Genomic DNA, 66,270 nt, shown 5'->3' with positions numbered 1-66,270 from the left:
TTTTTTTTTTAAACCTACTATGTTGTCAAGGGACCAAGTATGGAGGTGCTGTGCCATCGTGTGGCCCATCTCTGCCCACACTGCTGGAGTCTCCATCCTTGTCACAGAGGCGTGAAGCAGAATGATGCATAGCATCCCACTGCTGCCTCTTGAAGTTACTGAGTAGTAGTGTATGATACTATATTAGTCAACAAGTCCACCCGGAAGAAAAAAACTTCAGCTATTAGGTGTATATGCCTTCACATTGTGATTTTATCTAAGAAATGCAGTGAGTCAAAAAAAAATCCACAAACTAGCCAACAAGTAAATGTCATCCACTCACATATATACCAGAATTTACAGCAATAATATCTCAGCTTTGGGCTATGTATTCCTATGTTTAAAGTCTTTTATTTGGCTATGGCTTTTATAGGCTCAGCCTGTCTTTAAGCCTGTAGTACCTCTTGTCCTAATTTGTATGATTATATTAATACAGTCCATCCTGCTCTGGAAAAGATGTAAGTCCCTTAGAGCACTCTGTTTCCCTAGCTCAGAGGCAGAGAGGTAATTTTTTTATTCAGGATTGCTTAACTTTCCATTTAAGCTTTTTTCTTTTTAAAATAATATAAACTATTCTTCCACACTTTTAAAATATAAAACTTATTACAACAAACTCTCTGTATGTTCTTCCATACACGTAGCCTAATGCTTTGGCTAGTGAATGGAGTGAACAGAAGAGAAGAGTAAGAGAAGGAAAGCTGAGGGAGAAGGCCGAGCTACGGCAGAAGGAAGCTCAGGCGGCTCTGAACCAAGGCAGGCAGCTCAAGTCCCTGCTGCTGCTCATTTACATCGTCTCTTGACCAACCTAGAAAGACCTTAGAAAGGCTGCTCGATTTCTCAACAGCTTAAAACAGTTCTATCTCCATTGAGGGAGGAAAATCTACCTTTAAATTCAAAATTCAACATTTATTTTTAAATTAGTTATTTTCTCCACTACTAAAGGTTTTTTAATAGATGTGCTGGCATAGCTCAGTTTTAGAAGTCTGTGGACACCCAAACCTGGTTCTTTTGCATTTGTTCATGACTGTGGTTATGTCATTTTACATGTCAGAAAAGTATAACTAGAATTGTCACATATCATTTTTGAACTTTTTTACTGACACTTATCCCCCCACTTAAATGGTTTTTTATTTACATATTTGTGCATTTTATATGAAATCGGAATGTTGCTGAGATAATATGGTGAGATACAAAATAGAAATCCCCCCACACGTGTGCACCGCCCCCCCCCCCCCCCCGACCCACTCAGATTAAGTGTTTCTCACTCTTCAACTGCCCCATCAGCCCTGGCTGTGGACAGTTTTGTTGAGACAGTAACAGAAGTGGTTTATCCCCTGAGTACCTGCACAAACACGGAATAAAACCCACCTATTGACTAGAAGCCTCACACCTCAGTCCAGGCCCACTTTCCCAGAACACTCTGCTCTTAATAACAGGTCCAAGATACAACTATTAAGCACACATCTCGGTCCTGTCCCTGTAGGAAATTGTTTTCCCTGCAGTTTGGCGATAGCCAGGAAAAGCCTGTTGACTAGTAATAGCTTTTATTTTTATTTATTTATTTTTTTTTTGAGACAGAGTCTCACTCTGTTGCCCGGGCTAGAGTGAGTGCCGTGGCGTCTGTCTAGCTCACAGCAACCTCAAACTCCTGGGCTTAAGCCATCCTTCTGCCTCAGCCTCCCGAGTAGCTGGGACTACAGGCATGCGCCACCATGCCCGGCTAATTTTTTGTATATATATATTTTAGTTGTCCATATAATTTCTTTCTATTTTTAGTAGAGACGGGGTCTCACTCTTGTTCAGGCTGGTCTTGAACTCCTGACCTCGAGCGATCCGCCCGCCTCGGCCTCCCAGAGTGCTAGGATTACAGGCGTGAGCCACCGCGCCCGGCCAGTAATAGCTTTTAAATAAATGAATATAAATTTCTCTGAAATTGGCTCTGTAAGTTTCCACGTCAGGGATCATTGCTTTTAAATGAATGGCCTGAAGGAGACTATTTAAATAAAAAGGTACTCAAAGGTACTGAGATACAATGGAAAACACAATTCTGCACAAAGAGTGAAAAGGCAGCCATTTCACTATACGCAAGGTGGTTCAATCTAGACTTACAAATGCCAGGGTGACCCAGCTGGCATCAGAGCCCAGGAAAGGACCTCCGAGAACATCTAACTGCCATGTTTAGAGTCGTGACTAGAAATTGTTGCTGGGGTAAGGGGCTGTTCCCTGCATGCCCACAGCTGCTCCTCTTCAAGGCAAACCAGTGGCCCCTACTGGGGGCCACAGACTGGTTGCAGGGTGTCTAAAAGTTAACAAATACATACCATCTAGGGCATGTTTATTTTGAGTCATTAAATTCTTGGAAACTCTTACGAGGTAAATATCAGCACCATTTACAAATTCAGGCTCGCACAGTTTGAATAACTTACCCTGGGTCATACACGTTGACAAACAGAGCCAACTCCGACCTGACTCCAAAGTCCACATTCTTCAGTGTGTGCACCAACTGTACCCAACTACTTTGAGCAAAAGCCTGGATGATCACAGCATGCCTGGGCTAGCTCGTGGAGAATGCACTCCTGCTTCCCAGCCCTTTCTAACTCTTTGGAGTTTCTTTCCCCCTCCTCGTCTCTGCATCCCCACCACCTTTGTGAGCATGGCTACCTCAATGCCCTCAGGCTGCCCCACACAGCTGGCCACTTTAAGGCACCCCAATGGAGCCTTGAGCCCGGAGCAGTGTTTTGATCAAGATCTTTTCCCTTACGACTTCATCAGAGTTAGCTCTGAGTCACCCTACCCACACTGCCCCGCACATTTGCTCTAACCCCATATAGCAACACCTGAAAGAGATAAATGTTTCCCTCTTTCCTGAGAATGCCCTTTCACATCACTCCTACTGTCTCTTTATTTTTGCCAAAGAATCCTCTAATGGTGGAATCTGGTCCACTGCATCCAGTGACGGATCTGGGAGCAGGGGCCTTTCCTGAGTGCTCGGACCACACTCCTGTCCCAGAAGGTTCTGTCCACAGACTTCCTGGGCCTGCTGCCAAGCACGCACACCCATCCCAGCCTGTTGCCTTCACGGTGTGGCCAGCTGCCCCCAGCCATCTCCTGCCACTCCGCCAGGGGGTGCAGTGTGGGCGGCCTGCTGTGGCCCAGCTGCACGGACCACATTCCCCAGATTTGCGTTCTGTCCTTCCAGGTCCTGCTGGGACTCTCTCCAGCCTCATAAAGCCTCTTCTCCAACTACACACTCTTTATAGTTTCCAGAACATACTGAGTTTCTTTCAGCCTCCTAGCCTATACACATAATTTCCCCTCCTTAAGATGTCCTCCAGTCCCCAATCCCTGTTTAGTTGGAAAATTCTTACCTGTTCACCAGTCAACTCAAATAGATCCTCCTTAGTAAAACCCTCCACTCCCCACCCCCGCCCCCTGAGCTAAGGGCCTTCTGAGTCCTGAGACCAGACTAATGGCCAGTGTTTTCCTCCCTTTCACCTGGTGCGGAATCACCCTGGAGAGAGGGGTTGGCTCAGTCACCTCTGAGTCCCTGGCACCTAGCATAGTGCCTGTTGTATCATAGGTGTTTGGTAAAGCTTGCTTCTATGGGAGCAGGCCAAGATGGCTAACTAGAGACATTGGTCGCCAGATCGTCTCAGAAAGAAAGGAAAGTTTCAGAAGATGAAGGGGGGGAAAAAAAAAAAAACACAAAAACATCATAGCTCACGTGTAATTCTGAGAGAAAAGTGCTGGAACCTTCAGGAGATTCCATGGGAAGAAGTTACAGAGCAGAACAAGGTGGAGCAAAGATTTCGGCAGAGTTCAACCCCTGAGAAACTTGGAGCTCCATGGAAAGGGTAAGAGCAGGGGTGGGGGTTTGTTTCTCGTTCCCTCACACCTCTGGAAGTCAGCAGGCTCTGGAGTGCTGGAGAGCGTTTCTACCCTCATGAGCCCAAAAGCTGCCACCTCCAGTGAACTAGAAGCTCCTCAAAAACAAAGCACCAGGCTGCCAGACCCAAGCCGAGGTGGTGGGTGCCATACTGCTTCTCCACCCATCGTGTGCCTTTGTCCTTCCCAGGGAGCTTCAGCCCTTCAGTTTTCTCGTCACTGGTCCACACGTAACCATTTCCCAACTCCTGCCCAGACTACAGTGGCCACAGGGGGGCGGTGGGTCCTGGGGAAACTGTGAGCTCAGATATTCCAGGTGGGTTGCCTTCCAGGGAGAAGAACAAAGAGGACAAGAGTGCCAACTCTCCTCCATTCAGATTCTTTTCTGCCCCTCCACTCTCCACCCCAAAGGGCTGCCAAGTGGCACGGGTGCCCCACGGGATGATTGGGCCGGGGCTGTCAAGAACGTCTGCTTCCCCACTGTTGGTGCATCCACTGTACCGAGGTTTCTACGGAGAATGGGGCTCACACCTTTCCTCTTAAAGACCTACAGAGGACTAAGGGGTGCTTAGACTGTGAGCTCCCTGCTCACCGGCCCTCCCCAGTGCTGCTAGCCTGGCTGCTCCAGCAGAGTAGGACATACCCCGAAGTGGAAGGACATTAAACCTGCTTGAGCACTCCACAGGCAACTTGGGACCAGACACTTCTCCTTGGCACAGTCAGGGATTGAACTTGGGGGACCAGGGGACAGGCCCAACCGCTGGATCCCCTACACCCAGGACTTGATCATGTTGCTCGGGGGCATGAAGGGGAGATATGTCAACTAATCTGGGGAGGCAAGGAAGTTGACATGGACAGAACTGAAAGGAGAGTACAGAGTGGGTTCGAGCCACAGTGCACTCACGGAGCACCCCTCCCCCAAGAGGAAAACTGCGCTTTCCATCCAGGGTGGGATCCCGGACAGGGAAGCTCCCAGCCTGCAGCCATTGCTGGTGAGCTCAGCGAGTTTAGGCTGCTGCTTTCGGCCAGATGCCAGGAGATCCATGGGGCAGGGGAGAAGGGAGAAGATCAAAACCCACTCCTGACAGCCAGTCTGAGAATTCCAGATGGCACCTCCCTCATGAGCAGACTTTCTGGCTTAGTGGGGCCATTTCAGCCCCTTCCTGGTAGCTTTCCCCAGCAGCCTGGGAGAGGACCCTTGACCCTACACAAGAGACCCTTGTGCCTGCCTTTGTGGAGGCTGAAGGCAGGCTTGTCTGACCCAGCCCTACCCAGCCTTATTCCTCCACCCACCTCTGCTGTGGTGGAGAATAAGGAGTCCCCTGGGAGCTCAAGGGCCCCATCCACCACCTGGGACATTCAAGTGCTTCTCCTGATAGATTCGAGTCAGTTACAAAAAAACAACACGCAGCTGGCTCTTTCCTATAACCACCACCTACTGGCAGGGAGGACAATTTGTACAGCAATTTACTGACTCTATCATACTGAGTCATGGCTGATTCTTACCCACAAGCACCACCTACTGTCTCAGAGATTAAACTTCACATCCCAACATAATCCACACTGTTAAGAAGACCACAGGGCTGGGGAAAGAAAAAGGATTTCAAAGACCTCTCCATCTTCCCTTGTCAACAAGAGACAGGGAATCTGCCCATGCACATAGTACAACACAGCTACAGCCTACAAATAACTAGCAATTGAGAAAACCACCACACTAAGGATATCTATTACCAAGGCATCTATCCAGAACCTAGACCCCCCAATTAAAGTACCCACAAGAAAAACCAAAGGTCCTTACTCAACATATGCTACAGACCACCCTTGACAGTGTTGTGGGGCAGGTATTGGGGGGAAGCTCTATCTAAACAAAAGAAATAAAAAACCAAGAAGTGATAGCTGGGAAGTAATCAGTGCAGGAACTCCAGAAGTATGAAAAATCAGAGTGAAAGTTTACCCCCAAAGGAGCTCTCTAGTGATGGATCCCAACCAAAATGAAAAATACTGAAATGACAAATAAAGAATTCCAAATATGGATTGTAAGGAAGGTCAATGAGATCCAATAGAAAATGGAAAACTCAAAGAAGCCAGAAAAACAATTCAGGAAATGAATGAAAAATTTACTAAAAGGATAGACGTATTTTAAAGAAACAAGTAAAACTTCTGGAAATTAAGAATTCATTTAGGGAAATACAAAACACAGTAAAAAGTTTTAAGTATAGATTAGACCAAGCAGAAGAAAGAATTTCAGAGCTTGAAGACAACTCTTTTGAATTAACCCAATCAGTCAAAAATAAAGCACAAAGAATCAAGAGGAATAAACAAAGTCTACAAGAAATGTGGGATTATGTAAAATGGCCAAATATAAAAATTATAGGCATCCCTGAAGATGAACAAGAAAAAGCACAAGAACTGGAAAACATATTTGAGGAAATAACTGAGACCTCCCTGGTCTTGCGAGAGATTTAGATATCCAGATAAAAGAAGTTCAACCAATACCTGGGAGATTCATTGCAAAAAGGGAATCACCATCAAGACTATATTAATAGTTATCAGACTGGCCAAAATCAACATGAAGGAGGAATTCCTGTGGCAAAAACATCAAGTAACTTACAAAGGAAAACCCATCAGACAAAAAGTAGATTTCTCCAGAGAAACCTTACAAGTCAGAAGGAAATGGGATCCCATCTTTAGTCTCCTTAAACAGAATAACTGCCAGCCCATAATTTTGTATCCTGTTAAACTAAATTTCATAAATGAAGGAGAAAAGTCTTTCTGAGATAAGCAAACACTAAGGGAATTTGTCACTACTAGACATGTCCTACAGAAAATGCTCCAAAGTGCATTACACATGCAACAGCACTATAGATACCAACTCATGTAAAAACACCCCAAATTTGTAGTTCACAGCTTTTATAAAACAACAGCACAAGGGGGAAAACAAAACAATAAGGTATCATCCAACATGTTGAACAGAACAGCATCCCACAAGTCAATACTAACACTCAATGTAAACAGTCTGAATGCCCCACTTAAAAGACAAACTGGCTGAATGATGAAAAAACACAACCCAAATATTTGCTATCTCCAATAAACACATCTAAACCACAAGGACTCCTGCAGACTCAAGGTAATGGGAAGGAAAAAATATTGCACTCAAATGGAACCAAAAGTGAGCAGATGTAGCTGTTCTCATATCTAATAAAATAGACTTTAAATCAACAATGGTAAAAAAAAAAAAAGTCAAGGATGGTCATTATATAATGGTAAAGGGAGCAATTCAACAAGACATAATAATCCTAAATATATAATGCACGTAACACAGGAGCTCCCTTTTCAAAAGCCAATTCTTCTAGATCTAAGCAAAGAAACAAATGGTAGCATCTTAATAGTCAGGGACTTCAACACTCCACTGACAGAACTGGACAGATCATCGAAGGAGAAAGTGAATAAAGAAGCATGAAATTAAACAGGACTCTAGAACAAATGGACCTGACAGACATTTACAGAACATTCTACCAAAAAACTACCAAAATACATTTTTTTCATCAGTACATAGGACATTTTCCAAGATTGATCATATCTTAGGCCACAAAACAAGATTCAGAAAATTTAAAAAAAAAAAAGTCAAAATCATACCATGTATCTTCTTAGACCACAATGAGATAAAACCACAAATCAATTCCAAGGGAAACACTCAAATCTACACAAAGTCATGGAATTTAAACAACCTGCTGCCGAAAGATCCTTGGATTAATAATGAAATTAAGATGGAAATCAAAAGATTCCTTGAATTGAATGACAGAGAGGACACAAGCTTTCAAAATCTATGGGATACAGTCAGAGCAGCCCTAGGGGAAAAGTTCATAGCCTTAAATGCCTACATCAAAAAGACAGAAAGATCATGAATTAAAAACCTAATGTCAATCTCAAGAAATTAGAAAAAGAAGAACATACCAAACCCAAAGCCAGCAGAAGAAATAACAAAGCTCAGAGCAGAACTAAACAAAATGGAAACCAAAGAAACAATACAAAGGATCAGTAAAACAAAAAGTTGTTCTTTGAAAATATAAACAAAATTGATAGACCATTAGCTAGATTAACCAGAAACAGAAGAGAAAGGACTCAAATAACCTCAATCGGAAATTAAAAAGGAGACATTACAACTGATACCACAGATATACAAAATATCACCCATGAATACTACAAAAACCTCTACACAAGCTGGAAAACCTAGAGGAAACAAATTCTTGGAAACATACAACCTCCCAAGCCTGAATCAAAAAGAAATAGAAACCCTGAACAGACCAATAAACAGCATTGAGACTGAAGCAGTAATAAAAATATCTCCCAATGAACAATAGCCCCAGACCAGACGGATTCGCAGCCAAATTCTACCAGACCTACAAAGAAGAGCTGGTATCTATCCTGCAGAAACTATTCCATAACATTGAGAAGGAAGGAATCCTCCCTAATTCATTCTATGAAGCCAGTGTCACCTTGTTGCCAAATCCAGATATAGGAGATGACCTCAGCCTAATTTTTTCTGCCAAAGGAATATTCTAGTATCAAGCTTTACATAATTATTAGCACATAGCACAAACTGTACAATAATAACAACCTTGGTTTAATCTCCTTTATTGCAATACCCCCCCCCCAAAAAAAAAACCACATTTACTAACTTTAACTTCCTTATTCTTCCTCTTCCCCCAACAACATGCCTTAGCCAATCAGGTATGGGCAAGATTGTGAGGTCAAAGGCCCTACCAATGAGATGAGATACAGCTCTAGGTCTGTGTTAGGGATAAAAAGGTGAAGAACTTCTCTGTAGCCTGCAGCTAGCTGGCTACTTTTGTTCTCGCTATGCACCCTTCTGATCAGAAGTAAAGATTTTGCCTTGCTGAGAATTTGCAGTGTCTGACTATTTTCTTAATGGCACCATGGGTTACTTCTAACACAGGAAGAGACACAACAGAAAAAGAAACCTACAGACCAATATCCTTTATGAACATAGATGCAAAAATTCTCAACAAAATACTAGCAAACCAAATTCAACAGCACATGAAAAAGATAATCCACCATGATCAAGTGGATTTCATCCCAGGGATGCAAGGATGATTTAACATATGCAAACCAATAAACATGATTCATCACATAAACAGAAACAAAAACAAAGACCACGTGATTATTAGCAGATGCAGAAAGGGCATTCAATAAAATCCAGCACTCTTTCTTGATAAATATCCTCAGCAAACTAAGCATAGAAGGAACATACCTCAATATTATAAAAGCCAATGACAGTCAACATCATACTGAATGGGGAAAAATTGAAAGCATTCCCCCTAAGAACCAGAATAAGACAAGTGTGCCCACTGTCACCACTTCTATTCAACATAGCATTGGAAGTCCTACCCCGAGCAATCAGGCAAGGGAAAGAAATAAAGGGCATCCAAATTGGGAAAGAGGAGGTCAAACTATCCTTGTTTGCTGATATGATCTTGTATCTAAAACAACCCTAAAGACTCCACCAAAAAGACTCCTGGAATCAATAAATTAATTCAGCAGAGTCTTAGGTTACAAAATGAATGTACACAAACCAGTAGCGTTTCTTATTTGTACATGTACTGTATACTAGTAACAGTCAAGCAGAGAGTCAAATCAAAGACTCAATACAATTCACAATAGCTACAAAGAAAATGGAATACCTAGGAAAATACTTAACAGAGGAGGTAAAAAGATCTCTACAAGGAGAACTATAAAACACTGATGATAGAAATCACAGATAACACAAACAAATGGAAAAACATACCCTGCTCATGGATTGGTAGAATCAACATCATTAAAATGTTCATACTGCCCAAAGTGATTTACAGATTCAATGCAATTTCCATCAAAATACCAGTGTCATATTTCACACATCTAGAAAAAATAATCCTAAGCTTCATCTGGAACCAAAAAAAGAGTCCAAATAGCCAAAACAATCTTAAGCAAAAAGAACAAATCTGGAAGCACCACACCTGACTTGAAATAAACAGCATGGTACTGGTATAAAAGTAAAGACATAGACCAATGGAACAGAATAGAGAACCCAGAAATAAAACTACCTACAACCAACTTTTTTTTTTTTTTTTTTTTTTTTTGAGACAGAGTGTCACTCTGTCACCCTAGGTAGAGTATAGTGGCATCATCGTAGCTCACTGCAACCTCAAACACCTGGGCTCAAGCAATCCTCTTGCCCCAGCCTCCCGAGTAGCTGGGACTACAGGTGCGAGCCATCATGACTGGCTAATTTTTCTATTTTTAGTAGAGACAGGGTCTCACTCTTTTTCAGGCTGGTCTCAAACTCGTGAGCTCAAGCAATCCTCCTGCCTTAGCCTCCCAGAGTGCTAGGATTACAGCCAAGAACCACCACGCCCAGCCCACCTACAACCAACTGATCTTCAACAAAGCAAACAACATACACTGAGGAAAGGAAGCCCTACTCAATAAACACTGTTGGGTAAATTGGATAGCCACATGCAGAAGAATGAACTAGGACCCCATCTCTTACCATATACAAAAATTAATTCAAGATAGATTAAAGAATTAAATGTAAGGCACGAAATCATAAAAATTCTAGAAGAAAATGTATGAAAAATTCTTTTAGACATCGGTCTAGGTGAAGATTTATGACTAAGACCCCAAAGGCAAATATAGCAACAACAAAAATAAATGGGACTTAATTAAAAAGCTTCTGCACAGCAAAGGAAATAATCATAGTAAATAGACAGCCTAGAGAATGGTAGAAAATATTTGCAAACTATACATCCATCAAAAGACTGATATCCAGAATCTACAAAGAACTCAAACAAATCAGCAAGAACAAAAAACAACCCCATCAAAAAAATAAGCAAAAGACATGAAGTTTTTCGAAAGAAGGTAGACAAATGGCCAAGAAACACATGAAAAAATGCTCAACATCACTAATCATCAGGGAAATACAAATTAAAACTACAATGAGATACCACCTTACCCCTATCAGAATGGCCATTATTAAAAAGTCAAAAAAAAAAAATAGATGCTGGCATGGATACAGAGAGAAAAGAGCATTTATACAGTGTTGATGGGACTGCAGATTAGTACAAACTCTACGGAAAATAGTATGGAGATTCCTGAAAGAAATAAATGTAGAACTACAATTTGATCCAGCAATCCCACTACTGGGTATCTACCCAAAGGAAAAGAAGTCATTTTATCAAAAAGACAGCTGTATTCAAGTGTTTACCACAGCACAACTCACAATTGCAAAGATATGGAATCAATTTAAGTGCCCTTCAGTTCATGAATGGATAAAGAAAATGTGTCATGTATACACCATGGAGCACTACTCAGCTATAAAAAGGAATGAAATAAGGTCATTTGCAGCAACTTGGATGGAACTGGAGACCATTACCCTAAGTGAAGTACCTCAGGAATGGAAAACCAAACACCATATGTTCTCACTAATAAGGGGAAGCTAATATTAATAGATGGGTACACACGGGCACAGGGCAATATAAAGGACATGAGAAACCAACAAGGGAGAAGGGTGCGATAAAAACTTACCTATTGGCTACAATGAACACTATTCTGGTCATGGGCACAAAAGCTCCAACTTGAGCATTATACAACATATCCTTGTAACAAAAACTCTTGTACCTTATTAATATTTTGAACTAAAAATAAATTAAATGTTTGCTTATACAAAGAGATAAATGGATGAATAAAACAGATTTTCCTTTTTAACTTTTAATTTAAAAAATATGTCTCGGATTTTGTTTAATCCAGAGTTGCATAGTGTTGTGGGTAGTCAGGCATCTGCTCTCCCCACCTCCAACCTGAAGCCATCTCCTGATTCCCATCCCACCCCACTCTCACTCGGACCACGGGCAAAAGCTTTTTTGAAATATATATATACATATATATATATTATTTTTCTGTGACTACAAAAGCAAAACTCTAGAGAAAATTGAAGCCAGGATAGATCATTTTTATCCAAACTCCTCATCCTGGAAACAAGGAAAATGAAGCCCAGAGAAGACAGACCAGCGAACTTTCCAACACCACAGGGTAGAACACTTGGTTTGAGGGGTTATGATAGAAAAAGGCAGCAGCTCGGCCTTTGGGAAGTTGCTGTATAGAGATGAAGAAGAAATGAACACCCAGATCAGGCTTTGCCTTAAGAACACACCAGAAAGAGCAAGTGGGTGCAGATCACGCAAACCAGGCTGCAACTTACCTCCTGGCCCAAATACAAGGCAGCCCCAAATATAATGTGATACCCTAAATCCTCAATGAGAAGATCCTAAAGATAGGTTTTTGGACAACTTAAGTATTTATGCTTTACAGATGCTGATTAAATAGTCAGATGTCTATCTCTGGTACATACTTTAAATCAGATGCAGAATAATGCAGAAATATAGAATATTGATTTTTTTCTCACTCATACCTTATGAAATAGTTATATGCAACTCTTCACCGCACTCCGGGGTCTTTCCTTGTCATCACCAGATCCCCTTCGTGAATCATCAGCACAGATTTTCAGAGACGGTTTCTACCATTTCCATGTAGTTGTCTGAGACACAGCACGACGAAGCTGCCATGGAAAACAGCATTCAAGCACTAAGGATCCACTTTTATCATATTATCATACTTTCCCCCAATTATCTTATAAATGCATATATATCATCTCAAAAATGTAACCTCTTACCACTTTGCTTTTTTAAATGGTCTTTAAAAATTTTGTTTACACTGAAATCTGATATAGTTAATGTTGAGACCACATCCCAGGAATAATTACTAAATCTTTGTTCTACACCTTTGGCTTCTTTCATGCCAATTCCTTCTGGTGATCTCCACGTGCCTCCCAAAATTAATACTGAACAAGTCATTTTGGTGAATGGGTAGTTCCCCAACAAAACTTCCGTTTTCAAAGTAGTTGAGAGCGCTTCTAATACAAGAAAACTTGTAAGGACTTAACTCTTAAGGTACTCCCTCTTTTCTGGGGAAGGATTTGGGGGAAAATATTTTATATTCGGGCAAAAAGCTGTATTCATGAGACATGCCTTCCTGGAAGAAAAGAATCTTCTGTAGAATTTTGTAGTGCTGGGTGTGGACTGGCGAAGGTGGGGGACCAGTATGCATGAACTGTTTTCAAATTAACGTTGCCTCGCTTCTCTGGGTCAGATTAAACTATTTAATCTTTTTGTTGAAATGAGACCTAAATTTCAGGACTTGTCAGAAGAACTTTTATTGACCTCTCGGAAGAACACCCAGATATCACCTGCTCTGCTTCCAGCCCCTTTGCCGCAGGTGTGATCTCTAGTCATCAAGGACCCCTTGGGACATGGTCAGAATTGACTGCAATCCACAGTCAAATGCTAGCAGGGAGGTAATCCTGCACTGTTTCTACTCCCAGGGCAGAGACAGGAATGCCCAGATGACATCTAATCACAAGCCTCTAATCTCAACTGAGGGCGGTTCAAAAGAGATGTCCAAACACAACCTTTTTTTTTTTTTTTTTTTTTTGAGACAGAGTCTCGCTCTGTTGCCCTGGCTAGAGTGCTGTGGCGTCAACCTAGCTCACGGCAGCCTCAAACTCCTGAGCTTAAGCAATCCTCCTGCCTCAGCCTCCCGAGTAGCTGGGACTACAGGCATGCACCACCATGCCTGGCTAATTTTTTCTATATATTTTTAGCTGTCCAGATCATTTCTTTCTATTTTTAGTAGAGACGGGGTCTCGCTCTTGCTCAGGCTGGTCTCGAATTCCTGACCTCTAGCGATCCACCCGCCCCGGCCTCCCAGAGTGCTAGGATTACAGTCACCGCGCCTGGCCCAATCACAACCTTTTTACTGCATTTAAGGCAACATGGAGCAGCTTTCTCTCTTCTCCAGCGGAATCACGTGTGAAAGCCAGCCAGCCCCGTGGAGGGTTGGAGGCAGAGCCCCTCACCATGTCAAACTCACTCACGGGACCCCAGTTCACCCGACTCTAGAAAGGCCATCAGTATTACCTGTCTTTGCGTCACATTTAAAATCCACTCTGCAACCAGCTGCGCTTGGAAACAGGAACCGGGGGAAACGACGGCCGGATCCCGTCAGCGCTCAGCACCTTCCTACCTTTATGCCCACTCCCAAGCTGACCTCTGACCCCACGCCCTCCTCCTGGAGCCACCTGCTTCCAAGTAAAGAGCATTTGCCCTTCAGGCTCATGCCCTATTTTAAAGGATGTCAGCAGTTTCTGATTAGATACTTCTGATTAGATGCCAGCACTACAACGCCCTTTTTTTTTTTCTTTTGTAATTGAGATTTTATTGGTTGTGTTGAGGATCAGTGCAGACATTTCAATTTGTACACAATTCTTAACATACGTACCCAAAATCTAAAAAGCCATTTGTTGTAATTCTTTTTTAAACAGTTATTCCAGTGACTTTTCAGCTTAAAATTTGGAGGCAAATTTTCCTTAAGAGGATGTCAAGTGCCAGTATCTTCAAATGCTGATAAGCTGTCACGAAAGTACCATGAATTCACAATTTATTATCACATGTGCTACACACTGACATTTTCAGTCTTTCACAGCACATTAACACAGTTATCAGGAAAACAGGACTACCACGACCACAGATGTTACAGGGTGTACGCAGTTCTGACAGGGACAGCCATGACCAAGGGGCAATTTTCTTTAGGAAACAATTCTGCTAAAAAAATATGGGAATAGAAGTAATTTTAAATGTTGAAGACATTAAATGCAGGCCTGGGACTCCACAGTGCCATTTAGTGTGCTTTGTATTATAGGATATAAAAACTAACCCCCATCTGTGGAATGTTAAGCTGACACCCAAGACAATCAAAGCCTCTCATAATTCAACATACCACACTATTTTCTGGTTGTACCAAAAAATAAACAACCAGAGAACGATTTCACCTCTTAGAAAAAGCATTTACACTTAAAAAATGGGAGGAGGTGGGATTCCCTCCCTAAAAATGTTTCCTGAGCTTAGTAGTAAAAACTTGCATTTACAAAGTAGTTGATAAGAATATTCCTCTGGATTTTACAAGGAGGGACACAGGGACCACGAATAGGACATGGTGTGTACTATTAATCAGACGTGGCTTCTCTCTCTCCTGCCTCATCAGAGGCCGGTCCCGCCTCGGTTTTAGTTTCTCCATTTTCTGCAGGTAAATCTTCTTTAGTTTCTTGATTAACCACTTCCACCTGCTTGCCCTTTGCTCTCCTTTTCCCTTTTGGTTGCACTTTTTTGTCTGAAGATCTATCCCTTGCTGCTACCTTTTTCCGGCTTTGTTTCTACTTTTGCAGGAGCAGGTTTAGCTGACAACTGCAGGGAGGGCGTGCCGGGTGCCTGCAGGCACCGAGAGCCTTCTCAAAGCTGGGCTGCCTGGCCGCTGAGACCTCTCAGCCGGAGATACTCTATACATCTGGCACTAGACGGGCAGGATCCAAGGCCAGTGAGTTTTTCAGGGATCTACAAAAATACATTTGAATTGAAGAAAACAATTGGCCGGAAAAAAAAAAAAGAAAAGAAACTTGCAAAATTGAAGCATATTTAAGTGGGTATAAAACAAAACATAATGTCAGCTTCATTACGATAGAATTCATAAACATGTTATTCCATTTGTAAGCAATTTGCAAATTGGATTAGAATGGATGGGTTTTTTTCTTTTTTTTTTTTTTTTTTGAGACAGAGTCTCACTCTGTTGCCCGGGCTAGAGTGAGTGCCGTGGCATCAGCCTAGCTCACAGCAACCTCAAACTCCTGAGCTCAAGCGATCCTACTGCCTCAGCCTCCCGAGTAGCTGGGACTACAGGCATGCACCACCATGCCTGGCTAATTTTTTCTATATATATTTTTAGCTGTCCATATAATTTCTTTCTATTTTTAGTAGAGATGGGGTCTCGCTCTTGCTCAGGCTGGTCTCGAACTCCTGAGCTCAAACGATCCGCCCACCTCGGCCTCCCAGAGTGCTAGGATTACAGGCGTGAGCCACCGCGCCCGGCCAGGATGGGTTTTTTCAATTCACAAGAATCCCTTGAGAGGCAGGATGGGTGCTGAGAAATCATACAAAGTTAGGTATGGGCAAATAACTTCAAAACAAAACATAAAACCCTTCCAAAATGTTTAAGGCCAAAAGACATATAATTAATGTGACGTGTGGCAATTTCAATGCGTTTGCCCGTGGGTGGGGTCTCAGGACCCAGCATTTAGCACACGCAGCCCTGTCCCCACCAACTTTCACTAACCCAGAGCCCGGCAGACCCGCCAGCACTGGCCAAAAACCACCCTGTTTTCTAGCCTGTAATGGGGACGAGGGACATTTGACCGACCTAATCTAAAGGGCTGGCTGGAGCCTACAAATGAGGACAGAGAGGGACACACCAGGCTTTGCAGAGGCTTGTCCAGGCTCTGGGCCATTGGGAGGAGTGGCTGCCTCGTGACACCAGTGCCTCGGGAGGATGGGCCGCCTGCATTTAGGGCCTGGGTCGTCTTAGGAGACGAGACCCAGCAAACTCTGAAGTCTGGGTCCCACGCCCACCGCCTGGCTCAACGGTGAAACAGATTCCAACGGACATCAGCCGCACAGTGAAGCAGGAGACAGTCCAGTTTGTGGCTGTCGTGAGGAAAGCAAGGGATGTCTCCTGGGTCAAGTCTCCGTGACAGGACCAGGTTTACTGAGGGGTCAGGAGTCCCGAAGAGCATTATGGGAAGTGGGGGCCCTGGAGCCTCATGGGAGGTGAATGGCCCTCGGGACCAAGCCTGCCAAGAAAACCGGAGGAAGGGCCACCCTAGGTCCCCAGCTCATGTCCCAGTCAGGGAAGGGGCTCCCTGAGGGCAGAGTCAACCCGTCACACTCAAGATACCACCAGCAGAAGTGTGTAACTCTAAAGAGGGGACAGGACCAGGAGCTGCACTGCAGGGTCACACCATCCCAGGGGACAGGACCAGGAGCTGCACTGCAGGGTCACACCATCCCAGGGGACAGGATAAGGAGCTGCACTGCAGGGTCACACCATCCCAGGGGACAGGATAAGGAGCTGCACTGCGGGGTCACACCATCCCAGGGGACAGGACCAGGAGCTGCACTGCAGGGTCACACCATCCCAGGGGACAGGACTAGGAGCTGCACTGCGGGGTCACACCATCCCAGGGGACAGGACCAGGAGCTGCACTGCAGGGTCACACCATCCCAGGGGACAGGATAAGGAGCTGCACTGCGGGGTCACACCATCCCAGGGGACAGGACTAGGAGCTGCACTGCGGGGTCACACCATCCCAGGGGACAGGACCAGGAGCTGCACTGCGGGGTCACACCATCCCAGGGGACAGGACTAGGAGCTGCACTGCGGGGTCACACCATCCCAGGGGACAGGACTAGGAGCTGCACTGCAGGGTCACACCATCCCAGGGGACAGGATAAGGAGCTGCACTGCGGGGTCACACCATCCCAGGGGACAGGACCAGGAGCTGCACTGCAGGGTCACACCATCCCAGGGGACAGGACCAGGAGCTGCACTGCAGGGTCACACCATCCCAGGGGACAGGACAAGGAGCTGCACTGCAGGGTCACACCATCCCAGGGGACAGGATAAGGAGCTGCACTGCAGGGTCACACCATCCCAGGGGACAGGACTAGGAGCTGCACTGCAGGGTCACACCATCCCAGGGGACAGGATAAGGAGCTGCACTGCGGGGTCACACCATCCCAGGGGACAGGACCAGGAGCTGCACTGCAGGGTCACACCATCCCAGGGGACAGGACAAGGAGCTGCACTGCAGGGTCACACCATCCCAGGGGACAGGATAAGGAGCTGCACTGCAGGGTCACACCATCCCAGGGGACAGGACTAGGAGCTGCACTGCGGGGTCACACCATCCCAGGGGACAGGACTAGGAGCTGCACTGCAGGGTCACACCATCCCAGGGGACAGGACCAGGAGCTGCACTGCAGGGTCACACCATCCCAGGGGACAGGATAAGGAGCTGCACTGCAGGGTCACACCATCCCAGGGGACAGGACCAGGAGCTGCACTGCAGGGTCACACCATCCCAGGGGACAGGACTAGGAGCTGCACTGCGGGGTCACACCATCCCAGGGGACAGGACCAGGAGCTGCACTGCGGGGTCACACCATCCCAGGGGACAGGACTAGGAGCTGCACTGCGGGGTCACACCATCCCAGGGGACAGGACCAGGAGCTGCACTGCAGGGTCACACCATCCCAGTTGGCCTGGGACTTGCAGGTTTTAGCATTCTAAGTCCCACACAGCCAGTCACTCTAACTGCAGCCAGGGCTCCACCCAGCCACCAAAGTCACAAGCCAGGAGGCACAGCCATGGCAGGTAGGATGAGCAGGTGGCTATGGTAACCCTAGAAAAAAGGGTTTTGTTGCTGGGGTTCTGTAGAGTCTTGCAAGCGAGCAATGAGCCAGAGCGTTCCTGGTTTGTCATTGGGCCTGTGTCCTGATCCCGTGAGTGTGCAAAGCCCCTCTTTACCCTTTCTCACTTCCTCCCTGCTGCCCTCACTCCCACCTGCCTAGGCTGGCAGCCAAGGCTGGTGGGCAGTGGGGAGGAAGCTGGGGTGACCATCCGCATTCATGCACACTGAGGATGGCTCGGCCTCACTGAGGACTGGCCCCAACTCACACACACTGTTCTCATGGCCAGACACACTGTGAGTGACCCCAGGTGCTCAAAGAACCTGACCCTCTTCCCACCAGGTAAGTCAGCGAAGCCCTGACTCTGACATGTGGTGCAGCCCGAGCAGTTAAGATGCTGTTACAGGGACGACGCCCATCTAGGGGCCCTGCACAGCCACTCTGCTGCGGGCAGCATTGCGGTGGGTCCCCGTGCCACAGGCCTCAGAAGGACTGTCCTGAGCTCGTTCATTCAGAACTCTCCCAGGCAAGGGCTCGGGGAGGACAGGAAGGATGATACTCAGGCAGGAGGAGCCAGGGGTGGTGGTGGGGAGTTCATTTTGTTGTTCTATTTGGGGGTTGCTGTTTTTAGAAGATTTTGTTTTAGAGGTTTTTTGTTTCTGGGTTTTTTTGTTTTTTGTTTTGGCGGGAGAGGAATAGTGAGGAGACTGGGATCTAGAGAAGGGAGAGGACTCTGATATACGATGGAAAATGCTGCTTTGGGTCCAAGAGAAGATGCCTTTGGACAGAGCATTCTCCCTTTGCTCAAAGTAGAAAGTATTCTCTGGAACCAGCTAATGAGACTTCATGGAATAGCCAGCTTGGGAGGCTGTTATTTTACCATCAGGAAGGAAGTCAACAACCAGCAAGCCTGTCATTTTTCCTGGAACTATTTTTTCCTGCAGGACAACAAAGGCTGGGTGATTAAACGTGTCTTGGGAGGGGCTCGACGAGTTAGCATATGCTGACTCACAGAGACAATGCTCAACTTTGCTTCTGAGTAAATACGTGTTATTTATTTCGAAAGGGCAACTGGAAGTTTTCTTGCACCGTTTGGGTCATTTCCTATAGAGGAAGATTCGAAACAAAGCCACTGTGACGTGCACACAGGGAGTCATGATAAGGGACTTCCATTCCTAAAAATGAAATTGGTAGTGCACACATCTAGCTTCCCCTGAGCAACCCAGGGAGCCGTTGCCGACAGCAGGTTTTGCCCTCTCATGTTCTGCCCCTTGCCTGTCCCCGGCCCTTCTCACCAGCACAGAGCAGGCGTCTTGGGCGAGATAGCCCTGCACGGAGCTCAGCACAGATGGCTAATGTGGTCTCGGGGTTCTTCCAACATGGGCGGGGGCTGTCTGTGCTTCTCAGCAAACTCCCCACTGACCCCAGTGTCCAGTGAAAGCTGCAGAGGCACGAGGACTGCTAATATCCTTTGTCACACTCCACTCTTCCGGACCCCACCCCCACAATAAGAGTGCAAGACACTGACCATGCCACACTTTGATTACAAATAGGCCTTGTCGATAATTAACATTTACATAAAACAAAAAAATACCTAAGTATGAAATTTCTTTTTTTAAATGAATCAAATGACAAAGTCCACTCATTGTGCTAAAGTCCTGCTAAGTGCCTCTAATGTCTTGCCCTCAGCTGGTCTCTAATACCCCCAGGAGTGTGGAGGAAGAAGGTTCTGCAACATAAACACCGGGAAATGGAGATCGTAAAATACAGAGGGCAAAAGTTTAGCTTCACAAGGATTAAAGTGACACAAATAACTATAAGGTTTTATTAACTATTCCCAATAAACTGACAAAATCCAGTTTATAGTAGTAAACAGCTGATTACCTGGAAAAGGACAGAGGATCCCTCATACATCTCTGATGATGTTGTAAATCAGATAGCCTTTTTTGGGATGCAGTCATGCAATATGTGAAAATAACCATAAAACTTTGACCCAGCAATTCCACTTTTGGAAACAGCCCCACGGAGATAGGACAAAGGTGAGAAAAGAAAATTTTATACAAAGACGTTTTGTGCACAACCCTAAGGGAGGATTGGGAGGCCTCAGCAAACCACGCAGTGCAGGGACACTGTGTTCTGTGTGGCCATTCAAAATGCTGCGTTCCTGCAAGAATTTCGTATATAAAATAATTGAAAGTAAAGAGAGAACACAATGTAGTCAACGTATGACTTGGAATTAGGTGAAAAAGTATATAAGTACACAGAGATCATATCGAGAGTGAATTAAGAATGATATAAATAATTGGTATTTAGAGCTCTTGGGATTGCTGTTGTAAAGTTGAGCCCAAAACAAATTGTAAATTAAAAAGAGAGCGAGAGAGAGAGAGAGAGAGAGAGCGCGTGCGCGCGAGACCTGGAGCCATCTACAGATGCTGAGTGTCACCCGTGCAAACGCGGTGGGCAGAGGTTAGTTCAGGGTGGGATTTCTCAGCCTCGGTCCTGCTGACATTTTCAGGCAGACAATTCTTTGCTGTGAGGGCTGCTGTCCTGTGTACTGTAGGATCATAGCAGCATTGCCAGCCTTTACCCGCTAGATGCCAGTAGCACCTTCCCAGTTCTGACAATCAAAACTATCTCTAGACATTTGCCAAATGTCTGTGGCTTGTGGGATGGGAAGCAAAGTCACTGTGGTTAAAAACTACTGGCGTAAGTGATAAACAGCCCCCAACTCTCTACCTTGACTATGGGAAGGGGACAGGACCTTAGGAGGGCTGTGGGGGCCCGAGAGTGGGTGTTCTTCCAAAGAGGGGTCCAGAATGACATATCCTGTTTCTTTTTAATTAGCAGCAAACTCAAAGTTAAAACGCAGTGCGGCCTGAGCTTCCCATCTGTGGGCTACAGCAGGTGGCCATAAACTTTTCTGCAAAGGGCCAAATGGTGAACATTTTAGCCTTTGTGGGACAAACTGTCTCTGTTGCAGCTCCTCAGCCTTGTGTGGGGGACAAGCAGCCATAGATGATATAAATAATGGGCATGGCTGGGTTCTAATTAAGCTCTATTTGTGGACACTGAAATCACAAAATATTATTCTTCCTTTGATTTTGTTTTCAACCATTTAAAAATGTCAACATCGCTTTTAGCTCACAGCCCACATTTGGCCCACAGGCGGCAGCAGCAGTAACTAGGGAGTGTCGATGGAGGGGCCGGAATCAGACAGGGGGGGCTGGCGACCAGCACAGGCTTGCCCCACACACAGGGCGGAGCGCACGGAGCCCCGAGGGCTCCACGCTGGAGGCCCCCCCTGTCCCACCTGCCGCCTTCTCCGATCCCTCCCGCCCCAACCACCGTGTTTTCACTCTGCTGCCGCCTAAGACACCAGAAGGAAGGGTTTTTTTTAAAAAACCACAGACTGGCTTCTCTGCCATTCTTTTAAAGTTTTCTGCTATTATTGTAAAAGAAAGGCCACGAATAGGGCACTAACTAGTCGTTTACATGGTTCCCAGAGCCCCAGAAAACTCTTTAATGGACATTTTATCTATTTTTAATGACCTCGCTAAACACAAGGCTTCCTGTTTGTGTTCTCACAGGGTCTCTGACAGTAAACAGAAAATACACGTGGCCTTCCCCAGCCACAGGGGCAGCCCAGGGCACCGGGAGTGGGGACTGGGGGTGGGGACAGAGCCCTGAGTCCCGTGAGCCTGCCCTGGAGGGCCAGGTGTGAGACCCGCTGCATGTGCTGAGGGGCTCCTGGGAGCTGCCCCTCTGGCCGGCAGGAAACACTGGCTCCTGCGAAGCCACCTCGGGCCCATCCAGAACAGTCCCACCCCTCTAAGTCGGCAAAAGTAAATATGGAAAATGATCCAAGGAGGCCAATGGCCAGGGGAGAAAGGAATGAAAAGAAACAAGAAATAAAAGGAAGAGTTAAAAAATGAGCAGAAAAAGATGCAGAAGACAGAGAAAAGAGGGAAGGGAGAGAAGGAGGAGAAATGGAACGGGAAGGGCCGAGGGGGCGTTTGTCAGCTATACACAGAAGGCATTCCCGCTTCCATGATGGGGGCCAGGGGGCAACACGTTCACGGGAGACAGTCGGGACCCTTTCTCCACCTCCAGCCATTGATTCTTGGATTTTAGGTTCTACAGCCTCATCCAGGTGTGAGACAGACAATCAGGGAGGACTCATTCCAGGTTCTCTCCTCTCCCCCACCTCCCATAGGACGTGAGAAGGTCCCCCCAGGTGGAGGTGGACAGAGGGCCAAAGGGGAGAGAGAACAGTTGTTGGGGTACTTGTGCCTCCTCCATCCTTGGGCCAAGACAGCAGGCGAAGCTAGAACCTCCCCATAAGTTCCCAAATCCAAAGGTGGACAGGGCCCCATCTGGAACTCTAGGACAGCAGCTCACAGATGTGCCCAGCATATGGAGACAGCGGGAGAGTAGGGATCAGGGCAGCCTTTGGTTTGGTCCCTTTCTACACCCAGGATTGGGTGCAGGACAAAGGGACAGGAGGGCCGACCTAGGTCCGTTCCCCAGTGCCCTGCCTCAGGTCTCCCTCATTCCTTTAGGTACCTGCAGTCACCATCCTGTAAACCAGGGCTGAAGAGTGGGGGGCAGGGGTGAAGCCACTTGAAATTTAATGAGGACCCTCATTTAGATGTAATGAGGAGGGAGCTTCGGGACAGCAGTCACACCTTCCTGTGCCCACAGTTAGGAGGCAGCAATGGGCTTAGGCGAGTGGCAGGTGATGCAACAGGGACAGGTAGGGCCAAGGAACATACACGAGACCAGTGACAAAACCATGGCTGGATGAACACAGGATCCCAGAGGACCACTGAGTGGCTGGCTCTGCCCCATGAATGCCGCACCATTGAACGCCCTCTGGCCTCAGAACCAGTTCCAGGTAGGACAGGGGAGGTCAAAGTCCCAAATGGGGCTGAGTTATAAACCCAAAGCAACCCCAAAATCACCAAACTGGGCTGAGGTTACTTCCAAGTGTTACGGTTTTAGGCTAGAAATTAATTTTGTTTATAGGAAAGTAAAGTGATGTTTTGCACAACTGAGTTGGTGGCTTGTGAAAGTTCATGCCCAGGACACAAGTACTGACTTCTGTAATTCTCCTAGAAAAAATACCATCAGTCCTCCTGGCAGGCAAATGCTGGGTCATTGCACCTCGGGCCGCTCACTTGTCGCCTCGCCTGCCCCTGATCTCCCTAGGTGCCCAGTGACCTCCCGCAGTGCTGACTCCATGGCTGTGGTCACCGTAGGAGCCCAGAGCCAGCTGCACCCCAGGTCTCCGTGGCTGACTCCTGCAATCGGCATGTGCTCGAAAAGCTCCACTGTCGCGAGCTTCGTGCTTAGCTGAAGCAAAGGAGCAGGAATCCTTGTGTTGGAGCAGCAAAGTTGCTACACATTGCATGTTCCCAGGCCTGCTCAGCTACTTCTGGGAAGAGGCCTCTTAAGGGTACGCTCAGTAAGCATTCCTGGGCCCTGAGCCAGCATGAGGGGCCAGAGTTCCTGTACGACAGCCACTGCAACGTCTGGTGCCTTTCTACTCCCGGGCTCAGGGGCGAGATGGGAGGGCAGCAGAGCTGGGAGGTGGCCTGGAGACTGGCAGACCTGCACCCAGCAGGGTCCACTCCCCGGCGCCCCTCTGGGACCCTCCCTCCTTCCTTGATTTGTTAGCAGTCCCTGTGCTGTAAACCGGGGTGAGGAGTCCGGGGTGCGGTGCTGCTGCAGACACTTGAGATTTAACAAGCATTAGGAGCAGCCTCGGGCACACCCTTAGGAAGGTCCACTCCATTTCTGGCCCCTCTGTGTGGAGAGAGTAAAATTTCAGGGCTGCCTCGGAGGGGAAGCCCAGAGCCCAGGCTCCCACCAGACCACCCAAGGACCAACTAAATAATCATCCTCTGGTGACAGGCAAAGGCCCTCGTGGAACTCTGAGGAGCCCCAGCAAAGGCTGTGACCACGACCCAAGTTCTGGGGAGCCAGATATGTCCACCTCAGGACTCCTTTGGGTTCAGAACCTGGGCTCGTCCTTCAAAGTCCATCTGTCAGGAGGCCTTGGTGACAGCCTGCTATCTGAACACAAGAAAAGAAATTGCTTTTCCTCTACAAAGCGCTGGGGCTTCTTACCATCCCTCCTTCTTCCAGCACCAGTTCACATTTGTGCCAGCCACGCTCAGCTAGCAGCCCGGGGGCAGGGGGACAGTGGGGAGGGGCCATGGAAGCACTTCGTGCCAAGTCTTGGTATTTTCTCTAGGGAAGGGTCGTCCACACGGAGGCTCCCAGGGTCTCATGCCACGGTGGCATTTAGGCTTCTCTTGGTGTGCTCTGGAAGTCTTTCAGACACAAGAAATTCTCTGGTTGTCACTGAATTTTTCAAATATGGATTTGGTGCTCCTTCCTCACAGAGACAGTCTGGCCCTAAATTCGGACCAGAAAAGAGAAGTTGCTCTTTGGCTTCTGAGCAGGTCCCAGCCGACATTCTCAAACACAGGTGTTGCGATTTTCTGGGAGGAATCTCAGTGGAAACCAGGGACTCCTCAAAACTCTTCCCTGGGGGACAGTCAAGCCTGTAGGGAGAGGTCATGTACTCATTCTTTTCACCTCCCAAAATGTTTTCCTGACTCTTTTCAGCTTCCTCTATAGAAACGTCTTCCAGAAAATTCTCAAAGTTCACCACCAACTTGTCAATAAGGTCGCTGGGGGTAGAATATGGTTTTAGGATCCTGTCTTCTTCCAGGTTCAGAGAGTCATCAAATTCCTTCAGATTTAGTTTATCCTGGACAAGAAAAAGGAACATCCCAAAATGATCATTCAGGGACTACACTTGATGTAGCCAAAAGCTCATCAGGCTTGAGACACCAGATGCCTCACTCTTGAACAGCACCCCACATTCCTCCCAGGCCCAGAAGTGGTGGCCGGTCATCTCCATGAGCCCTTTCATGGGAGCTGGGAAAGAGGGGCCCATTTCCTGAGAAATGGCACCCTGGATTCAAACAATTTCTTCTTCTAGAGAACTGAAGGCCATTTTCCACACAATCATATGTTTGTAACACCCCAGTTAAGATGGAAACGTTAAAGTTAGAGCCCTTAGAGATGGAAAAGCCACTATCAGAAAGACAGACTTGCCTAACATCACCAGAAAATCAAAGGTGGCCTCATGGCAGAGACGGCATCTTTGTCATTTTTGTATCCCTAGGGCTTAGCCCAGTGCCAGGAATGCAGTGGGTGACTAATAAGTGCTTGATGGAGAGCCCAACCTACAGATTATTCAAAAAACACTTCAGGCATCACACAACATTGCCTATGATTCATTTACTCTCTAAGTAACTTTTCATATGTAGGAAAGTAAATAGGGTAATGTAAGACTGATAACAGAGAGAAGAAAATAGAAATAAAGTCCACTAACAAAAATATCCACGTTAGAAAAAAAGACTAATAAAATAAACAAAGACTACTATTTAAAATTTCTAGATCAAAGAAAAACTGGAGACTGTTTTTCAATAATAAGGATTGAAAGGTTATATTGGGGCTTACTTCTACTTAAACAAGAAATTAAACCTTAAAAATTCATAACAATTTTCAATTTAAAAACTTAGGAAAAGGAGGGTTTCTACTTAAGGAATATGCACTCAAAAACCCCAATGCCAATTGAATAAAGTTTGAAAAACACCTCGAGGCAGCCTGTGGACAGCTCTGCCCACCAACATCCCCTGGCTATCCAAACTGATTTCCTCTTCGCTGCTTTTCAAAGGGCCTCAACTCTTACAGCCAGGCCCCGTCTCCCCACAATTAGACAGTCAAGTCAAGAAGGGTAGGGCTGGGCTCTGTCATCTGCGGCATCCTTTGTGGAACCAGCTCCATCCTGGGAACACACTGGTGCTCATGAGCCTGGTGAAGCCCCTCCCTCTTGTCCAAAGAATGAGGTCAAAGTCTGTCCAGGAAGGCGGATTCCATCTGCCCCCCCACCCCCGCCCCCCACCACTCCCTGGCCCTTTTCAACCTCAAGTTCTCTTCATGTGAAAAGCTCAGCCCAGGACTCCGCCCCATCTCCGTCCACCCTGTCCACCTCCCACAGCCAGGCTGCACAATGATTTCCTTAATAAAAACAGGGGCGTTTACCTTGAAATCATCTCCACGCCATGTGGCTATACTACTTTCAGCAGGATTGGGGACATTGGGCCAACACAGGTGAGTCAATCTGCTAATAAGAGATAAGATTTTAAAACAAGAAATGAGTCCAGCAAGTATTTTATATATACCGTATAGCTGAGCCGAAAGAGTGAGGCTTTGCTGAGAGGAACTGTATGGCTCCCTATTAACTAAGGGCCTCCTGATAGAAATCGGGAAAGGGAAGTGTAATAGTTTGGAGAAGAGGGTAAAAGTGCAAGCTATTTATGGGATGTGATGGGAGGAGACTTCTGCCCACACAAAGCTATTCCTTCCTTCCCCCTCTCTTGCTCCTGCATGTCCATACCTGGTTCCGTTGCTGGAAACTGCAGCACCATGGCCATTCCTTTGAGATTTATTCCCCGGAAAGGGTAACATTCTAAGCCTTACAAGCTACCCACACTTCAGAGCAGGGGTTCTCAAAGTGTGCTCCTAACCAGCAGCCACAGCAACACCTGGGAACTTGTTAGAATTGCAAATTCTCGGGCTTCACCCCAGAACCATGGAATGAGAAACCCTTGCAGGGGGGCCTGATTCTGATGCACACAAAGGTTAAACCGATTTCCTAAGTGCATAATGTACAAGAATTCGTGCTGCTGGCTTGATTACAACCTGCACTGGTAACTGAGGTTGCATTAGCTTGACCATTAACTAAGTGCAGCTGCTTGGCAGAGAAAGCCCACAACTATTCAATCTGGAGAGAGAGCTCTACCAGGGAAAGACCATCAGGGTAGCACGGGCTCACTGCAGAGAGAAAGCACAAGACCGTGAAGACACGCTTGCTTCCCCACAGTGACCAGCACAGGCAGGACAAAGGCCCCTACAGCCAGCCCTGCGACAGTGCAAGCAAGCAACAAGTTTGTGCAGGCATACAACTGGCCAGCACTCCAACTCCATGGGATGCTGCTCCCTGCTCTAGCTGCCAGAGAGGCTTGCAAGAAGGCCTCTGGAAGATGAGACAAAGGGCATCTAGTCTCAGATGGTAAATGCAGCAGAGGAAGCCTATGGGGCAGCTGGCACTCTCCCGGCCTCCCACCTGGTGTGTGGCGTGATGGGAGGTGAAAGTCCTCTTGCTTGGTCAGACCTGTGATAAGCCACAGAGTACAGCCTCTAATAATCTCAATAAATATGTACCAAATGAATAAATGAATGAACAACCCATTAATGGTAGAGTGTCTTCTCCTACGAAGCACCCATGATGCCTTCCACTCCTTTTTGTCCCTGGTTTTCAAGGCACCCACTGTTGCCTATAAACTCACTTGGGTTTTTTGAGACTATATGCCACCGTCAGGATGATGAGAATAAGAAGCCCTCCTCCAGTCAGAGAAGTTATAAGGAACATCTCAAAGACACCTTTGGGAAAAGGAGAACAAAAGTCAGTAGTAAGTTCAGTTCCTCACTTTCTTGACAAAAATCAAAGATTAACTTTTTCTTCTAGTAGCTTTGGCAACACAATTTCTTATTAGCTCTCTTTCAATTAAAAGAACCCTGGGATTTGTAGCTTCCCATCCAGTTGTCTTCTCCCTGCATGATATATTGTGTTTGCCAGGCCCATGTTCAAACTTCACTCATTCAACAACTATTTATTGAGCACTTACTATTTGCCAAACACGATTCTGGGTAATAAAACAAACACCAATAAGTTAGAAATACAAGATCCCAACTCTTACAGAGCTGGCATTCTGGTAAAGGATCCAGACATTAAATAACATGAGATGATTTCAGATAAAACAGGATAATAAGATAGAGAGTACCTGGGTACAGTGGAAGGGAGGGTAGCAACTTTAGATAGGGTGGCCAAGGAAGAAGCGAAATTCAAGCTGATCTTAATAATGAGAAGGAGCCAGCCATGCAAAAGTATAACAGGCAGAAGGAACAGTGGATGCAAAAGCTTTGACACAGGAACAAGGCGAGGAACATAAATGGAGACAGAAAATGGTAGATGATGAGGTCAGATGATGAAGGACCCTGAAAGCTATAGGAAGGAGTTTGGATTTTATTTATAATACAATAAAAGTAAATGGTGGGTTTTAAGCAGGGCATCTAGGGTTTGAAACTGTGGCTGCTGTGTGGAAAATGGATTGTAAAGGATCAGAGACGGACACAGGGTGATCTATGATCTGTAGATCAGGAAACTTCGAGGCTCCCAAGCAGGCTCTTGCCTTCATTTTGCCCCTTGGAGAAAATCCCATGAGCTGATACAATTTGTACCTAGTGTTATGAAAATATAATATGATTCTAAAAGATTTTAAACAGCAAGATCAAAAAGAGTTCCAAAAGGCAATCTTAATCCATAAAAACAGAACATGTTTTCTATGTAAAAACACATGCTATGCTCACATTTTCCAGAGTTATAAAGCTCTTTTATTCTTTAAAAATGTGATAGAACAGGCTTTCATGACTATTTCAAACAGACAATTTTTGCCTTGACCAGTTATTGCAAAACTTGGCAATGTTCCTTTGTTTTTAATCTAAACAGTTGTTCATTCCTTAAAACAGTTTTAGTATATACTTAACAATCAAATCTCTGCCACTCAAGGACTTGGCAAAATTAACATATTTCTCTGTTTTTCCCATTCTCCTTCCTTCTTTCTGCTTCATCTCACTTCTCATTCCATGTTCCTTCCCTCTTGAACATCTCCCTTAACCAACCATCATATGAAGCTACATTCTATTTTACATTACTTCTGGTAGGTATTAAATTTTTCTTGCTCCCTAGTTTTTAATGTAAAAGCTGGTAAGTCCAACATATCACTGATCTTTCTGTCCAAAAAAACTTCACAAATGAGATGAGGTTAAGCGCCTTCCTGTAGGCTTGGTCAACCAAGGTTTTCCCTCCAAGGCCCTGTAGTGTAGTATCCTCTGACTTGCGGAAGCTGTTGACTATAAGCTTGGGGACCGCCTTGGGGCAGGAGTTGGCAAGTGCTGAGGCTGAAGCTAGCATTAACTGGACACCTCCTCCTCGAGATGATTGGCGGCTGCCTATGAGGAAGGAGCAAAATGACGCTGCTTTCCAAATTCTGCTCTCAGTTTGCCTGCTCTCCCTCCTGCCTCCTCGTCCATGTGCCTTCCAGGAAGGTCAATGAGCCAGAGAGCAGGACGGCTCCTCTCACCTCGGTACTGCCACTCATTGGGCTTCCACCCGCCTTTGGCAAACACCGTTTCTCACTGACCTAAGGCAAATGCCAAGGAGAGGTACTCAGGGCTTGACAGCAACACTCACTGATTGACAATGTCTTGAACTTTATCGTTGTCCCATTGGCTCCCCCAGCACTGGTGCTGGCCATGACCTGAACAGTGTAAGAGGTCTTTCGTGCCAGGGACTCCAGGCCATACTGCAGCATGCTGGAGTTGACTGTCTTGGCTAAAGGAAAAACACAGAAGTCAAACACCACAGGCAAGCCAGACTAAAAGCTGTGTTTTAGTAGCACCAAAGTAAGAACAATTGGAACCTGTAATTCCAAGGTTGGCCATCTCATACTCCAACCCCTATGCATGTTGTGCTTAAAATTAGCCCAGCAAGATGGATCAAAGACCTAAATATAAGAGTTAAAACTGTAAAAACTCTTAGAAGACAACATAGGGTAAAATCTTCATGACCTTGAATTTCACAATGGTTTCTTATACATGATGCCAAAGGCACAAGTAGCAAAATAGGTTAAATTGGATTTCATTAAAATTAAAAGCTTTTGTGCATCAGAAGAACAACACTAAGAAAATAAAAAGCCAACCCACAGAATAAGAGAAAATATTTACACGTCATACATGTGATAAGGAATTTATATCCAGAATATATAAAGAACTCTCATAATTCAACAACAAAAAGGCAATCCAATTTAAAAATAAGCAAAGAGATTAAAAAGACATTTCTCCAAAGAAGATATGCAAATGGCCAATAACTACATGAAAAGATGCTCAACTTCATTAGGCATTAGGGAAATGCACATCAACGAGATACCACTTCTCACCCAGTAGGATAGCCATAATAATTTTTTTTAAATGCAAAGTAACAAATGTTGACAAGGATGCAGAGAAGTTGAAACCCTCATACATTGCTGGTGAGAATGTAAAGTGGTGTAGTAGCTATGCAAAACAGTTTGGTGGTTCCTCAATAAGTTAAACTGGAATTACCATATGATTCAGGAATTTTACTTGTAGGTATATACCCAAAAGAATTGAAAGCATGGACTCCAACAGATATCTGTATACCAATGTTCATAGCATCACTATTCACAGTAGCCAAAAGGTTGAAATAATTGATGAATGGATAATCCATTGATAATTCACCAGCTGATGAATGGATAAACAAAACAGGGACTATCCATATGATGACATATTATTTAGTTGTGAAAAGGAATGAAATACTAATTCATGCTCTGACATGGATGCACTTTGAAAACATTATGCTAAGTAAAAGAAGCCAGACACAAGGCCACATACTGTATGATTCTATTTATATGAAATATCCAGAACAGGCAATCCCCATACAGACAGAAAGTACTTTGGTGGTTACCAGGGACTGTGGGAAGAGGAGAATGAAGAGTGACCAATTGATGGGTACAGCTCTTCTGTTTGAGTGAAAATAAAAAGGTTCTGGAAAAACATAGTGGTGATGGTTGCACAATATTGTGAATATTCTTAATGCCCCTAAATTTTACACTTTCAAATGTTTAAAATGGTAAATTTTATGTTACATGTATTTTACATAACACAAAAATTTTAGCCTAAACAGGAATCTAAGCTAATCCAGAATTTAGAATGTCAGGAGACATTATGGACTCAAGAAAAACAGCATGACTTGGCAGTGAGCAGTAGAAGTCATGGTACGGGGTCTGTCCCCCTCCACTCTTTTAAGCCAGGGATACCCTTCCAGGAACAATGGAGCTCCCGGGAGGTCAGCGTTCAGGGCCTGATCAGCACAAATCATATCAACTCCTCCCATTCCTACAGGACTCTCGGGTACATCACTTTGCTCTCATTTAAACCCCCAAACCCTCAAAAGGTGGGTGCTCTTGGCCCCATTTTCAGAGAGGCTCAAAGAAGCTAAGTGATTCATACAAGGTTGTAGGTCCCAACCATGGGAACCACCCTATAATAGGTCTATCCATAGCATCTATGTGGGGTTTTTTCATCCTGGCTATGGGCACACTTACAGAATTCTTTTCCATCTTCAGCTTGGCAAAATATGGTATAGTTACTGATGATACCATTTCTCTGACTCTTGGGAATCTCTTTCCATGTGATCGTGACTGTTTTGACACCAATGTCCTCCACCTTGGTCACAGGACCTTCTGTTGGAACTGGAAAGAACAGGGAGATAAATGATAAACACTGAATCACACCCCAGCAGATCCTCCTCCCACCGAGGCTCTGGCCAGTACTCAGACCAAAACCACAGCACTGGAGGTGGAAGGTGAGGGCGGGGTAGGGAATTAATGAATCAACTTCTTGGGAAAATTGTTTTCTCATAAGAACAAATACTACATTTGATCTTAGCCAAAAGGCCGAGAAGCAATGGGAAAATTGTTTTCTGGAGTCACCCATCTTAAGAGAAGTGACACCAAAGACCAGAGAAAAGGTACTTTCTTGTAGACCCCTCACTCCAATTTGGTACTCAGCTTTTCCATTCATATCTGTAAAGTGTAGCTATTATCAAATAGTGGAAGTTTATGCCTCCACAGGCTACATTTGAGTGGCAGATATTTTCCAGTGTTGAATCTGGAAGACGTGAACTTCCAAAAAAGATTAGTATAAACTCTGAGTAATTCACCAGTAAAGCCCTTGCTTATTGCTACACAATTAAAAATGAATTTTCATCATCTCTAACTTATCATGAACTCTCTAAATCTCCCTGAGGTGGTCTTAATTAAATGTTATTTCTGGTTGCCCCTACATTTGCAGTAGGTGTTGACTTTAGGTAAGTTATTTCACCTCCCTGAGCCTCAATTTTCCAACTGTGAAATGAGGGGATTGGACTTGATGATCTTTAATGTCCACCTCAGCTTTGAAATTCAGCAAATCCATAACCTGAGCCCAGCTGTGTCAAACATCCATAGGTCCCTACAGGATGAAGGTGCAGCACAAACAGACCCTCTCTGAATGTTGGACAGGCCCCAGGGTTTCCTGTCCCCCACAGGGCCTTGTCCATACATACCGCCCTCTTTGCCATAGGCCTGAATGGAATACGGCTCGCCCACTCGGTCTTGCAACACTGGATACACAGAGATGTTATAGCACCAGAAAGGTTTCAATTTATCTAGAAAAAAGAAAGAAAAAAATAAGCATGAGTACAGAGCGTGGCAGAGTGGAAGGAATGCTAGACTAAGAGTTATGGCCTAAGACTTATAGAAGATATTCCATTTCTCTGCAGTTTCCACATCTGGAAAATAAGAAGGTTAGGTTGGATGGTCTCTAATGTCTATTGCTGCTCTAAGATTTTCTAATTAGCTCATAGAACTGAACCCTGTTCCACTCTGACAAAATTACAGAGTCATCCAGGAAGAGAAAATAAGAGATCCAGTCCCTCCTCCGTCACTCATGTTATCATATATTTTGGGGCCACTGCAGAACGAAACTGAACCCTTCAGTCAACAGCATATCACCTTCGAGAACTCAGATAACACAAATTCTAGCCTGTCTACCTCCCTGCGTCCCTGCATGCCTATCACTCTTCATATGGATGCTATTCAGCATCAGGAAATGGCCAGAGGGACGGGATTGAACAGGTAAAGCCTCACTCATCGTACATGGGGCAGGGACTGTCTTGAAAAGAAGGCTGTTCCCTATATCAATCACCTGGGGAAAGGGCCTAGCTCTTAAATAGGCAACCAGAACTGAAGGGAGTGTCCTAGGTAGGACAGATGGGATCCAAACTCTGGTGTAATCTACAAGATAATCAGAACATCTGAGAAGGGCTCTCTTTTGGTGCGTGTTAACATGGTGTTTTCTGCCTGGAGACAGGTCAGATACGTGGTCCAATACCCACAGCTTTCTGAGCCAACCTTGCCTGGGAGATGCCAGGAGGTGTGCCACTTCCCTAAGCTTGCATGAGCTTGTCAAACGCTATTAACCACATTTACAGCTTTGAAGCCAAAGTTAAAGATTTCAAAACTGATGGAAATGAAACCAAATCTTGCCAGAGGGAACTTGTGGGTTCCGCACTGGATACCTTGCTGGATCGTCCAGTTCCTGGCCCGAGACACAGATTCCCAGGAAACAGCAGAGGGCTCTGAGTCCAAATCTGGGAACCACTCAACCATCCATGTGTCCACCTCTGGATCAGAGCTTTGCCATTCCACCACCAGCTGGTCCTGAGCAAGGCAGGCCTGCACGAGCTCAATGCACCAAAATGCTGAAAAGAGAGAAAAGGATGGCTTCACAGCTACCAACTCGTCCCCAAATGCAACAACCACAAATGCACCAACCACACTGTGCATTGCCCAAACTGTAAAACAAGGTCAAAGTTCAGGGTCTCCACTGCAGCCTCCGCATGGTGCCATTTTCATCCCTTTTATTGTATCCCTTTGCCTTATGCAACACCTTTGATGATTAAGTACCTTCTTAATCTTCCTTTACCTCCTCAAATTGACCTGTTTCCAGAAAAGGAAACACTAGAGAGCTGAGAACTAAAAGACTTACCTTTCAAAGGTGTTTATGCAAGTCAAAGGAAAGCAAACCTGAGACAGAGAATAAATCTCTGAAGGTGGAATTTCAGGCACCAGTAGTTGTGTGGCTGGGAAGGTGGGAGATGGTGACCCTAAAGTCACAGCAGGGAGATGGCTTCACACTTTATAGGGTAGCCCTACACAAACTGGATATGGTTTCCTATCCTTAAGGTAGCAAGAATTGTGTGCACCAGAGAGATAAAGACACACCCATCCAGTATTTATATGCTGGATCAGTATATAAATATGTAATTGGTAACATTTTCTACAGGACTGGCCAAAAACTCATCTCTGGGAACAGGCCACAAGGATGGCTTTAATATCGTGATTTCAAATCCAATATCTGGGATTTAATCAGAATCAGAGCACTATCTTATTGAAAATGTTCTGAACACACAGAAGAAAGGAGACCTATTTGGAGGTGCCATGAGGCAGAGAGGGAGGCACAAGGCCAACGGGGCTCAGAGATGACACGGTGTGGCTTCTCCCCCCTCACCCACTCCTCAGCACCCACAGCCTCAGCCTCCAAAACCTGCACCCACAGGAAGCGTGTTGCAATGGACATTAAAGACAATCCTGATAAGGGCAGAAGAGTGTCCTGTTTAAAAAAAAAAAAAGAAAGAAAAGAAGAAAAAAAAAGACAACAACCAAAAAGCCTTTTGAAGCTGGAAATCTAAGCCAAATGTAGGAATTTTCAGTGGGAACTGGAGGTCTCGCATCCTGCTACCCCTCAGCAAGAAGCCCTGGCAGGCTGGGTGCATATTTAGGAGTCTTGTTCTTGCAAGCCACAGTTTACGGATCCTTTCCCCAAACTAGGCCTTTCTGCGACACTCCAGCTGCGAGTCCTAGAAGGCAGGCCAGGTAGTTAGTTAACCTGAAAAGGTAGCTCTGAGAAAGGGCAACTGAGGCATGAAGGAACTGTGAAGCCAGAGAAGGGGCAGGGCCAGGGCCAAGGCCAGGGCCAGGGCCACAGAGCCTGGATGTCAACCCGGCCTACCCCCCAGGGCTCCAGCTCCCTCCTCCCTGCCTTCCTGCTCACAGTCCCCCCACCCCGCCCCATCCTCAGCCAGTCCCGGCTGTAAGTCATTGCTGTAGCATTTGAAACCTTCCCTGAACTCTTTCAGCAGACAGTGTCCTTACTGTTTGTGCGTGTTACCTGGTTGGGATAACTTTAAGATGTAACTTACATTCCAGAGTTCCCCTGCAGGATCTGGCAGAAACCACCCTACCAGAGACTTCTATCTCAGATTGCACCTGTTAGGGGTTGCATTGTGTCCACCCAAAAAGATATCCCCAGTACCACAGAATGTGACCTTATTTGGAAATAGGGCCACTGCAGATTTAATCAGTTAAGATGGCAGGCCCTTAACCCAATATGACTGGTGTCCTTATAAGAAAAGAGGAATTTGGCTGAGCATGGTGGCTCATGTCTATAATCCCAGTGCTTTGGGAAGCCAAGGCAGGAGGATCACTTGAGGCCAGGAGTTTGAGACCAGCCTGGGCAACATAGTGAGACCCATCTCTACAAAAAAATTTAAAAAAGAATTAGCCAGGTATGGTGGCACACACCTGTGGTCCTAGCTACTCAGGAAGCTGAGGTGGGAGGATCGCTTGAGCCCAGGAGTTTGAGATTACAGTCAAAACTAAGATTGCACCACAGAGTGAGACACCCTATGTTTTTTTTTGTTGTTGTTGTTTTTTGTTTTTAAAGGGAATTTGGACACAGAAACAGAGACACAAAGGAAGCTGGGCATGTGGAGACCAAAGCAGAGATTGGCGTTATTGGTGTTACTGGAGCTGCCGCAAGAAGCAGGAAGAGGTAAGGAAGGATCCTCCCCTAGAGACTTTAGCGGGAGTGTGGCCCAGCCAACACCTTGATCTTGGACTTCTAGCCTGCAGAGCCACCAGACAACAAACTTCTGTTGTTTCAAGCCTCACAGTCTGTGGTGCTTTGTTAGCAGCCCTAGGAAAATCAGACAGCACCTTTGGCTCAGCCGCCTCCCTCTTCCTTTTCCGGTCTCCCTGCAGGCACTTTCTCAATAAATGACTTGCCCACAAATCCGGACCCGAAGATGAGTGAGCTCTGGTTCCTAATCTCACACTCCTCCTCACTGGAGCTCTGAGGAGCAGGAGGAGCCAGGTCTAAAGTGCCAATTGTGCTACAGAGACTGAGGAAGCCACAGGGATGTGGAAAAGGTCCCATGAAACCAAGAGCCAACCTTGAAAGGGGAAAAGGCCTGGCAACGTCAAGCAGTGCTGAAAGAGAAGTTTCCAAACAATCGCTCTACTGAATATAAACTAATTGCTGGGTCCTTCCATCAGTCAACAAGAACTTTTAAAGCAATTACTCCAAATACAACACATCCCCAGGTGTGGTAGGAAACAGGGATCCTTCCTTGGAAAACAGGGAAGGGGCTTTGGCTGTGAACACCATGAATTTCTTGTGATTTGCATGAAGACAGTCACTCCATAGCTACGGAATCTGTGCTCAGGGGCTGGCGGTGCCTTCCCTTTGCAAGCTGTCCTGGCCCTACCTGACCTCTGCCCCAACTCGATTCTGACGTCCTCCTTGGGCCCCCCGACCACACAGTGGCTGTGCTTTTCCCGCAGCTGCCTGCTGGCTAAGGTCTCACAGAACACAGAGGATGTTCAGGCAGAAGGAACCTACCTGAAGGTTCGTCTATTCCTACCCATTATGCGAAAGAGGGGAACGTGGAGGCCCACAGAGGTCCAACCACTTCAGCATCACACAATATCTCTGACCAGAATTACAAGTCACTTTATTAATACCAGGGCCAAGATTCTGGACAAAGTATATTGTACAAGTCTGGAATCGTGCAGACCTGAGCTGGAATCCCACCCGAGAGACCTGGGGCAAATTACTAAGCTTTCCTGAATCTGTGCATCATCTCTACAATGGACCTAACAGTACCTACATCATGAGTCATTTCAAGGCTAAACTGAGATAACCTATGTTGCCTTAGCACAATGCCTGTACTATATTAATGGAAACTATATGATAATTATACTTAATGCTAGTTTTACTTACAAAAATAATTATTATTATAACTATTTTCCGATTGCCTCCACCTTATTAAACAAAATTCTGTAGAACATTACTTTTTTATAAGGCTCGGACAGAGGTCTGTAAACTTCCTCTGGGAAGACTCAGATAGTCAATATTTTAGGTTTTGTGGGCTAGATGGTCTCTGTCCCAACTACTCAGTTCTGCCACTGTAGCCCAAAAGAAGTCATAGATAATGTGTAAACCAATAGGTGTGGCTGTGTTCCAATAAAGCCTCATTTCCAAATACAGGCGTCAGGCCAGATTTGGCCCCCAAGCTGTCGTTTGTCAGCATCTGGTCTAGGACATTATAATTGATGATCATACTGATGATTCTGACACAAAGCCAGAAAAAAACCTAAGTGAATTTAGCACAATTTTAGTGAAGGTATTTTTGTAGTGTTTTTAAAGTTGATCATCCATGTTCAATGGAAATTTAATTAATCAGAAATTTTATTAAAAATGACAACAGTAACAATCAGCACTAGACAAAGCATTTTACATACACAATCTTATTTAATCCTCACAATAGCTCTATGAGGTAGGTATTAGTAATATTATATAATAGCTCTATTTTACAAGTAGGTTAGGTAATTTGCCCAAGGTTAATGGTATCTTGTGGAAGAGTCAAGATTTGAACCCAGGCCGGGCACGGTGGCTCACGCCTGTCATCCTAGCACTCTGGGAGGCCGAGGCAGGAGGATCTCTTTGAGGTCAGGAGTTCGAGATCAGCCTGAGCAAAAGCAAGACCCTGTCCCTACTAAAAATAGAAAGAAATTATCTGGACAACTAAAAATATATATAGAAAAAAATTAGCCGGGCATGGTGGTGCATACCTGTAGTCCCAGCTACTCAGGAGGCTGAGGCAGGAGGATTGCTTGAGTCCAGGAGTTTGAGGTTGCTGTGAGCTAGGCTGACGCTACAGCACTCTAGCCTGGGCAACAAAATGAGACTCTGTCTCAAAAAAAAAAAAAAAAAAAAAAAAAGATTTGAACCCAGGGCTGTTGGGTTCCAAAGCTCATGCTTTTATCCCCTACTCTCTGCTGCCTCCCATTCTGGGGCCACATTAGATGACTATTCAACAGCACTCCTTTAACAAAGAAGGTGTACCACAATGAAGTGGGTTAAGTTTAAGGAGAAGAGAAGGAAGGGAGCACAGGCAGAGAAGTCTAGAGCGGGTGCACAAATGCCTGAACCAGTCCGGGTCTAAGCAACCAGAGCAGAGGTGGCAAACCGGAGAGAACATTCCTAACCATGCTGTGTTTCAACAAATAGTTACTGAGCACCTGCTCCATGCCAACTGCTCTATGCTATTTTAGGTGTCGGAAATCAGGTTGAAAACGAAAAGAAAAGAAAAACAGACAAAAATCCTTGCCCTCATGGAACTTGCATCCTATTTAGGGAGAGAAAGGTAATAAAATAAATGAGAAAATATATGGAATAAGGGACGGTACTAAGTTCCACAGAGAAAAGTAAAGCAAAGAAGAGGAAATCTACGGCCTGCAGTTCTTTGAATGAGAGTCAAAGAAGGTATATTTGACCTTCAGAACAGGATACAAAATATGAGTTTGCCTGGGAGCAGTAATGTTAAAAACTATGTAACCAAAAGTGTAATGAGCAATTTAGTGGCAAATATAAACATTAGAATTTTTCCTAACTTAGTCAAATGGAAGGGGAAAAAGGAAGAAAACAGGAAAGTGAGAATTAAGCCAAGGCTGGGGACCATCTGTGGGAGGAAGAGTTCAAGAAAGTGTTCAGTCACTGAGGACAAATGTAACAAATATGACAGTTTTATATCCAGCTCACACTCATTCAGACCAGAACAAATAAAAGGTGCACGTCGATCTAGGTTTATGACTTTGCATTATGTGATTTGTAAAGTCTCTGATTTTTAACACGGGCTTTGTTTAAGGGCACTTTATTTCAAGTGGCTTGTTAATTACCAGTAGAATCTGATTTCGTCACCATAGCCTAAAGGGTCCCCATTCCATTTTCATTTTGACTCAAGAGAAACAACTGCCTTTGAGAGGAGAGGGATGGCTCCTTGGCCAGTGGATGGGACCAGGCACCTAAGGAAGAAGTTGCCACTCTACTTACACTTTTCGTGAATAGCCGGAATTCTCAGGGTGGCTACTGGAGACTGGCCAAGAGAATTATATGACCTCACAGACACGGAATAGCTCTCGCCTCCCAAATGCAGTTCAAGCTGCCGGTTAGTGGTGTTCACTGCCTCTGTGAGATTAGTGTTGTTTTCTGGACAGTACCATATGTTGTAGCCAAGTGTTTTCTCCAGGACTGGGGCTCCTCTTGCATTCTGAACCCCAAGGAAACAACAAAAAAAGGAAGACACAGAGACAGTGATAAGTGGTGTAGGGTTTGGGGTAGGAGATAATGTTAACTATTAGGTGCTAAACTACAATTAGATAATTACTCCCTAGAGATGAATAACAAAACCTGGGCTGGGATATTAACTCTTCCAGTGCCAGAAGATAGGATTTACTAAATGGTACCTTGGTGATATCAATCCTTAACACAGGTTTAATTCCATGGGGCTAACCTAGGAGAATGCCCAAGCCAACGAAAGCAAGCCACCTTAATTTCCTTCTGACTGTGTCTTTCACTCCATCCCACACGTGTAGAGAGGTAAGAGCTAAAAAACCAAGCCGCTGAGCACATCCCAACTCTGGTCTGGCCCTGGGTCATCTCTTGCCCTGGTGCCCAAGGATTGGAAAGTTCTTATGCCCTTGTCTTTTATCTCCATGCCTTCCCCCCTGAGGAGGGGGCCAGCTTCCCTGGACCAGGCACCCAGCCAGGCATGGCAGCTAAGAGAACTAAAACATTCAGGGCTGCCCTACCAGTCCCAAACCTTTGGTGAGAAGCTTAAGGTGGAACTCCTGGGGCTTTAAACCAAACTCTTATTTTCAGCCTTGAACTTGGCCCCACTAACCAGATGTTCTGCCTAGAAGTCAACAAGCTGAGTATTTCCCAGAAATTATAGGGCTTCTCAGTTGTTCCTTTTCTGTTATTGATTACACACAGAGATGGAGCAGAATGACTAGGTCAGACAGGACTTCAGAAGTCACGTTGTCCCATTGCCCTCCCAGATCAGAAATTTCCTTTATGCCACTGACCCTGACACAAAAGATCAGCTAGACTCTTCCTAAAGACGGGGAGCCTTTTAACTCTCAAGACAACCCAGTCTGTCTTTTAAGTAACAGCTTTACTGAGATGTAATTCATATTCCATAAAATTCACTGTTTTAGCTGAGGTGGCTCACGCCTGTCATTCCAGCACTTTGGGAGGCCAAGGCTGGAGGATCACTTGAGGCCAGGAGTTTGAGACCCTGGCCTGTGTTGAACACCATAGAGAGACCCTGTCTCTACAAAAAATAAGAAAAATTAGCCAGGCATGGTGGTACATGCCTGCAGTCCCAGCTACTTGGGAGGCTGAGGCAGGAGGATCACGTGAGCCCAGGAGTTTGAGGCTGCAGTGAACTATGATTGGGCCACTGCACTCCAGCTTGGGCGACAGAGCCAGACCCTGTCTCAAAAAGAAAAAAAGAAATCACTGTTTTAAAGTGAATTCAATGTATTGTGAATTTAGAGTATATTCATAGAGTGGTGCAATCATCACCACTATCTAATTTTGGAACACTTTAGTACATTGTTTTTTAACCAACTCAAATTCTTAGAAAACTCTCTCCACATGAGGCAAAAAAGAGACCAGTTCCAAAGCGAGGGGGAGAAGGAGGAGGGCAGGGAAGTGATCTCCCCACTTCACAGGTTGGCCTACTTCACCCGTGCCCACTGCTATGTAGCGAAACCACATGTAGGTGTGTGAGAGTTTGCTTTCTTCCCCAAAAAATGTGTTGACAGGGTCATCTGTTTCCATACTTGACATCTAACAAAGAAACCGCAGCGTCTGGAACTGATTCTCAAAGATTTCCCAACACCACTGGCTGTGCTTTCCCTGTCTGCGGCCCCTGCAACCAGAGGCCGTCCCACGGGCCTGGGGTGGGGGTAAGGGGCAAAGCATTGGGATTGGAATGTCATCTGGCAAAGCAGGGCCATTTCTCCACTTTCAAAAGGATTCTGAACTTGCCTGGACTTCAGCAAGTAAGAGACGCTGTGATGAGCACCTGAGGATTCTGGAGACGTACTGAAGAGTTTTGGCCTCTCGCTCCTCTGGTTCTTGCTCTTCTTCCCCATCTTGTCGCTCCTATTTCTTGTGGGTTTTCTATTTTCCTTTTCGTTTCCTGTTTGTTCCCTCTTTCCCTCCTTTTCTGTTCCTTTCCCCACTTTCTTCTCTGATCTCCTCTTCCCTTCTCCTCTTTTTAGCATTACCTACCTGCCTTGTCCTCGTTCCTCGCTCCCAGGCCTCCCTCCCAGAAAGGACCATTTGGTCCCTCTTTTGTCATTGCACCCCATTATCACCAACACACGTGTGACATATGTTGACAATGACCTGAGGACACATTGGCAAGCTGACCCATTTGGTCAGTGATCTTCTCAGATGTAGGGTGGGACTACAGAGACTTCCATTGCCTTCCAGTGGAGGCCAGCTCGTGACGGTTTCCTCCAGAAGGTCACGGTGCCTCCTACATTTGCACTTTGTACCTGCTCCAAATGTTAATGTTTCTGACCAAAGAAGACAGGGGGCCAGGGTCTGTAACGCACATTTGGACCGTCTGCAAAGATGACTTATGGGGCTTTTCTGAGCTGGGCAACCATTGTGAGATTTGGGGCATCATAAATCCCTCTGGGGAGGGAAATATAGGAGTTAAAATTTCAAGGATCACAGTTTTTGGAGGGATAAGAGACCAAGAGTCTTTAAACAGGAATAAATAAATAAATAACCCAGAGGGAAGTCACCTTCCATAGCAACCACACTGGCCTCCTTCCATCTGCCTCAGCGGGTCTCAAGATTCTCCACAGATCCAGGCCATATGGAGCTGTAAGAAACAAGAGTGAGGTGCACAACACGGATGGAGTTGCAAAGGGGATGGGGGAGGTGAGTGGGGCGGTTGGGAAGGATTTCCTTGAGGGAGCCAGCAGGAGTAAGGCGGAGAGTGTAGGGGTGGCAGCTTTGCAATGACCAGTGATGTCTTCATTTTGTGGTGGGAGGACTCGAATCAATGGCTCTTGGGTCTCACAACTTAATGTAAGGTATAAGAAAAGTATAAGAGACTCCACTGTAATACAGGTGTCCCAAAAGTCACCGTACATAGGGAAAATGGGAAAATTTGTAGATAAATGTGCCTTTAGTTACAAAATATTCATTATAAAATTTTTCCCTTGTATGGAGACTTTTGGGACACCCTGTATAATTTGTCACCCAAATCTGGATCAAAATGTGACCATCTCATGTTCTCTAGATCTAACATCTCTCTACATTAAAGCTGGGACTGACACAGATTACTGACAAGGAGATACATATATATTTACATAATTTATACCATATCTACTTCCAAAAAAAATGGAACTGCATACTTAGAATGTTATAAAATATAAGAAAAAACTAAGTAAGATAGGAACAAATAACCCTTACTGGGTCCCTCCCTGAACTCTAAATTCAATGCTGGTCTTCCCTGCAGAAAGATTAAAAAAGAATCACATTGAGCTGCATATTTCTCATGGTCCAATAAAAAGGAAGCATAGAAATTCATAAATTCATATGAAGAGGCAATTATTTTCTGGCTATGAACACTGAATTCATAAATAGAAATTATCATTGGATCCTTTCAAAAAGGACACAGGGTAACAAAAAGGCTAATTTCTGCAATCCCAGTTGAGCAAAAGCACAGAAATATAATATACATAGATTTGTTGTGGCTGTTTCCTATAAAATGCCAGAGCACAAATCCTGGCTTATAGCTTTTTTCAGTAAACAATATAGTCTAAGACAACATTGTACAAGCATACAAGCTTCTGTTGATCTAACCTTGCAGGGATAAAACTGACAAAAACAAGGAATTTATTTTTCACTTAATCTCTGAACTATGTATCTCAAATATGTCTCAAGCAAGTTTTGGCAAGGATGGGTCATTGGCAATTTACAGTTGAATGTCTTGGCATGCGCCTGAAATGCCAAAATGCTACGATGCTGATTAAAGAATGACTCACACACTTTAACCACAAGAGGAAATCACAGAGAACTGTCCAGAAGGCTAGTGGCTTGCAATCTGGAAAAGAGAGTCACTGTCCCTAATCGAAGCTTCAGTTGTTGCACTCTGAATCCTTTCTCGAGGAAGTCATATGCTGGAGATACTGTAAACAGGTCCACAAAGAATGAGGTCTACCACCCAGGCCAAGATCTAAACTATTTTAGTACTGAGAAATTGTCTTCAGGGAATCTTTTTAACTTTAGGTGAAATTAGGTGAATTCAGTGAAATTACTGAACTCCAATTAAAGATAACCTTATAATGTAGGAAAATGTACCAAAGGGCAGTTAAGTTAATACCTTGTTTTGTCATCAATGGAGAGTCACATTTCTACAACCACTCTTGCAGAGGTTGAAGTGTGGTTAACACAGTCTAGCTGTTAGGCCCAGGGTCTTTCAATGAGACCTATTTTAATTCCATTTAAATTGCTTATAAGGTGATTGGAACTGTTTAGACTTTATATATGACCTCATCAGAATCCCACTGAGGTGTATCTTAAAAGCTCTGCCAGGAGTTTTCTGATTTCCCAAAGGTTTTTATCGAATCAGAAGGACAGGATAGCCAGGACTCAACTTTCTCACACAGGGAACAGCAGGCTGATTTCAGTGAGGTGTAAGCAGTGGCTAAGTTCCTCCCAGAAGACAGTCTTCCCAGAAGGTGACAGTCATTAGAACGTCAAGGGTAACCCACAGAATTAGAGGGATTCTTGCTCTGTCTCTAACTTGCAGAATCTCTCTGTTCCCGTCATGTGGAAAGTCAAACTCAGGGATAATAATTTTGAGAGTAAGAAAAAAAAAATCTAAAGACAAAATATTCACTCCTATCCAGTCCTAAATATTCATCTCAAGGACAGACATAGGCAAAAATAAACTGATTCTCAAATAAGCATCACGGGTACTAGACCAGAAATATGAGTGAAATTCTTCTTAGATTTAGCACGTAGGCACCCATTTAGTTTTAGTAGATGGTAATAATGAATTGAGTTTAATTGGGTATTTTCCCCTTTCACTGGGGCCACTAGTTCCTGCAGTTATTGTCCAAAGAGAAACAGTCTTCCCAATATACACTTTCCATATATGCAGCTTTTTGTAAAACCACTGCCTGACTAGTATGTAAATCTTCTACAGTTATCAAATATTACAGCCAAATTTCCATTAACCATGAGTTTATAATGGATTTGCAATTTAACCAAAGGATGAAAAGTAATAACTCTGTATTTATGAAAAAGACAAAATTAAAGTTTTACAAATCAACCAAAATATCTACATATTCAAAGGCATCAGTTGTCTGGACTGGTATAGTTTCAATCAGATACTATACTGTTTCTATTACAATATGGGTTTCCCCACAACCACTACCAATCAGACACATTAAAAACCAACAATAAAAACAGCTAACTTTTAGCAAGTGAATTACTGAATTATCTCATTTAATCCCTACTACCCTGTAGTTATTGATAGCAATGTTATTGTTCCTATTTCTGAAGCCCAGAGAAATTAAGCAACTGTCCAATATCACAAGCTTTTAAGTAATAAAGCCAGGATTTGAATCAAATTATATCTTCATCATGTAGTAAGTAGATATTCAAATGACTAAATGTAGGTAAATAACTCTAATAATCACTATGTTTGAAATCCGAAAGAAAATAGGTAGAGCTTCACATTCAACTTAGAATACAAGTTTTCAAACAATTAGAAGGTTTGAGGTGGTATGCATTAAACAACTGGCATTTCATTGAAATAGGAAAATGGCTTATGAATTGGAAGAAGAAATTAGGATTTTCTGGGTGTGGGGATTTCCTCTGGGATCCTGAAAAAATGAAGAAAAACAAAAGCAAAATTTTTCTAGTGGTGACTTTGACAAGTAAGTATTGATTTACTTTAATTAGAAAAGTACACAGAGAACACCAGCGTCTGGTGTTTGCTAATTAACAAAGCTAGCTGAACTAATAAATCAGATAAAATAGCAAATCTTGTTTCTGGCAGCAAAACAAGTTGAGGGCTGACATCAGGGAGTGGCTGTACTGTCATGAGCTGAGTAGGCTTGAGGCTCTGAGCCATAATGGCACCAGGACATTACTGGAGAGAAGAGGGACAGCCACAGAGGGGAGAAGAGCTGGGCAAAGTACCATCACGCCTGAGGCACTACTTGGTTCCCAGACCACCTGCTGAAAGGTAGGCAAAGGAAGAGGACTATTTGCTCAAACATCCCCAGTGGGGAATACAAAATTCAGAAGGCATCAAATTGGTTCCAGATATCTGACTATAGGAGTGAACACACCAAACATCTGTCAATACTTAGGCTTGTGGGATACTCAACCAAGATCCAGAGGAATAAAATATGTGGAGCCGGAAGCACAGAGGCTGACCCCAGATGTTACCTGAGACCAACGTGGGACTTGGGTATGAGACTGAAATCTGGTTTTCTATTACAATGTGAGTATCCCCACAACCACCTGAAATCATGAGCATGGCGGGATTCACATTTTAGAACCTACACCTCATAAACAAGGTGAGAGCCTCAGAGCAAGGTTAGAAGGATGGACATTTTTGTATTTCTTTCCATAATTCAGAAGACAACGTGTAGATAATCACCAAGTATTCATCTAATGAGTCATTCGTTCATTGTGTTAGGCTGAAAAATGGCCCTCAAAGATCCCTAGGTCCTAGTCCCCAGAACCTACAAATATTTCCTTATGTGGAAAAAGGGACTCTGCAGAGGTGAATAAGTTAAGGATCTTGAGATGGGGACAGTATCCTGGATTATCCAAGTGGGCCCTAAATGTGATCCAAAGGTCCTGTAAGAAGGAGGCAGAGAGATTTGACACAGAAGAGGAGAAAAAGGTAATGTGATGGTGGAATTATAAGCTTTGTAACTAGAGAAAGGAACCACAAGCCACAGAATACAGGCTACCACAAAAGCGGGAAAAGGTGAGGAAACATTCTCCACTCAGAGTCTCCAGAAGGAAACAACCCTGCTGACACCTTGGCTTTAGCCCAGGGAAACTGATTTTGAACTTCTGGCTTCCAGAACCATGAGAATAAATCTGTATTGCTTTAAGCCACTAAATTTGTGGTAATTTGTTACAGCAACAATAGGAAACTAATACATTCATCATTTATTGATCATCTACTGGGGATCGGGCACTGGGTAAGGCTCCTGAGAACAATAACACATGTTGAGTGACCCGAGCTGTTTATTAACATCTCTGAAACTCAACTCCCTAGGGAGTGACTACATATTTTATGGAGCTCTTAGGAGGATTAATAATAACAATAGAATAAGTAGTAAGAATAGGAAATCTAGCATTTAATGAATGTTTACTATGGGCTACACACATTATTTCATTTAGTCTTTAAAATAACACTAAAAAGGAGGTACTACTATAAATTCAATTTGCAAATTATATTTCAATACAGAAAAGAGGAATAAATAGTGAGGAAACAGCTTAAAGTAGACTTAGAAATTAGGTATCTTGCCCAAAGTCATTGCAGGGCCAGCTTGGAATTTAAACCAAGCCCAGTGGCCAGAAGCATTGCTCTTACTGGCCACACGTGACTCATGGTAAGCGCTCAATCAGTGTGCAGTCCCTGGCTCTTTCCTTCTCACTGTCATTAAAGATGTGACCTTTTTTTCCCCTTTCATTAGTTATATCTTTATTTTTTGAGTAGTAGTTCCAGGGTTTACAGTATATCTCTTTAGTTTATCATAGGATACATTTAAGTGATATGATACTACTTCATGTACAGTATTACTATAAGGACCGTATAAGAGTATTAAAGATGCAATCCTTTGTCTTTGGGACACGGAGCTGCACAAGTGCCCAGCACCAGCAGAGCAGTGCAGGCTCACCCACAGGGGCTCAGGTGGGCACAGTGAACACTCCCCACGCCCATGATTCCCGACTGGGGCATGTGACAAAACCCACCAATCTAGCCCCCGGCAGAGCCCTACACCACAGCGGGCAGAGGAGAAACGACAGGGAGCAGCTTGCCTTCCTCCTCAGTTGTTCCCACTTCTTCCTGGCTCCAGGCGCTCCAGAAACTTGACTCCTCGGCCACACATCTCAGAGCTATGACATATTCCGTAAAAGCCTGCAGCCCTGTGAGGTTGTAGGTTTGGTCTGTATTGGAACAGTCATCCGTGAAGTTGACTTCCATCTACAAGACAGAGACAACCCTCAGCTGAAATGGAGACAGCACATGTTATCATTCGTTCCATTTTTCTTCTTCATTATCTAATGCTCTCTTACTTTTTCAGAACTAGTAACACTCTATCTCAAATTTTAAAATATTAAATATATAATTTTCATAAATAAACTTCCACATGTGTCTGGGAACAACTGGCACCTAAACAGATATGAATCTCCCCATAAACCACCTCCCTCCCCATTTCCTGCCTCTAAGCGTGTAGGGTAGAGATTCCGGCCTCTGGGCTGGTCTGCGTGAACAGAGCCCTCCTGCTTGCTGTTCTGGAAGATGCAAGGCAGAGCCCCGTGACCCGGGGCAACCTGGACCTAGGAGGTGACTCCAACACCTAGAAATACAGCCTCATAGAACAGCAGGGGACAGAGACCTTAGCTGCATCAAATTCAATCCTCATGTCATGACTGACACCCAGGAAAGTTAAATGACCATTTAAATGAAAGTTAAATAATCAACAGAACTAGAACCAGAACACAGATTTCTTTACTCCTAGGCTCTTTCCCTTTGCCCAAATCTCTCCTTTCAAACTGTTGATCCTTGGGTGACCAGTCAGTCAAGCTATGGAAAGTCTCAACAGCCTGGATGTATAAATTCACTTTGACACTCTCTTGGGGAGGGGAGAGGTAAATAAATCAGTTCTCTTCTCTTGAGGTCAGTTTTTCATTAGTAAAATGAAGGTGTTGCTTTATATAATTTCCAAAGTCCCTCCTGGACCCAGCCCTCTAAGAGAAACTAAAAATTTAGCTATCCCTTTCTGAGCACAGTCATCGTTGCTGCAATATAAACTTTCAGCCATTGGCTTATGAAACTTATATGGTGCTGATAAAAATAAACTGCACTTATAGGCATGTCCATATTGCTAGTGTGCACACAGCATAGTCCCATGGAACGCTGCCGGAGAAGGAAGTCCTGATATTTCCTACATCTGTGTGAAAGCTGTGAAAATGAGTACCTAATTACAGCTCCTGAGCCTAAAGGAAATTGGGCAAAAGGAGTGTGTGCGTCTGTGGCAGAAAGCCGAGCATCCCAGCTACAGATGGACACTTCTGAACCCCCAGCCTAGTGAGATGGGGCGCAGCAAGCAGTGGTGATGGCGGTGTTGTTGCTGAATCCCTGTTCCCTGAGCATCCTCTTCAAACCACCCCTGTGGCAACACGTAGGGTTGTGGGGAGCATAACTTGGGACAATCTGTCATTAGGGGGTCCAGTTGGAACAGGATCAAAACCATTAGGAGAGGCCCAATCACATGGTGTCCTCCGTATGTAACTCAACATACTAATCCAAACAGCAAGTGTAAGGAATCCTAATAATGCTCCTTTACTTTTCATGCTTTTAAAAATACATGATTTTTTTTTAAATCTTTCTAATTTTTCCTCCTGCTTTGCTCTTACCCTTAGCCACATGCTTGGCCTGCTTGGTGGTTCTCACCACGTTCATGCTCAAAGAGCTCTGCCTAATGTAGCTACGAAAGCCTGTTCTTCCCAGTCCCAGCCTCAGAGGAAACAAAAAAAGCTCCTCAGTCTTTCAAACAATAAGTCTTTAAGGCTCCTTTTATCTTGGCTTTTTATCTAGCTGAGGTGCCTTTGGCCCTCAAAGGGTCCAGGATCAACGGATCCTGTATATACAGGCTTAGATCCAAACCTTTCACAACTTGACACAGGCAATAGAACCATACCAAAACATTAATTAGTTTCATCAGGTTTGCTTCTATAATCTATACTTTGTGCCAAATCCTAACTAAGCCAAAGTGTTTGTCTTAGGAGATGAGTCAGAAGTTTTGGTGCAAAGCCTAAATCAAACTCGTAAAACAGTCTTGAGATCCCTTTCCAGGATGTTCACGTGGTTTCATTATGTAAAGGTGCAAGCCCTTTAGACTAGGACCACAGGAAGACTTGGAGGTGCTAAGTATGGTCACATGAATGACAAACTTGGAGTCAGAAAACGTGGGCTTAGGTTTGCAACTTACAAACCTTATGATCTTGGATAGATCATTTAAGCTTGCCACATCTCAATTTCCTAATCTGTAAAAATGTGGCCAATAAGGCCTCATTTATAGGATATTTGCTAGGTTTAAATAATTTGGAGGGTAAGAAAGCACTTTGCAACTCATATACTCTCATACAAATGTGGGTCTTGTTATCAAGGACATTTTGGGATTTCAGGAATAGTTTTACATGGCTTAGTTTAAATAAACATTTATTAGCACAGGCATGTGCCAGGCAAAGGGAAAACAAAGATGAAAATCAAGGTTACTGCATTTGAAGAACTTACAGTCTAATTGGGACAGAGACAAGTTTAAACGTGTTCATTGTTAAGGGCAATGACAGAGGTGAGGCATGCAGAGAAGGGACACCAGCTCTGGCTCTCAGAAGAAATATCCCAGATCTGAGTTCTGAAAGATGAATAGATTGGGGCAGAAGCAGAGGTGCAAAAGCAGAGGATGTTCTAGAGAGAGGCACAGAATACTGAGACAACATGATGCAGGGGAAACAAGCATTTCAGAATCACCATAGAGGCAAGAGCAAGGTGAAAGATGAGCTTGAAGGGGTTGCGAGGGCCAGGTCTCAGAGGGTTAAGGACCTGGACTTCCTTCCATCAACAGGGGGAAGCTGGTCGGGTGCAGTGGCTCACACCTATAATCCCAGCACTCTGGGAGGCTGAGGCAGGAGGATTGTTTGAGTTCAGGAGTTGGAGACCAGCCTGAGCAAGAACGAGACCCCGTCTCTACCAAAAATAGAAAAAATTAGCCAGGCATGGTGGCGCATGTCTGTATTCCCAGCTACTCGGGAGGCTGAGGCAGGAGGATTGCTTGAGCCCAGGAGTTTGACGTTGCTGTGAGCGAGGCTGACGCCACAGCAGTCTAGCCAGGGCAACACAGCAAGACTCTGTGTCAGAAAAAAAAAAAAAAAAACAGCAGTGGGAACCGCTGACAGATGGTTGGAAAGAGCTGGGTTTAGAGCTGGGGAGACTTGCCTGTCTTCGAAAGCTGAAAGGAGAGGGGGTACTGGCTGCACACTCCACCTTCCTTCCCATGTCCTCCAGGAGAACAGGAGGAAGGACATCTTACCTTGGGGACTGGAAGGAAGGCGGCAAAGATGCGGGTGAGTCTGTCGAAGGGGTGGGGCACAGGATGCCGAGAGCTGGAGTAGTTTATACTTGTTGCCCTTAGTGCTATACATGTGTCCAGGGGACACAGGACCTGGTTTGTTTTTCTTGTTGAATCCAACCCCAGCAGCTATAGTGACTCAGACAAACAGAAAGAATCCAGGATTCCCAGCCAGCAGATGACCCCAGAAGTTCCTTCAGTTCACTGAGACCATGACATGTGGTATGAAGGAAGCTGTGCTGTGCTGGGGACTACTCTGCCTAGGGGTTTCCCAAACTGCGAATCAATGAGTTTACTGTCACCTGTAGTCAGGTTCAAGGGGAATGGTGGCAGAGCCGGCTTAGCTAGGAAGCTGGGAGGAGTGGCCAACATCATCTCTCTAAACATAGGACAAGTAAAACTTAACCAATTTTCTTTTCTGAAGGAATTCTAGACTAGGATAGCAAGCAATAGACATGGTGTCTGTGGGTTTCCACAAAGGAAAGAGTCTCATGATGGCCTCCCGGACAAGAGGAAAAAAGTAGGTTGAATGACTATAATGGTAATTAGGTATATTCACAGAAGCCTGAATAAATGATCACACTGAAAGGTGGGTTGAGTCTCTGGATGGCCTCTACTGGTTTCCCATAGGGCTCTGATGTAGTCACCATTTTTATCAATAATTAGATAAAGGTGAAGAAGTAAGTGTTATCAAATCTGAAGATACTGAAAAGTTAGAAAGTAAAGAGTTAACTATAAGTTTTGGGTGACTGAATAAAGATTCTAAATGGGCTGAAATGATGGATAAGATCAACATTAAGAAATCCAATAGGAATAAATAAAACTCCTGAACTTGGGTTAAAAGCCAACATATTATAAGGTAGTGGAGATGTGTTTTACCAACAAATCTTGGTGTGGTGGACTCTTAATGATTTAATTAGCTAATAATTGATTAAGAGTCAATAATATGAGATGGTTACCAAAAAAAGGTGATATAATTTCAGGCTGCATTGATGGAAATAGGAAATATCTTCTGGACTTTGAAGGAAGAAAAGATTTCTTAAGACACCAAAGATATTAAGAATAAAGAAAAAGGCTGATAAAATTTGACAGTACAAAAATTAAGAAGTTCTGTTCATCGAAAGTCACCATTAAGAGAGTGAAAAGACATACCACATAGTAAGAGATGTTTGCAACACATATAACAAATTAAAGACTCATAAATAGAATATATAAGGAATGCCTACAAGTCAATTAAAAACCAAGCAGACCATCCAATAGAAAAAAATGTGTAAAAGGCTTAAGTCAATACTTTACAAAGAAGGAATCCAAATGGCCAATAAACATATGAAAAAGGTGTGCAACATCATTAAAAGTCGGGCAAATGAAAATTAAAGTCACAATTCCACTGTGTTCATATAATGCAGTACTACACAGCAATGAAAATGTATGAACTACAGCATTATATAACATGAATAAATCTTAAAAGCATAATTTTTTTTTAAAGAAGGCCTTGCTCTGTCACCCAGGCTAGAGTGTAGTGGCACAATCACAGCTCACAGCAACCTCAAACTCCTAGGCTCAAATGATCCTCCTGCCTCAGACTTCTGAGTAGCTAGGACTATAGGTGCATGCCACCACGCCGGGCTAATTTTTAAAAATTGTTTTTAGAGACAGGGTCTCACTGTGCTGCCCAGGTTGGTCTCGAACTCCTGGCCTCAAGCAATCCTCCCACCTTAGCCTCCCAAAATGCTGTGACTACAGACGTGAGTCACTATACTCAGCCCTAAAAGCACAATATTGAGAGACAGAAGCCAAACATTAAAAAATACAAAATGTATGGATTCCATTTATAGGTTCCTCATATATTTCTACTGGGTATTCCTCCATCCTGGGTGTCAAGGAGAGTCCTTTAAACTACGTTTTTCGGGGCTGCAGGCTTAAATAGTGAAACCATAATAAAAGCAAAGAGTGATTACCATGAAAATCAGAACAATGGCTCTAAAGGGAGTAGGGGTATACTGGAAAGGTTCTATTCTTGACCTCAGTGGTTTTTACATGAGCACTGACTTAATAATAATTTATTAAATGCAATATTGGTGTTTTGTTCACTTTTCTCAATGTGAGTTATACTTCACAATTTTATGAAAGGTTGGAAAAATTAAAAATAAAATGGCCAAACCACAGAATCTCTGGCAGCCAACACAGCTAGACACAAACCTGGATGGAATACAAAAGTAAGTCTCTCACTCTGTAATATGTCCCTGTGCTCAGAAGGCAAAATGCCTATGGTAGAACTCTTTTCCAATCTAAAAGGTCCAAATGGGAAATTGCGAAGGAAAGTGCTCAGTATCGTCTCTCTTCTATTTCCAATGTAGAAAGTGAAAACAATTCCGGTTCAACAAACGTCATCAATGATTCTCTTCCTCGGGTCCTCTAATAGGAAGATTACAATGGCATAACTTACCCAGCGGGTACTATTGACTGTCCTGAATCGAAGTTTGTATTTTAAATTAGATGAAACAGGTGCCAACTCAGGCCTTTTCCATTTTATTTGAACCATTCGTTTGATACCCAAAACTGGTTTCACACTGAGAATCCCAGGTGGGTCGGTTTTCGCTGAAAATAAAAATCATATAGTTCTCATATTTGCAGAGAGAAGAGACCGTGCTTATAGCATCCACCCAAAATTGGGGGGAAAAATAAGTCTAGAAAGAAAACGATAGTGCATATTTTGTGGTCTGCTAAATGCAGATGGCATTTGCAAGGCAGTACAAAAGGAATGCCACCTCTCACCCCAGCACCTCCAGAAAAAGGAACGCCCAGTGAAAAAAAGAATACATTCCTGTGATTTTTCTGCAAATCAGCCTATTATTGATCGGGTCATATCCTACGCCAAACACATGAGAGGTAACAAGGGACCACAGAACCAGAAAGTAGGCTGTTTCTCTTATTTACCCTCCCCTAGGCCTCTCTTCCCTTCACTCCTAGGTGCTAGAAAGCACCTCTCATTTTCCTTGCACACTGCAAACATTCTAGCCCCAAATTTCTCTCTTTGAAAATATGTATTTTTCTTGTTATAAAAGTAGCATATGCTTATTACAGAAAAAATTTTAAATATGGAAAAATACAAAGAAAAACTTAAAATCATCCAAAATACCATCACCCAGAGATAATCCTCATTAACATTTTGGTATATTTCCTTTCAGGCTTTTTTTCTATGTAATTATTTGCATATCTTTTAAACAAAATTGATATTATGCTAAATAAAGCTTTTGTTTTTTTAAGTAACGTTATGCAATCAGCATATATGCACTGCTATTAAAAATTCTTCAAAACATTATTTTTTAAAGCTTCATAATATTCCACCTTATGGATGAATAATTTTTTTTTGATCATTGCTCTATTATTGCATATTCATAGTGTTTATAATTTTTAATTTAAAGCTTCTTGAGCACAGAAGCTGGTCTTGCTCACAGAGTCTAGAATTAACAAATGTTTGACCTTAGCAAGTATCAAATATTTATTAAGTAGGTGAATAAACAGATGATGGTTGAATCTTTCTCTGCATCTCTGATGTTTTCACTAGACCCCCTTAGGATAGGCTGACTGGGTAGAAGGGCATGAACACTTTTAGGGCTGCTGCCACACAGTGCCATTTTGCTTTCCGGAAAGGCTACACCAATTTCAGTTTCCATCAAGAGTGTATGAATACCCATTTCACCATACCCTTGCTTAGCTAGAATTGAACATTATCATCTTCTTAATCTTTGCAATTCCTGAAAGATTTTGGAGAGCAAAATCTCTACTTAGAGCCATCAACTTAAAAATGTTAACTGGGTAAAAATATTCAGAAAGCCCGTGATGGCTACTCAAAAAATAATGTGTACTTATGCTGGAACTGAAGGGTGGTCATTAATCTATGTGACCACTCAGTGGGCAGAGCTGTAGACAACAGACATTAGGGATTTCTCTAAGATTATTGATATTTATTGAGCACCTGATAAGTATTTTTTTTAGGTGAATCATTTTGTTGACTCCTCTCAACAACCTAACATTATACCCATTCTATAGAGGATAAAACTGAGGTTTTCTTTAAAATTTTTTTAATTTTTTTTCTTGTTTCAGGTTATTATGGGGGTACAAAAGTTCAGGTTATACATATTGCCCATGTACCACCCATTCCCCCGAGTCAGAGCTTCAAGCGTGTCCATTCCCCAGACAGCGCGCATTGCACTCATCATGTAGTTATACCCCCATCCCCTCCCCCCACCCCCATCTCCCCGAGTCAGCACATTCAAGCGTGACCATTCCCCAAATGGTGCACAATGCACTCATCATGTACGTATACACCCATCCCCTCCCCCTCCCCCCCCACCTCAGTCTGATACCAAATTGGCGTCATTCCCAAATGTGCATTTAGGTGATGATCAGGGAAAAAATTTTTTTTTGCAAATACAAGGTCTCACTATGTGGCCCAAGCTGGTTTTGAATTCCTGGGCTCAAGCAATCCTCCAGTCTCAATCTCCCAAAGTGCTGAGATTATAAGCATGAGCCACCAAACCTGGCCAAAACTGACATTTAAAAAGATTTAAACTGAGATTTAAAATAACTTTCTAATAAAACGCCAAACTATGATTAATTTGCATCCACACCAGAGTTCCTACCACTACACTAGACTACCTCAGTCAGAGTAAACACAAATTTTTGTTATATCTCCATTCAACTCTATAGCTCTATCATCAAGGAGACATAAATTATTAATTTTTCCTCTGCTTAAAAATGGCTCTCAGAATAGATCATTAAGAACTGATGGATATTGAGTGACATCAGCAAAATGATAGACTAGGCAGCTCTGAGTTCTTGTACCCCCATGGAAAATTAAAAAAAAAAAAAGACAGAAGCTGGCTGAACTAATCTTGTAGGAGCTCTGGAAACCAGTTCAAGGTTTTCAGAAACTATAAACACCTAATCAAGAAAAAGTCGCCTTCACAGTGGTAGGAAAAAAGTTTTGTGGCTGTCTTATTTGCCCTTGCCCCACCCCCTCCCAGGCACATCAGTGGTCTTGGTATGGAGAAGGTGGCAGCCCAATTCCTAGTTCCTTTCCTCCAACTGGAGAAAGCAGAGAGGAACTTATTTACAACATTCTAACCTGTCTGAGTGCAGACTAAAGGACCAGTCTCTGTTTTGCCTAACTTGAATTTCAGGCAGGAAAAGTGGCAGGCTCTGCTCATAAAAGCCTCAGGGAGACTACAGACTCACAGAAACCTGGGGAGAGGGATTATGGATGGAGACATACAATAGAATGACAAAGTCCTAAGGGGAAACTGCATGAGACTCTTTGATAAATTAAGACATTCAAAAGCAGCTATGTATTCAAGATAATTGAGAAAGCACCATATAGGCCGAGGCAAGACGCATGCTCAGAAAAGACCTGAGAAGACTTTAAGCTTTCACTTTAGGCTGCTCCCTAGGATCAGAGTAAACCCAGCTTATGTGTGAAGGACTGCCGCAGCACAGAGACATTCTGAAAAGAGTAGGAGAGGTGGCTGTTTTTTCAAATGCCCAATTTTTAACAATAACAAAAATTACAAGGCATACAAAGAAACAGGGAAACATAGTTCAATTTAAATAAACAAAATAAATCAACAGAAACTGTCCTTGAGGAAGCCCAGACACCAGACTTTCTAGAAAAAGACTTTAAAACAATTGTCTTAAATATGCTCAAAGAGCTAAAAGAAAACATGGACAGAGAACTAAAGGAAATCAGGTAAACAATCCATGAACAAAATGAGAATATCAACAAGAGATAGTAATTATAAAAAGGAATCAAACAGAAATTCAGAAGCTGAAAACTACAATACCTGAAATTTTTAAAAATTCACTAGAGGGGTAAATTTGAGCAGGCAGAAGAAAAAATCAGCAAACTTGAAGATAGAACAACTGACAGTATTGAGCCTGAGGAGCATAAAGGAAAAAAGAATAAGGAAAAGTGAGTAGAGCCTAAAGAACTTGTGGGACAGGACCAAGCAGACCAACATACATGTTTTGAAAGTCTTTGAAAGAAGAGGGAGAGGAAAGGGCAGAGAGATTATTTGAAGAAATAATGGCCAAAAACTTCTCAAATTTGATGAAATACATGAATCTACAAATCCAAGAATCCTAATGAATCCCAAAAAGGATAAACCCAAGGAGACCCACATTAAGACACATTACAACCAAACTGTAGAAAGACAAAGGTGGTATCTTGAAAGTAGCAAAACTGATGCAACTCATCACATACATGGGATCTTCAATAATATTATTAACTAAGTTCTCAGCAAAAACCTTAGAGGCCAGAAGGCAATGGGATGATATGTTTAAAGTGCTGAAAGAAAAAAATCTGTTCACTGAGAATTCTATATCTGGCTAAACAGTTCTTCAAAAGTGAGGGGAAATTAAGACATTCCCAGGTAAATAAAAGCTGAGGGAGTTCATAACCAGTAGGCCTTCCCTACAAGAAATGGTAAAGGGAATCCTTCAGGTTGAAGTGAAAGGACACTAGACAGTAACTTGAAGCCAGATGAAGATATAAAAATCTCGACATAGATAAATACATGAGCAAATATAAAAGCTAATATTATTGTAATTTTGGTTTATAACTCCTCTTTTTATTTTCCAAAGAATTTAAAGGACTAATGCATAAGAAATAATTCTAACTCTATGTTAACTGGCATACAGTGGATAAAGATGTAATTTGTGACATCAGTAACATAAAGTGAGGGGGGAATCGAACTGTGTAGGAGTAGAGTTTTGTATATGACTGAAGTTAAGTTGGTAGCGATTCAAATTAGATTGTTATAAATTTAGATACTATCTGTAATTCCGATGGTAACCACAAACAAAATATCTATAGAAAATATACCAAAGGAAATGAGAAGGAAATAAAAACATGTCACCACAAAACATCAACTAAGCACAAAAGAAGGCAGTAATGGAAGAAACGAGGGATAAAAAAACTATAAAATATACAGAAAACAAATAACAAAATAGCAAAAGTAAGTCCCTCTTTATCAATAATTACTTTAAATGTAAATGGTTTAAACTCTCCAATCAAAAGACATAGATCAGCAGCAGCATTTTTAAAAAATGATCCAACTACATGCTGTTTACAAAAGACTAACTTTAGATCTAAAGACACAAATAGGTTGAAAGTGAAAAGATGGAAAAAGATGTCCCATGTAAATAGTAAGAGAGCAGGGGTGGGTATACTAATATCAGACAAAACAGACTTTAAGTCAAAAACTGGCAAATGTGAAACACAGCAAAATTTATTTAGATACCACTAATTGTGATAATTTATGTCAGAGTCTGGATCAAAGTAAACCCTAGCATTATCTATGAAAAAAGGTTTAAGCAAATTACCAGTGTAAACCAAAAAGGGGCATACTTCAGTTAGAAACCAAACTAGTTTCACTTGTTCTTAAAAGCACATAGTCCTACTCACTTGAATTTAAATAAGAAAAGTTCTAATTATAAAATTATTATTATTATTCTGTTATTAAATTCTCTTATCTCATTAGTAGAGTCCAAAAAGATCTTAGTATTTAGCAACACTTTACCAGGCTCTAGAGATGGATTATAAAAACAGAGTTTCTTCAGAAATCAATTTTATAACTATGGTGTTGTTCTAATTTAGACCAAAATTCCTTCTTACTCTAAGTTTTAAGCAGTGGCAGCACAGAATATTTAAATAGATACTAAATCTAGTTGAAAGAGGGACTAGAAAATTTTGTTTTGTTTTGAGTTTTCTTTGTAACTGAATTTACTTTTTAATATTTTTAATTGCTAAAGTAATATATACTCATATTAAGAAAGTAAAGATAATAATTGTAAAGGTTCTTACAGAAAAAATGAATAGTCTTGTCCCCTTTCATGTCTATCACCATGAGGTAACACCAATATTGACAGTGTAGGGTAAGCCTTCCAAAGGGAGTTCTTAAAAAAAGTTTTAAAAAGAAACCAAGCCAAAAAACTTCCTACAAAGAAAAGCCCAGGCCTAGATAGCTTCACTGATGAAGTCTACTAAAAGTTTAAAGAATTAACACTAACCCTTCATAAACTCTTCCCCAAAACAGAAGAAGAAACACTTTCCAACTCATTCTATGAGGCCAGTACTACACTGATACAAGAAAACCCCAAAGACATCATAAGAAAATAAAACAACAAATCAATATCCATTTTGAATATAGGACCAAAAATCCTCAACAAAAAACTAGGAATCCAAATTCTGTAATATATAAAAAGAATTATACACCATAACCAAGTGGGATTTCTTGCAGGAATACAAGGTTTGTTTAACTTATGAAAATCAGTCAGTGTATTAATAATATACCATTGTAATAAATGACAAAGCACATGATCATCCCAATAGATACAGAAAAGGCATGTGACAAAATCCAACACGTATTTGTGATAACAGAACACTCAACAAACTATAAATAAAATGGAACTTCCTCAACTTACAAAGAGCATTTATAAAATTCCACAGCTAACATCATATTTAATGATGAAAGATTAGATGTTTCCCCCCTAAGATCAGGAACAAGAAAAGGATGTCTGCTCTTACCACTTCTATTCAACATTGTACTGGAAATTCTACACAGGATAACTAAGCAAGAAAGAAAAATAAAGTGCATCCAAATTACAAAGAAAGAAATAAAATTATATTTTCAGATGACATGATCTTGTATACAGAAAATCCTAAGGAATCCACCAAAAAAATAGTAAAATAAATAAACAAGTTCAACAACATTGCCAATTACCAAATCAACATACAAAAATCAATTGTATTTGTATATACTAGTAATGAACAATCTGAAAATGGAGTTAAGAAAGCAATTGCATTTACAATAGCATCAAAAAAGAATAAAATACTTAGGAATAAATTTAACCAAAGAAGTATAAGACTTGTACACTGAAAACTATAATAAATGAATAAAAGATATTAAGGAAGGCCTAGATAAGTGGAAAGATAATTCATGTTCATGGATTGGAAGATTTTATATTATGAAGATGACAATATCCCTATCAAAATCCCAACTGACTTCTCTGCAGAAATTGACAGGCTAATCCTAAAATGTGGAAATACAAGAGACCCAGCAACCAAAACAATCTTGAAAAAGAACACAGTTGGAGGACTCATTTTCTCAATTTCAAAACTTATTATAAAGCTACAGTAATCACAGTATGGTGACAGCCTAAAGACAAAAATATAGATCAATGGAATAGAATTGAGAGCCCAGAAAAATATCTTACATTTATAGTGAATTTATAGGCAAATGATATTACAATAAGGCTGTAATTTAAAAAGTAAATGGTTAAAAAAAATGAGTCTTTGAAAAAGTTAGTGAGACATTTTTAAAATAAGAATTTTACTCTTTTCATTTATGAGCAGTAATGTTTGCAGGAGGCAGGGGAGAGAGACTTTTTTGTTTCTTGGAGTACAATTTATGGCACAAACTACAAGAGGAAATCAACGGCCAGCAAGATATCTCTCATTCCTTTTTTCTCATTTAGTTAATTCCTTCCTTCCTTCTTCCCTCCTTTACTTCTTCCCTCTCTCCCTTCATTTCTTAATAAGATGATGAATTTTCTATATAGCCATGACACATACCTATTATACCCTTGAGCTTTGAGTCTACTTTTGAGTCTAGATACTCCTTTATTTAAAAATAGGAGGTAATCATTCAATAAAGAGTATATAAGAATAGCAAATAACACTTACCTATGGCATCTAAGTTCCAATATGTCATATCAGATTTAATTACACCATCTGCATTTTGAGCTTCCACTTCAATGGTGCAATTATCTACGTTTGTTACACGTGGAGGAAAAAAAGAGCACGAAGCACGATTTTCACTTGTAGAACTATTGGTTGTACAATTTTCAATTTTATTTCCATAAGAGCTTTCAAGGAAAAAGTGATTCAACAGGAGGTTAGTACAATGGTTTAGAAACATAGCCATACTTAACGTTTTAAGCAGTATTTATTAGTTTTACTCTGGGTTTCTCTTGAGAACTGTATAGTCGAGCATTTAGTTACCCTCTCTCCAAATTCCTTCCTTACTTCTAAGGAAAGGTAAAAGTCTGCTTTCTACCTGCCTGAGATGCTTCAGGAGCCACAGAGACCTCCTGGGAACGCTGTAAGCCCACCAAAGCCCACCTACACTTACAGTGCATGTCCTATTGGCAAGAAATAATGAATAGCTCCCGAAAATCCCAGATTCTAGCTTTGAAAATTTATTCTTAAACAAAAATATAAGATATATATTTATATATATATATTAAAGTGTTAAATAAATTATGGTAGATATACAAATAGAATTTAAAATGGTGGTTTTTAATACTCTATATTTATTGATATGGAAAGATACTTATATTCTATTGGTGAAAAAAACCTGATGTATATCATGTATAGAATGATGATGGTTATATAAATATATATAGATATTTACATAATTATTCATAGAGATGTCTAAAAAGATCATCAAAATGTTAAAGTTGTTGTATTTGGCAGTGAAATTTTTGGTAATTTTTCATATTCTTTATATTTTTCAGGTTGAATTTTTGAACACTAGTATATGTTGTTTTCAGAAAACTCATTAAACCAGATAGATGGATAGACGATAGACAGATACATACTATCAAGGTGCAATTTAATGAAAACAAGTACACATATTAGTGGGAACTGGATGGGCGGGCATAACTACAGGCCACATGGTGCTGGGGATTGTGGAGGAGATGGAGCTGGCTGAGAACAGAAAGAGGCCCACCTTGCAAGGTGCCAGTGCTTGCCGGGGTGCGGGAAGGGAGCAGAGCTTGGACACACGGAATCATGGAATCTTGAAACTAGTAAGGACCTTGAGGGTTTCTGATGGTTATTGCACAACACAAAAATGGCCCCCAGGATAGTGTTATGTCCTGTTTACAAACATGGTTCTGGAAGCAGGCCAGGTTTGAATCCTGGCTTTGTCCCTATTAATTGTGTGACTTGGGCAAGTTCTTTAATCTTTCTGTGCCTTAGTTTTCACACCTATACAGTGAGGATAGTAATATACCTATAGCACAGGGTTGTATGAGGAGGAAATGAGCTAATACGTATGAACCACTTTAAAAATGTTAGGCACATTGTCAATAAATGTGAGATGTGATTATTATTACTATTACTATAGTTGAATATTTTTTCATTTATTCACGTTATAACCTTTGAGGAATGCCCTTTCTCATCTTTCCACAGCTCTAGACCTCCTTCAAGTCTCAGTTTAAAAACTACCACCTCCACGAAGGCATTCCCAACTCCTCTTGTTCTCTAAAGAAAAATTCATTCATTCATTCAAAACTTCACATTCCTATTGTTTCTGGGCATCAGTAGGATTTTTGCTTTATCACTAACCCACTGTGATGCACTTTCAGGTTGACTATCCAGTGGGATATCCTTCTGTTTTGGGTGGAAGAGATATTCTCAGTGATAAACTCACCAAAACACTAGGAGTCCTAGAGAGCCTAGCCGGCCTGTGGCCATCAAAGGGGGCTGGGTATAGGCCTGGGGACACCAGGGGTTTCCCATTTCTACACATCCAGCTGGTAATAAGAATGACAACCCATGGGGAGAGAGGAAAGGAGGAGGGGGAATGTCTCTATAAAATAGAAAAACAGGGGTAAACCTATCAAGGCTTCCAGATTTTCATTCTACTTGTAAGTTCTGTTCAACATTGGGCCTAGAACTAACAAGTCTGGAAAAGATAAGTCATTTGGACCATGGATTTTTGGGCCTTTATCATTCTTATTTTTTAAAGCAGTGGTGGGCAAACTATAGCCTACAGGTCAAATATAGCCCAACTCTTGTTCTTGTACGGCCCACAGGCTAAAAACTGTTTTTATACGTTAAATGGTTGAAAAAATAAATAAAATAAAAAAGAATACTTTGGGGCATGTGCAATTATATAAAATTTGACTGCAGTGTTCATAATAAGGTTTTATTGGAAAAGTCACACCCACTGTTTTACATATTGTCTCTGGCAGCTTTCACACTGCAACAGTAGTGTTGAATAGTTTTGACAGAGACTGATCTCCTTCTAAATATTACTATATTTACTATCTGGCCCTTTACAGAAGTTTGCTGACCCCTGTTTGAAAGCATCTCTCTGACATAGGTCCTTGTTGCTGTATCAGTGACGCAAAGAATATTGTTTACTTTTTCCCTTTCTTCCATTGTAAAGCATGAAGTGGATTTCCCTTACAACACAAGATCTTGTGTTTAAAAAAACAAAACGAAAACTGGGAACCATAGGTTCACTTTTTTAAACAGAAAAGCCTAAAGATCATCTTACAGTGTTTCCCAATGTGGGTCCCCTTATTCCTAGGGGAACAAGAAGGAATAAGGAAGGATTTGATGAGCTACATTCAAAATTTAAAAAAAAAAATTTCCACATACTTGCTAAAACAACAAGATTTGGGCCATAATTATAACAAGAGATTATTAATTTTTTATTCTAATAAAAAGGGATGCTTGAGGTTGTGGGGAAAATGAGGAATCACTGTCCTGAGGAATACAGTTTGACAGGGTCACATAGCAAATTAGTGGTGGACTGGGGTGAACTGCCTCTTAGTTCTGGGTTTATAATTGTACTTACTATACCGGGATCCAGGGAGAATGAACAGTTTTACAATGCATTCTGGAAAGAGGAGGGGTAGAGTTGAATATGGTAAATGAACATATTTTCCCACTGTGCTTATAACTGGTGACTAATCTCAGCCAAGTGGGAACTCTAAGAGGAGGTCATCAGGGGGCTATACCTCCCCTCCCTTGCAGCCACAGATCCCGTCCTCATGGCTGCTAGTAACCAAGACGTCGCCCCAGCCACATGTACACAGGATGTGCACAGTGCTTACCCAGAAGCTATAACTGAGAAAAGTTTTACTTCATAAATGATGTGAATCATGAGTGAATCAGGAGCCTCTGTCTCCTCCCCTCACCCCCGCTGGTAAAAGACAAGCTCTGTACTTACTAAGTTCTCTTAACTATGTACTGGGTATAACTGGTTTCCTTCCCCGGACTCCAAGTGCAAGTTAAATTTTTCCTATAGTAGTAGACGCAAGAAATGTTCTCCGGCTTAGCTGGCAGAGCTAAATAAATTTTAAAGGAACACACACACATACACACAAACACAACAATTTCAGTACACAATAAATATTGCCAGCATTGAACATTTTATGAAAATAGGCTGATCAAGAAAAAGATTTATTGGTTAGTTGCTAGGTATGATAGGTTCTCCTAATCAGATTCATAGAGAAAATCTAACTCTATTGCTCCAATTATTCCCTTAGAAGAGCTAGATTTCTACTTGTGAATTAAAATAAAATCTTAAGTCCTCCCAGCTGACTGAATGGACTCCTTCTTGGCCAAGGGAACCCCAAAGAAACCCTAAAGTTGAGTTGCTGGCCATGAGACGGGAGGTCAGACACACCTCATCATGACCCCCTCCCTTTTTGGTGATATTCTTTGTAACAATAAGATACTAAATCATTAACAGGCCTAAAGCTATGCAAGACAAAGCTTAAACCACACCTACAGGCCATGTATATACTTAACAGATCAACGGATCACTCGAGTTCTGGTAAATGCCTGGTGGCTTGTCTCTGATTAACAGACATCCTTACCTTAAGTGAAAACATGCCAAGCCTTTAGACAAAGCTTCATTTCTTTAACCATCGCAAATCAAAGAATATTTAAACCCACATATAACCTGTAAGTCCACCACCGCCACCACCCCACCACTCCTACCTCTGCTTTGAGATGTCCCAAACCAATGTACACCCCTCACGTATTGACTTAGTGTCTTACGTGTAATTCCTGTCTCCATGAATATATAAAACCAAACTGTAACCCAGCTACTGTGGACACATTTTCTCAGGACCTCCTGAGGCCATGTGCTCTGGGCCAGTCACACACATTCAGCTCAGAATAAACTTCTTTAAATTATTTTACAGAATTTGGGGGTTTTCTCCATTAATATACTTTTTAAGAAATACTTTTTACATTCTTACTCAAAGGCAAAACTTGAGAAGCAAAAATTATTAAAACACCAGTCAAATATAAAGTATTCATGAAATACTCAGTGAAGTATCGAATGATAGAATCACTCTTGAAAATTGGGTAATAGACGATGTGCGCATAAGTGAAAAAATACAAAATGCTGAACCATGCCACACTTCAACCCTACGTAGCGACAATTTTCTTTTCCCAGAAGATTGTATAATAGAGAAATTTATGAAATTATCTTCAGCTATACTTTCATATCTTATAAATCTTGCTCCTTATATTACTATTTCCCCATCCAATGAAGCATCCCTTCATGGGGAAAGCTGATACTACCATCGAGAACAGGGATCTAGACCTTTAAAGGATCCATAAGTAGAATTCATGGATCCACAAACTTAAATGGAGAAATTTTTACATCTTTAATTTTCACTAACCTATTGTTGAAATTTAGAATTTCCTTTTATTATGAATGTAGTCCACAAACTGCAGTACTGACATCATTACCTGTGACTTTGTTGTAACTGGCTCCACGTACAAATTGCAAAGATCCCTATATGTTTTTATATCCTCTCCCTTAACTAACCACTTGATCTTTTGAGTCCTTCCCCAGAAATCGTGGATTTTCTGCAAGACAGAAGAGTTGAGGTTCTGCAGGCCCCTAGGCAGACTTCCTGATGCCAAGATTTACTGTCCCCACAACCTGTGCCCAATGCACTGTGGCCCCTTGTTAGTTACACCATGATCTTCCCGAAGGCATGTGGCCCCTCCTTAAAAAGTCCATGATCTCCATTAGTCGGAGAAAAAGATTTGAGGCAGCTTTTCCCTTTCTTCCGAAAAGATGTCTTTCATGTTAAAAAAAAATTCCTTTCTTCCTTGGCAACCCTCATTGCCTCAATAATTGGATCTTTGTGCAGTGATCCACTAGACCTGGACCAGAAACCCCCGACCCCCGCGCTCCCTGCCCATGGTTTCAATAACATTGTTACTACTAAAAATCACAGGTATTTTCATATTATATTTCAGTTGTTGCATTTGAAATATCAAATACTAATGGCACTATTTCTGAATTAACGTAATTATTAGACCTGATGATTAGAGTTAAATTAAGGTAATTATTAGGCTTTCTTATTTAATGTGTTAATAAAGAAGGAAATATATTACCATATCACTAATTTATTTCTTCAGTATTTCAATAACTTCATTATATGGCGTTCTTTGTAATCCTATTTATTTTATTCATATGCATTTACAACCCCATTGTTTTGAGAATTGGTCCACAGGCTTCACCAGATAACCACAGGATTCATCATACACACACACACACACACACACACACACAACTAAGAATGGAGGGTAATTTTAGACTAAGGGCAATGTTCAGCTCTGAGGCTCAAACTAACTTCTTTGTTGAGCCTTTGGCAAGACCATAGTCTTAAGAAGCAGGCATTTTTTAGGGAGGAAGGCAACTCCTTAAATTACCTTTACATATCAAAGGAGACTCTAGGGCAAC

The 66,270-nt window shown here is 42.8% G+C and overlaps 1 protein-coding gene and 1 pseudogene across 1 annotated transcript; both read right to left on the bottom strand.

Moving 5' to 3' along the window:
• Positions 1 to 24,511: 24,511 nt before the first annotated feature.
• IL31RA (interleukin 31 receptor A) lies at positions 24,512 to 60,522 on the bottom strand. The gene is made up of 12 exons (XM_069492376.1): positions 60,444 to 60,522; positions 53,145 to 53,296; positions 47,382 to 47,547; positions 42,098 to 42,177; positions 39,324 to 39,540; positions 33,667 to 33,849; positions 32,653 to 32,754; positions 31,652 to 31,798; positions 29,722 to 29,862; positions 27,758 to 27,851; positions 26,451 to 26,532; positions 24,512 to 25,107 (listed from the first exon to the last, which is right to left on the bottom strand). Exons 1-12 carry the CDS (start codon positions 60,469 to 60,471, stop codon positions 24,619 to 24,621), a joined length of 1,881 nt encoding a protein of 626 aa, XP_069348477.1. The 5' UTR covers positions 60,472 to 60,522; the 3' UTR covers positions 24,512 to 24,618.
• LOC138398570 (U2 spliceosomal RNA) lies at positions 31,907 to 32,014 on the bottom strand (annotated as a pseudogene).
• Positions 60,523 to 66,270: the final 5,748 nt, after the last annotated feature.

The sequence above is a fragment of the Eulemur rufifrons genome, chromosome 17 (genome assembly GCF_041146395.1).
Source record: "Eulemur rufifrons isolate Redbay chromosome 17, OSU_ERuf_1, whole genome shotgun sequence".
In the NCBI taxonomy this organism is placed as follows: Eukaryota; Metazoa; Chordata; class Mammalia; order Primates; family Lemuridae; genus Eulemur; species Eulemur rufifrons.
Note: the sequence above shows the minus strand (reverse complement) of the source record. Positions and strands in the feature narration are given on the sequence as shown.

Bases quoted from the DNA above. Each gene is read 5' to 3' on its own strand.
- IL31RA (XM_069492376.1), bottom strand. From the start codon at position 60,471: ATGACATATTGGAACTTAGATGCCATAG. The intron at 42,178-47,381 runs GCAAGCTGCTCC...TGTTTCTTACAG, and splicing joins GGGAACAACTGAGGAGGAAG to CTCCATATGGCCTGGATCTG. The intron at 29,863-31,651 runs GTAAGTGTGCCC...TTTTTCCTTTAG, and splicing joins TGAAGATGGAAAAGAATTCT to CCAAGACAGTCAACTCCAGC.